This window comes from Leptinotarsa decemlineata, unplaced genomic scaffold (genome assembly GCF_025532065.1).
Source record: "Leptinotarsa decemlineata unplaced genomic scaffold, Ldec_3_MD MMD2_tig00026314_RagTag_RagTag, whole genome shotgun sequence".
Lineage (NCBI taxonomy): Eukaryota > Metazoa > Arthropoda > Insecta > Coleoptera > Chrysomelidae > Leptinotarsa > Leptinotarsa decemlineata.
The window spans coordinates 14,157,874-14,229,962 of NW_027412684.1; positions in this window are offsets into that span (position 1 = coordinate 14,157,874).

Genomic DNA, 72,089 nt, shown 5'->3' on the forward strand with positions numbered 1-72,089 from the left:
ACATTTCCAATTTGAATATTCTGTGAGAACCTCAGTCAAAAAACTTTGCCAAATTCATTAATTATTTCAAATGTTATACATTTCTGAATTCCATTTGGATATTTCACCACCATATAACTGATATGCAAACAAAAAAACTAATTACCTGCAGCAGTACTGAAAAATTCCATTATCGTCATTTAATTGCTTTCCTTTAATCACTACTTAGTCCACAATTTTATTCCTCAAGAAATAATTAATTCTCTTCAAGAAACTATTGCCATTCATTATCGCCCTAATGAGCGAACTTTGAATTTTATTGAAATATCTGCTCACATTTTCCGATGATGTGTGGGTAATAATGAATGCAGGAAATATCACTGGAATTTAATAAGGGGGCATAAATCAGCAAACGCCAATTATGTCCTGTGTGGTATATAACCTGACATTGTTTTATTGAAAGAAAGGTCGGTCGAAGGCTTGACAAGTTGAGAATCTTAATTACAACCCGCGGATGTTGCTAACTACTAGTTTGTGAAGATCAAATCGTTAGGTATAGTTTGTGAAATTACTAGATCAAAGATTCTTTCATATAATTGAAACATTGAGTAGATTAATTTGAAATATTCCATAATTATACTTCTGATCCCATCCGCTTCTTGGTATTTTGAGGATTAAATATTTGAGGATGCAAAGGAGAAATACTGATGAATATGAACGTCATTCAAAATTAGACCACAGGCAGGCTCACCACTAAGTCAAATCGGATTCTCCGAAAATACCCACTTCTTAACAATTGTAGACCATTCATATCTACTAGCTATGACCCTAGGGCCTTGCAGCAAGGTATACCTCAGGAAACATTTTTGGGGCACATTATATTTTCCTTTTACACTTCCGAAATTCATAAGAACTTACATTAATATAATTTTGTTACTACCAATTTCACTACCTGTTGAAAACTTGTGAAAGATATCGACAATCTCATCACGGTATTTGAAAGTTATGTCCACAAATCAATAAGTTGATTTCCTACTGTTCAGTAGAAAGAAGTCACATAATGACAAGTTTGAAAACTTTACTGACAGTATTCATGAAAGATCAATACAAATTTGACATTTCTCAATCCCTGTTACTCTGAGTATATGCCATTATCAGATAAAACAGAATATTGTACATGAGACTTATGTATTGAACCCGCACCCCGGGTTGTGTTTATGGACCAGTTGTTGGAGAAGTTGATGAGCACATATCGGATTCTTGTATAGTTTTCGTTTTCGGTTTGAAAAAAAATCCCACTTCAACAACTTAACTTAAGTATCTAAGTTTGAGCATATTAATAACTAACAAATAATTGAAATGAATCACAGTAAAACGAAAACACTAATGAGATTTATGTAATTGTGATTTTCCACCGACAATACTTTGTAGTTGTGGTTAAATTTTACTTGTACCAATTATCAAAAGAGATTTAAAATGCTCATCGGTTAATTGAGATCTGTAAACATTCTTTGTGTACTTCATCTTGGAAAATGTTTTTTCCAACAAAGATGAATTTTGATATAAGTTCCTAAGCATATCACTGCACCGTAAATCAATAATTTTCATTTGGACTTCCGGAACCAGGGTTTCAATGTTAGAATCAAAAGGATTTTGAAAAAGCTCAATTCCATTCGCAATGACATCAAAATCTGTAAAACGAGTATCAAAATTTATCTTCAAAGCACTCAAAGTTTCGATTGCAAAATTGACGGAAAATTCAGTCTCTGTAGTGTGGCTGAATATTTCACATTTTTCAAAATTTTCACATTTTTTACGTAATTGCGATTGGAATAGTATTATTTTCTGGTGTATAAATCAGGGAGAAGCTGATTTTCTTCTTGCTATCTCAAATTCAGTTGGTTCATATGATTTGTCAAATCGACATATAAGGGCTAACTTCCACATCCATTCACTATTTTCAAAATAGGCAAAAGGGCGTTGCTTCCCATTAAAAAAAAGTGCGATTTCTGCTCGAAGTTCAAAAAAGCGCTTAAGGACTTTTTCGCACCTAAGCCAGCGTACGGCAGTATCATATGGTAAATCATTTTCTCCAATCTGTTGAATAAACTCGCGGAATTGTCGGTGACTCAGCCCAGTGGATCTGATGAAGTTAACAACTGATATGACTGGTTTTAGAACTTCAGACATATCCGAACATTTTCCGCATAAGGACTGTTGATGAATGATACAATGTAAGACTGATGGTTTTGAACCACCATCATTTTCTACAGCATTTGACACAAGTGCAACTACTGCTTTATTTTTACCATACATATTTTTTCCTCCATCAGTTGTTATAGATTTCAAATTTCTTCATCGAAGGTTCTTTTCATTAATGGCATTTTCAACTCCCTTAAAAATATCTGCCCCAGTTGTCGTGCCGTGAATACTATCAATATAAAGAAGTTCTTCTTCATAGCTTTCATCTACTCCGCGAATAAAAATCAACACCTGAGCAGTATCTGACACATCCGTTGACTCATCCAATGCTAGAGAAAACCACTCATGATGTCCATTTTTGTCAGACAGTTGAGATGATATATTTTCTGCGATGTTTTGCACTCTCCGAGCCACGGTACTTGCTGACAAACTGACACTTTTGAATAAATTTACCTTTTCGGGGCATATTTCTTCGGCTACTGCAATCAAGCATTCTTTTATCATTTCTCTATCGGTGAATGGTTTGCCGGTTTTTCCGATTTCGAGAGCCACACGAAAGCTGGCGCGAGTTGCAGACTCTTGTTCAGTATTCGCTTTGGTAAACAAAGATTGCTTCGATTTGAGTCCGCGTTTCAAAGCTTCAAATTTTTCCTTTCGCAAACTTCCTGTATACTTGGAGTAACTTTGAAGATGTTTCGATTCATAGTGTCGTTTAATGTTATAGTCTTTAAGAACAGCTATGGTTTCATTACAAATTAAACATAGCGCCTTATTACTGGACTCAATCACAAAATAATGAAAGTTCCATTTTTCTTGGAACGTTCTGCATTCACTGTCGATTTTTCGCTTCTTTTCCATACTAACAAATCACACATAAAAACAATAAGTCAAATCAAAATACTTTTATTGAGGGGTGTTACTTTATTTCCCAATAGATAGTTTCGCTTCCTTCGCCTTTCCTACGCAGACTAACTCGCAGTTGCGCCGCTAGCCTTTTTATATGCAATTATTACTGCCATCTCGAGGTGATCGGAATACACTAGGTAGAACCAGAACTTTCTCGAACCGGTAATTCCAAATATTTAATTACGCCTAATGCCACCTAACGGGTAACTGAAAAAGATAGTACATAGTACCACTACTCGCCACTAAATGTCGTTGAGTGTCACAATACACAATAATATTTGAAATGCAAAAAAGCGTAAGTTTGCTTAGGTCACGCACTTTGCGACTATCCTTGTCTAGAAATATAGTTAAGGGCAGAAATTGGCCCTTGGAACAAACTGAAAAAATCATTATGGCCCGAAGGTTTCAAAGTTTGGAGACCCCTGATTTAGATTAATGATTTTTATCACTTTTTACTGCCAAAAAAATATGTCTCGTTTGTTGATGATACTACCATAATAAATTCTGACAAGTATATCAATTTATAAACACTTATGAATGTAATGACTTGTGTGAACAATGTATTGCATAAAGCGCCAATAAATTACTTAATATAGTCCTAGTTTGAAACTCCGTGAGATATGAAACCCTCAAATACATGTGTGTATCGAAGGAAAGTCAGACCGGTTAATGATCAAACATTATAACAAAAAAGTATCAAAAACATTTGCATTTTCATTGTCAAATGATAATCCATAACAATTCATAAAATGTTAAAAATATGGATACTTTCTATATGTTGAATCCATGGTTGCGGTATCGAAATAGATTAAACTAACCATCCACTGAAAGAACCACAAAAGTACTTTGTTATTAAAAGTCGCAAATTACAGAACAAAAGAATCATAATATCTCAAAAATGTTACTACGCCATGAAGAGTAAACTTGAATAGATCGACCTGACGCATCAACATATTTATCAAACAAGAATGCATGCACTTTGTAAGGAGACCATTCTGGACAACTAGTAAAGATACCGATAACACGAAACATTAATTGAATAAATTCCCAATTACACACATATCACATAAAATTGAAACCCGCCAAGAATTCCGAACTTGCGGCTAAAACTATTCAAACTAAGTTGATACTTTAAGAGGTTTGCGAAGTTTGCAAAGAAGCCGGCAACCGCTCCAGACTGAGAAAAGAAGAATATTTGCTCGGAGGCGGGAGAGGCGGTATGATACTAGACATCATCCTCACTCTATTATAATTTATGGGAGCCGTCATTAACTTACGCACCTGCTTTACCTCAAACTGAATGTATAAGGAGGGTTAATGCTCCCGCCCATTAGATGTTAGTAACTTGAACTTTTCGTGTTAACTTTTGTGGCAAATAAAAAGTGCTTTGAGTGATGATTTGAATATCAAGAGGAGAGAGACTGGTAATTGGGTTTTGGCAAAACGGAAACTAGATGAGTTGTAGAAAAACATGAGAATTAGAATGGGTGTGAAGCATACTGGTAATGCATACACTATTACTAGATTGCGATTTTGAAGACAACATGGACACTTCAAAGTTAGTCAGAAGACTGTATCCATTGGAGATACATACGTATAAATATTCAAAACAGAAAACAGTTGTTTTTGTTTCTTCAAATCAAGTCTCTATGTTGAAAAAAAATGGAACATTTCGAAATGGAATCTCAAAACAGTAATCTCTCTCAACGTATGTACAATGTTCATCATGTTATCAGCCAAGAAAGTAGTTGTTTACTGGCAGGCATTTACAAAAACCTACTGTGTTAGGAGAGATGGGTGCTTCGAAATTCCACTTCGGAATATTTATGTTTTTGAACATACTACGTAAATTATTCAACATATCGCGATCTGTGATTTCTTGAACAGTATCCAGCTCCGCGATATAAATTGGGGTGATGTTCAAGAAGTAGCAAGTGCTTTTTAGTGCTTCAAGTTGGCTATAGTCGGAGAGAGGGATGCTGGGTCAACCTTCAAGTTCTAAGTCTTTAGCAGTTATTAAGCATATATCAGATTGACAAAATGGTTAAGGCCATCGGATGCCTGCTTCCACGTAGCCTCGCTGGATACGGGAATGACAGAATTACTTGTGGTTCTGTTATTCCCTAACTGAATGGCATCCTAACGATGGCTTAATCCTGAAGTGTGTGTATCCGTGGCGAGAGGATGAATGACACTGAGCCTATCAGCTGTCTCCATAGTACCTTCGAGATACCGGGTGCCCTCTCATCGTAGCATCGCCTTGTCACGGTAATGCGGGGCACTGCCGTGATTGACCTTCTTTCCCTAGCTACTCGTGAGACCTTTATGGACAGAGTAAACTTAAAAATTCTTTCTGGCGCTGAGTCTATAGAGGAGATGGATGTCGAGCTTACGACTCCTTCTGACCTCCTTGTGAATTTAGATCAGGAGCGAGTCTACAGAGGAGATGAATGTCGAGTTTATGACTCCAGCTGATCTCCCTGTAAATTCAGTTCAGCAGCAAGAGCTTCTCAACTACCCAACTCCTGATCCAATAACTGGACCTAAAAAAAGGTTCAGTGGTGCAGCTGGAGAACGACTGAGTCGTCTCTTCAAAAGCGGGGTACTTTATTGAACCGCCTTGCACCACATTCTTGAGCGGCATACGCAGAATCTGTCTTTGGTGAAGGAACAAACCCCCTATGAGCAGGTTAGCAAACGTTTGCTAACCTGCACGGTTGAATCTGAGGCATCGTCAGGTGTAGCTGACCAGCAAAAACCCTCATATGAGAAGGTTGTTGCGAGTATCAAGGTGAGAATCTTGCACCTTGACTATCCGACTTCCTCATTAACGATGAAACAGCAGAGCATATACTTTGTGCCTTCCCCGCTGGGGACCGAATCAGGTTTTTAGAGTTCGTCAGAACCGTACTCTTACCATCTGACCTGAAAGACCACTCACCATACAAACTAAACGGCTTCGTAAAGTAGCTGGGTTTATTTGGTCCAGTGTGAATTGGTGTGAGCCACAATAAACCCTTGCGGGTTGCGGTGGAGGGTCGAATAGACCCACTCACTTTGGACCCAACCTAACCTGAGGCCTTCGAGGCCAAGGTTTTCAGTGTCAGGATTTGAAGGCGTTGGATTTTTGGAAACTGAAGAGTTCTACTGCCCAAAATGTGAAGAAGGCTCCGATGGCTGCACTAGCGTATCTATCTTATATCCCTAGGGTCACAGACAGCATTAGAAAACTCTTGGTGAAGCACAACGCCAAAACGGTTTTGAAAACTAGCAAGAAGATACAATGAAGACTAAAGTCGGCTGAAGACAAAAAAGGACCCATTGTCAGCAGCAGGGGTTTATCGCATACCGTGCACTTGTGAGAAGAGAGGTATACATCGGAACCACCAAGGCTGAAGAAGCATGAAAAAAACTGTAGACTAGGTGAAACGGACATCACGCACTCAGTGATGGAAACCACAGGATTCTGTTTGGAAACACGGAACTCCTTGGGAAGCATAAAAACTCAAAGTCGTCTACCACAATTTATTATCAACCTCGGATGTTAGAATGGTTGAACCATAAATCATTACATGTCCATCATTGGCTGATTATTAAAAAAGTATGTATAATTTTTTTTATAATGAAGAAAAGCAAATTATCACATGTTACCAATGGATGTGACCTGGGATGTTTCCGAAGCATTTTAACTATTTCTGAACTTTCTTTCGATCAAGTTCTGGACTATTCTGGAAATTTCTGAAAGGGGATTTGTATTTGTAATGAAAGAAACTACATTTGCGATAATTCTAACTATTTGTTCACTTAGTAGAAGATCTGAACCTAAATCGACCTTCACCGAGCTGATAGTAGAATGAAATATATTTTATAATGAATTTAGTATATTAGAAAATACGTTAAAAATGGGTTCGCTAAAAAAATCCTGGACAGACTATTTTTAATTATTTTTTGCAAAATGATTTTTAAATAAATTTTGCAACATCAAGATAATAAGAAAATTTTTACCCTTACTTGAAGTATAAAACGTATAGAATGTGCAGCCGTTGCAGATTCTCGTCGAGTAGGACTGTGGAGACGACCTGGAAATAATGAACGTTTGAGACACGTCCAGGAAGTCCACACATACAGAGGTGGTACAGTAATGCTATGGGGCGGAATCATGATCGGCGGCAGAACCGGTCTCGTTTATCCAAATCGCTCCCTCACAGCTTGACAGTACCTCGACACCATTCTTCTACCTATCGTCCGTCCGTTTGCTGGTGCTGTTGGTGGAAACTTCCACCTAATGCACGATAATGCTCGTCCACATGTCGCGCGTCTAGTGACTGACTGGCTCACCAACGAAGGAGTTGATGTATTGCCATGGCCAACACAATCACCGGACCTGAATCCCATCGAGCATGTGTGGTACATGCTTCAACGAAAAATTACTCCGCATATGGGGAACATTCACACAACGTTTCAATTGAGAGAGCTTTTAATCGCTGAATGGGCAAATATACCTCAACAAGACATTGATAATCTCATTTTGTCGATGCACGATAGATGTAGGGCCGTAATAAACCAGCGTGGAGGCCATACTTTGTACTGATTCCATTTTTTTTGTATTATGATTTTTTTTCGGGGTGCCAAAGAAGAGCCATATTTTTTTTTAGTTTTGCTTATATGCGCACTCAGTATTTTTGACCATTTAATAAATTTTGTTGTAAGTTACATTCGTTTAATAATCACCCGTCAACTTTTTTTTCCCTAAAGCGATCTAAAAAAAATTATTGCCATTTTTAAAAATATCCCTAGACTTTTCCGAAGTGTATTTTACTGTAGTCTAATCACTCAAGAAACCTGAATAGGTATTTGCCACCGACCATGCACCGATCCAAAATTCCAGATTTCCAAGAGATCACTCGTATCAATTCAGTACATTCACCCATACTAAGGGGTTGTTGAAATTCGTTCCACTTCTATTTCTGTAAGTGTAGTTTATTCCAATCAACGAACGTGAACACATTTTATTCCGATAAGTTGTTTGTAATTTCTAATTGCCCGCAGCTGTAATTGCCTACAGTTGTTTTACGTTTAATGGCAGGATATGCCGATAAATATTATTATACCTATTAGCCTTTCGTCATATGAATATATAATACTAAGTACTTTGTAATGTCTGTCTGCGGTCCCACAATGGGGGTAATTCAAGGTGCTATCCAGTTATATTCATTAATTATACCGCGGGTTTGTTTAATACAAGCTATTCTTTCAACCTGAGAAATTTCGAAAACACGACATTAGATGACAGTAAAGGTCGTGTTGTCGAAATTTCTGGTCTCTTCTCTTTCTTTTCTGGTTTCAGGAAAGACCACAGTTGTACTTCAGCATTTCTATATTGTGTGGATATTATTATGAAAGCTACTGAAAAGAGCAAATTGCTATGTTAATTGTGCCCGATTTCAGTTAAGCATTCATTACAACCAATCACAATATTTTATTATCAATTCTAACACATTTCGTATTGGGTTCAAATGCAGTACCATTATTCAGAGCATATTTAATTGATAAGTACTATTTAGAACTGATCTGACCACCTCTCATTGAAATCAGATGTACCCCAAGGTTCTATCATCGATCTAATTATTATCTTCACTTTTAACACAAATCGAATTGTTGAACATAAGAAGTACTGTCGAATGCACTTATATGCAGATAATACCCAACTCTACTATTCGTTTCATCCTAATGATGATTTTGGTGCATGAGAATGCGCCAATAATGACATCAAGGCATATTTAGTCTCTTCTCCAAACCACGGTTTATCAATTAATGCCAATGATTCCAATATCATAATTTTTGCCACTGAAACTAATAGGAACTTAATGAAAAGTCTGAAATTGAAACTGAACAAAATGAACTCGATATCCCTGTTGACGGATCTGAATATACAATATTTTCAGTATGTTGCCATTAATAATGCATCTTTCCAGCGAAACTTGGATGATAATACTTTTATTTGCAATTTATTTTTAAATATGCGACAAATAACAGTAAGATCGCCTTGATATGTGATTTGTTCACTTACAGCATAGGGTTATTGACCATGCCTCGAATCACTCACAAGAAAAAATAGATAAAACAATTGGTGTAGGTACACACTCTATAAAGCATATTTTTAAAGTTTGAAGACGCTGCGTTGTTTAGTAATTGTTTGGCAGCTATCATTAGCAGTGAATTTGTGAAAATGGGGAAAGTTGGTTATCGTTACGTGGTACAATTCTTGTTTCGAAAGGCCTCAGTCCAACTAATATAAAAGCTGAACTAGATTCTATTCTCGGTGAATCTGTTCCTTCATTCACAACAGTAGAGTTTAAACGAAGCCGTTCGAGCTGCCAAGACGAGCATTGCAGTGGCCGATCAAAGGAGGTACAGAAAAGGTGAAGAACATGCACAAAGCTGTATTGAATGATCGTCGACTGAAAGTGCGCAAGCTAACAGACTTAGCAGGCATATCAAAAAGTGCAGTACATTGTATATTATCTGACAATTTGGACATGAGAAAGATGGGTACCGTGTTTGCTCACACTCGAGATTTTTCAATTGAGTGTATAGCGAAGTTTCACAGCAACAAAGCAGAATTCTTGGTCGTTTCATAACCATGGATTCAATATGGGTATATCACATTACACTCGAGACAAAATGACAATCAAAACAGTGGACTCAAAAGGAAGAAACGGCTCCGAAGAAGGCGAAGACAGTTTCTTTCGAAGGCAAGGTCAAGGCATCGGTGATGCTACTGAATACCACTAAAGTGAAAGTTGAATCGATCAGGACTTATAGTTGATGGGGTGGTTTTGATATTTTGATTTCTCTCATAATTGACCAGAAGCCACGCATCTTTGGCCCAGTTCTGTGAGTTTTGAAGAAATTGATCGTAGGATTTTTTTTCGCCTCGGATAAGGCGGATTTATATTGTTTTTTAAAAGCATTGAAAGTATGTTTGTCGAGGGGATCACCAGACGAATCACTAACAATTTTTATGGAGGCTAGGGTGTTCCTCATTTGTGCCAGTTCTTTTGTGAAGAAATTAACTGGATGACTTTTTTATTTTTGATAGTTTTTAGAGGAAAGTATTTTTGGACCATTATACTATATGTATTGACTAAATTAGATGTGGGATCTTGTAAGTTCATGTTGTAAAAAAGATTCCAATCTATCTCAGAAAGAGATTTTCTTAACAATTCTCTACCTTTATTAGTAATTTTTGTCTTAAACTTACCGTCTGTTGTCGAATGATTCTTATTATTTATATCAAAACCGGTCATAGAGAGACGTGGTATATATAAATCAATAAAAAACTTTTTGTTACATTCAATTTTAAAAGGACAGCACAATATGTTGTAACATACTTCACAAATATGAATATATCAGTGAAGGATTATTGTTCAATATATTAATCAATAGATAATTAACTATTTGAAAATTCATTAATACTATAAAAACAGTGATCAAAAAGTACATTTCAAAAGGGCTATACCCTTTTGAAGTCAGAATTTTTCAGTGATCGCATTGATCCTATGGATAGATCTTATGGTTTTTCAACGTTCCACAATCTAATAAATGATAAACGGTTAACCGTTTATCAAGTTTGCTAAAAAAGTTACAGACATTTCAAGAAATTTTATTTCAAAATTGATTCCGAAACATTATTTTCTCCCAACTGTCCTACTATGTAGGATCTGGAAAATCCCAGCCTAAAAATAACTACTCACCTTTATTCAACCACGACGGACACAGAATTATATTCAATAGATACATTTTCATAGATATTATACTCTTGTAGATGTTTTTCGTTCATCTATCAGAAGGTTTTCGCAAACATTATTCGACTAGATCACCTGTAGATCAGTTTCCTGGTATTAACCTTCGTGAATGCAAGAAAGATTAAACACACCGTTTCAAACAAAGAAAGTCCGAGTTTGCAACATTCACCAAAAAAAGTTGTTCATCACATTCGATAAACATAAAAACTGCATTCATCTCTTGAATCCCTCTTCTCGCATCTCTACACCCCTTTAACGAACAAAACAGGGAAACCCTTGAACAAAGTACAATTACGAGATTCTTCTTGCTAATAGAAAAACTTGTATTCTTTCAATTATTCCACTTCTCATTAGGTTAGCAGCCAACAGGCTTCCCTTGTACTCCCTCGGGCACCCCACGGTTCTTACGACCCTCTTAACATAACTTAAAAGGAGTTTGTACGGAGCCAAACCGTAAATAATAGTGCATGTTTGTTGTTGCCGCCATAATAAATATTAAGTCTATTATGTGGTTCGAAAATAGTTATTAATAAATTTTAATAATGTTCCATGTTAAAACCAGCCTGTTATACACGGTGTCCCACATAACTTTCAGAGACATTAGCTTCTTAATTTGGAAAGTAGGAATAGGATCAGAAATCCAAAAAAGCACTTTTCCCAATCACCAGAAATGCAATACTTCTCTCGACGCACTTTTCACCAACCAAGTTGTCGTCTTCAGGAGATAAAAAAAGTTTTCTTCATAGAAAAAGAGTGAAGGACACACAAATGGAGTTTTGAATCGTTATTATCATCGGAGACCTAGCAGCTACTTTTTTCAAACAACAAGCCTCTTTTTTCAGAATTTGGCCAATATATAGGTGCACTATGCTTGTTTCAGAATATCGGATGATATAATTGAGGTTTTAAGCCAATTTGGGGATCAATTAAAAAATTTAGCAAAGCCTCATCTCTGATTCATAAGAAAGCCGCGCCGCATTGGCGGGTGGAGAGAAATAAACCCTTCAGCAAAGTTCCAGAAAAGCGATAGTGTGTTATTTGCTTGTGATATACTGTTTGGAACCTTTGGTGTAGTAATGAATATTACTGGAGTTTTTTCCAACACCAAATCGTTATTTTTACACCTCGACACGTGTTTCGATCACCAAGTGATCATCTTCAAGAGGAAGATGATCACTTGAACTAATAACTACTCAAAACTAAAGCTACTTATACTAATCAGGTACATCATACAGGTAGGTCATCAGTAATACTACCCATACAAGTGTACCACCCTAAATTAATTTTACAATTGGCCTTTCTATTATTTACAATATGTCCTTATGTATGTTTAAATGTTACAGCTATATATAGAACAATTTTCAGCTATATAAAATTAGTTTCACAATATTGCCTATCTAAATATATTTACAATGTGTCTTTTTGTAGTAATCAGTAAACCCAACAATATTATTTCAACAAGCTATATAGTATGCTATTTGGTATTGGTCCGTTGTCGTTATTCATAATATTATTATGTTTACTTATTTCCACACTCTCATAGGCATCTAGTTGCCTGTTGTTATTAACTTGTCTAACTAATCTTAAAGAACTGAAGTCTATGGAATGGTTTTGCTACAAAATATGATGGGCGACTGCTGATTTTTCGGGACATATTGTAAATAATAGAAAGGCCAATTGTAAAATTAATTTAGGGTGGTACACTTGTATGGGTAGTATTACTGATGACCTACCTGTATGATGTACCTGATTAGTATAAGTAGCTTTAGTTTTGAGTAGTTATTAGTTTTATCTTCCTCTTGAAGATGATCACTTGGTGATCGAAACACGTGTCGAGGTGTAAAAATAACGATTTGGTGTTGGAAAAAAACTCCAGTAATATTTATTTGCTGGTGGTTTAAAATATTTCAAGAAAAGGTGGCACTCACATTCATTGTCAAAAAATTTCTCTACAGGAGCTACAATTATATAGAGAGCGTTGCTCTGATGTTACAAAATATATGTCGTTGTGAAATAAACAGAAGGATCAGAATAATTTCCATTTCTGAATCATGAGTATCATGCTGCAAACAGAAGATCAGAGATAAACTCAAGGTGTACCTCTGAAGAAGCTAGCTAGCTAGCAAAAATATTTAAAATTGACGGCCTTCAAACTCGAATAAAAATGGGGACACTGAAAACTTTGGCCGCGATATCCCTAACTACTTTTTCAAAAAAAAGAGCCATTTACATTCTATGTTGCTGTGCGAACACTTGTAAGTAGTGATAGTACTGCCTTAGAGTTTCAAAAGAACGAATGATCATGATTTTGAAATACATTTAGTACTGCAAGCAGCTTGATCGGACCAAGACCTGTCATTGGCATCGCTTGGGGTTTTGCCAAAGAAACATTGAACACCTGGATGGCAAGAAGATTCAAGGACTTCTGGATAGAACTTCCAGTATTGGCTCACTCCAAGGCATTCATTCACCCTTCGAAACTTGAAACCAAACAGTTGTTGGACTACAGTAGGGATGAACTACGATGTCTAGCAAGCCTCCTCACAGGTGACTGTCGTCTGAATCGTCATATGCAGAGACTTGGACGGATAGTGTCTGTCACCTCTGTTTGGAAAATTATGAAACAGCAGAGCGTATATTTTGTGCCTGCTCCGCAGCGGACCAAATCAGGTTTTCAGAGTTTGACGAGCCACACTCTTACCATCTGACCTGAAACATCACTGACCTTGAAAACAAATCGGCTTCATTTCGGTGACGGGTCGAATAAACTCACTTAGTTTGACCTAAACTAACCTAGATAATCTGGTAGATAACCTGAATGAAACCCTAATGACTTAGTATGAATCTTGTTCTCATAACAACGACCTACTGTAAATTACTGGTCTGTAGAATATCCACTTGGGAGTACGCAAACATATTTCCAAAGAATCTGGGGTATAAATATATTGTGTGAACAACTGGCAGGTCTACGACTCTTGGAATGACTATAGCAGACCTTACATCAGCTGTTTGATAATATCCCATTGAAAAAACTGAGAAACATGTGGTGGCAGCAGAATGGTGCTGCTCTTGAACTGTCACGAAATATTTGAATGCTATCTGCGGACGCCAATAGATTTGTGGAAGAACTTCGATAAAGTGGCCTCTGCGCTCACCAGATTCAACTTCTCTCAATTTCGTTTCGCGTGGGCATTGAAAACGTGAATTTTATAAAACTTGAACTTTCTGCCACAGAAAGTTAGAGATGCCTGTGGAAGACTAACGGCATTACTTCAAGCTGCAGTAACAGAATTAGTTGGGGCATTATTATTTTCAGAAGATGGCTTATTTCCATTAGCTTTCGAAAATGAACTAGAATGATCATCAAATCTTTTTTTAAACAATAGATTCAAACATAATATTAAAAGGGATGAAATAAAATAATCAAAAGAAGGAATATAAAACGGATCTTCTGCAGGAACTATTTCTATATTCAGTAAAAACTTTCGAACTAGTTTACCATTATTTTAATGATATAACGGAGACACTTCCTATGAGGAACATTGTGGACACCCTGTAAAAGTGAAAACAATCTAATTCGGTGAAGTATATTTCTCAAGATATCGTGATGTCTGGCTGATATTAATAGGACATTATTTATTTGTCAAGAATTCATCCCACATGAATGATATTAAACATCAGTGGTTAAAAACATATGAAAGTTTATTAATTGTTTTTTCATTTTAATAAAAATGAACAACTGAAGAAATAATAATATATAATCATTGTTTGTCATCGATTTCGTATCTAATGAAAATCGAATTATTTCCATTCGCTGTATTTGATATTACGTATAAGTCAGTGTCATTGATTTTCGAGTTTGAAAGCCGTGGATTTTTGGAATTTCTTCCCGACGTTTCGCTGGCGCGAGTGGCTAGCTTCTTCAGAGGTTTAACCATCATGGCTTGCTGTCCAATGACTCATCGGAAAGGTCAGGAAGAAATTCCAAAAATCCACGGCTTTCAAGCTCGAAAAGCAATGACACTGAAAACCTCAGCCGTGAAAGTCCAAACCATTTTGTCATTACGTATAATTATTTTATTTACACAAGTGACCGGCCTGGTTGAGCACACCGGCCTGAATAGCACACCTTATAAACCTGATTTTTTTCTGTCTTAATGTCATATTGGTTCTATTTCTATTTTTACCCAAAGGTGTGCTTTTTGAAGATACGAGGGCTGAAAGTCTCACCCTCTAGAAAGTTCTAGAAGAATCCAGAACATTCAATAGTATTCGAAACCGTTCCATAACATTCCAGAACATTCTAGAACGAGGAAAGGCTGGAATGTTCCGCAAAATTCTGGAAAATTGTGAAAAGATCAAGGGAGTTATGTATCTATATCTGTAGAGTAGGGAGGGTAAGTGTAAACCCACAGCACTTCGGCCACATGTGACCCATTGTACATCCTCCTGAGGAGTTGTCCTCCTAGGACAGGAAGATGGACAGGTCACTAGGAGACATCTCCTTTATATTCACAGGTATAGGCCAAGATTCGCCGAAGACACACTCTCTTTGGAAACCTTGAGGCGCCTCACGGTGGCCTCAGCGAAGATTTTGGAAAGTGCAGCAACATTACTGTCGTTGCGCAGCTTCTTCAACCTTCTTGGGGTTCCCTCTATATATATGCAGCAATGAGGGAGCTTTTCTTTAAGGGCAACCGGTTCCTTGCCTTCATTCAAGGCGGAGCTATTGGCGCCCGCCGCAGTAAGTGCCTTTCTGTTGGAGATGGAGTGAGGGAGGAGGAGGGTGCAGTTATAGTTGCTGCCACTTCTGCCTGCTTCACTCTGTTTCTCCTTTTGGCCTTGGCGCCGCAAATGCGCTTGCGCCTTGGCCTTTGTATTACATCACGAGGTGATCTGCTAGGTCCAGCCTCACTCCAAGCGGTAGATTGGGGTGGACATTTCTGTTCATCTCCAGGGACCACCTCAGGTTCAGGTGAGCACTTCTGTCCAGCCTCGAGATTGATTTTTGTTCTTATTGCTGGTGTTTTTGTGTTTTTTCATTCATCTGTGTTGCCACGAGTAGCAAGGGAAGAGTTGGTCACCTATGGCAGAGCCCCGCATTACCAGAGGTAGGCTGATTACACGTGGATCAAGGGAGTTACATGATGTGGCAGCCCTTTCTCCCCCATCTATGGAGAAGGTACCTGTTTTAACCCAAAGGGCGTGCTTTCGAAGATATAAGAGTTTCTCCTTCAAGAAAGTTCTGGAATAGTCCAGAACGTTGGAAAGTATTCAAAAGCCTTCCAGAACATACGTTTCTTGGCATACATTTTTTCTGATCCATACACGAGCACAAATATCCAATCAAAGATTTGAGAAATTCGTGCTACAAGAAAAATCACGTTTCCTCGACCTCTTTCATCATGTTTTATTTTCTGTTACGAATTTCTTATGATGATCGTTTAGGAGTCACATTCAATTTATTTATTATATCACCACAACCTAATAGTCATATCTTGTTCCCGCAAATGTACCGCTGAATACCATTTGTATACTGATTTCTCTGGGGAAATTATCCTTTTTGAATGTGAGTTCTGTGTGGGAATCTTTCCCTCCGTTGGCCTCGAATGCGAGGGATGATAACATTTTGGTAAATTATGTATTAAAAGTTGTTTCTTTTAATCACTGCGGTATTCGGATGATTCAAAATACCTATGTTGAGGTGGAAGTTGTATGAAAATATTTTTTATGAATCCGAGAACAAAAGCAATATATTCCTGCTGGAATTGCTTTCATTATAAATCAAAGCGTAGTCTAAGTATTTTGGTATCCAATTACAGTTTGAGAAGTTAAACGCATGAAAGTCCCTGCTCTCTACGTAATTCCAAAGAATTCGTATTATTGGTACCCAATTATAGTTTGAGGGATTGATTACACACATCTACGTAGTTCACTTTCTTCTACAGCATTCATATAGATAGTATCCAATTATAGTTTAGGAAATTGGAAACACACGGCTATAGGGCTTATTTTATTTTGTAACGTTCATATTTTTGACATCCAATCACAGTTTGAAATGTTGGAAACATACGAATTTTTTTTTTCTAGTAGCATTCATATTATTGGATTTGAATTGGACTATAAACAATTTTTCACATCAAACCAAGTGGAACCTACTACCCAGTCGGTGCTCTTTAAAGTCCTTCTTCAACTTATATGTTCTTTATCTTCTATAGTCTTCAACTTCTACGTTATATATAATTTTTACCTACTACGTTCTTAAACTCCAACATTTTTCTTCAACTTCTACATTTCCCATTTTCTTTATTTTTTCACTTCTACGTTCTTCAAGTTATACATTCCACAATTTCTACTTACTTCTATCCTCGTTAACATCCATGTTTTCAAACTCCTACGTTCTTCAACTGCTATGTTCTTTATCTCATATTTTCTTCAATTCCAACGTTCTTCAACGTATTTTCAATTATATTCCTCAACTACGTTGTTCATCTTATATAACTTCAACGTTCTTCAACTTTAACATTTTTCAATTTTTACGTCCTTTTACTATTATATTCTTCAACTTCTACATCCTTCAACTTCTACATTCTTCAATTTCTACGTCCTTCAATTGCTATCTTCTTCAACGTCTATGTTTTCAACTTCTATGTTTCTCATTTTTTCACTTCTATGTTTTTCAAACTCCTACCTTATTTACCTTCTATGTTTTTCAACTTCTACGTTCTTCAAATTCTACGTTCTGAATTTTCTTCATAATTTTACTGCTACGTTCTTCAAATCTCAAAGTCTTCAATTCCTATGTCTTTCGATTTCTACCCTCTTCAACGTCTATGTTTTTCAAACTTCTACGTTCTTAATTTTCTTTATTCTTTTTCCTCGACATTCTTCAAATTCTACATTGTTCAACTTCTACCTTCTTGAACTTCTACGTTCTTTAACATGTACTTCTTCGAACTTTTAGTCTCCCCAACTTCTAAGTTCTTTATATTCTATACTCTTTATCTTCTACATTATTCAACATCTATGTTCTATCCCGCTCTACGGATTGTTTATGATGATGTATTCCAGATAGATAAGATAGATGAGGTATTGGCGGTATTTGCTTTTGGATGACTGATTATTTATGTTAAGGCTCTGGTTTGATATATGTTATATATCATTTTAATTGGATAATGCAAGAATTCATGGACCAAATAAGGTTAGGTTAGGTTAGGTTAGGTTAGGTTAGGTTAGGTTAGGTTAGGTTAGGTTAGAATTCATGGACCAAATAAGGTTAATATGTGAACTGACGTTATACGAAATATCCTTATTGGTATATGGTTATTGACGGTTACATCTCATTTTGTAAAAAAGTTCATTAATTATAATAAAATTCAATAATCACTTCATGCATTAGTTCATAATCGCGCTGTATAGCGATCTGTATATATATTTTGGGAAGTATATCTGAAAACTCCTGTATTTTAGATAAAAATATGTTTAAAAACCCTCAAAATTCGAAATTCGTGCTAGCTAAGGACTAACGAGGTCTTACCTTTCAACTTGTGATTCCTAACACACGTTAGACAATAGCAAGTGAAAATCGAGCAGCCTGGGGCTTGAACCATCGAGTCACACATCGGCTGATTGACTGAGTGAACAAAGCATCCACCTTGAACCGCCCGGCTACCGATTGACCGGTAGTTTTACAATTTCAAAATCTCACGGAAAATAAAAATTGTGTAACTATATATCCTCCTTAGTTCGAAGCTTTCGAATGCAAAACTTGTTTGATTCACCTCAATACATCCCAAGGCCGCTGTTTCGTACCTGCAACATCCGCGGCCTTTTGTCCAATTTATTATGCCCTCAAATTTCCTAGAATATTACTATCATCAAGATAACCGGCGAAATTAGTATGCTTACAAAACAGAAGAGTAATCGCCTTGGCTTTTACTTAAAATTCACCTCTGCTCCATGAACCTAGTGGAGCACAGCGCGGCGTACCTGCCTGAATTTTAAACTTTTTGGAAACACGCATCCGGTGTTGCCCTCATATCGTATGTTTTCTACGAAACAACTAATAACGGGGCTCTATTTTAGATTATCCTATGATGCCTGGGATGTGCACAGCATGAAAAACCTGCAGAAATTTCACTCCGAATAATAGAGAGGGGTATACTTACAATTTATCTGGCTGAATTTTCAGATGATTAGGAATCATTAAATGCGATTGAAATGTAAAAAGCTCAATTTTCTTGAGAATCCGAAAAATTAGACATACTTACTTCAGATTATTTCTTATATTTTACCTACGAATATACTTTATTGCCAAAACGACCATCGCAGTAGTAAATCAAATAAGGTAACTCCAGAAACGGCGAGGGAAATCCACAAAGTGGTTCTGAATGATAGTCGACTGAAAGTACGAGAGCTAGCAGACTCAATAGGCATTTCTGAAAGTGCAGAATATCGTTTATTTCGATATGAGAAAGCTGTGTGCAAAATGGATGCCGCGTTTGCTCACACTCGAGCAAAAACAGTGTCGTGAAGATGTTTCAACTGGGCTTTAAGCGGAGTTTCACAGCAACAAACCAGAATTCTTGAAACATGGTTTACAACTTCACATCCGAGAACAAGAACAATCAAATCAGTGGATTCAAATGGAAAAATCAGCTCCGAAGGAGGCGAGAACCGTTTCATCTGCAGGCAAGGTCATGGCTTCGGTTTTTTGGGATGCGCGTGGGATAATTTTCATTGAGTATGTTGAAAAAGCTAAAACTATCAACGGCAAACTTATTGCAATGTTTCAATGAAGAAATTAAGCAAACACGGCCGCTTTTGGTTGAGAAATGAGTGTTGTTTCATCAAGACAAAGCACCAACTCACAAATCCATCATTGCAGTGACCCAAATTGACGAATTGAAGTTTGAATTGCTACCTCATGCACCCTGTTTGCCAAAATTAGCCCTCTTGGATTATTTTCTGTTCCCAAAATTGGGAAAATGTCTGAGTGGTCAAAGACAACCCAACGATGAAGAAGTAATGTCGGCAGTTAATGGCTATTTTGGGGAGCAACACAGTTCTTATTATATGAAAAGTCTATAGAGCTACAAGAAGATTATATTGAAGAAATAATAATTTTTTTTCTTTGTTGATCCTGGTACTGCTTTGACCAACCACGTAACTACCTCAGAGCTTCTTTTCAGTCTCGATTGCCTGTTAGGTTTGAAAATCTGTTTAAAATCTGTTCAACCGACAACGACAACCCTCAGAAGTCTAAACTTGTGTGAGCTGAGCATTAACGAGGTCTTACCTTCTAACGTGTTATTCCTAACACGGTAAATATGTTTTTTTCTTAACCAGCTGTCGCTTCCCTATAAACGACAACTCTCAAAAAAAAAAACGATTGTGTTTCACTTCAAACATGTTTTTAGCCAATTGAAGCGGAAAATACTCGGGAATCGTTGGAATCCATTTTGGATATTTTATTCACGGTCCATTTTTCGGTTAGATCACTGTAAATTCAATTGTTACACGGAATATTTCTACAATTTGAATTTTCGGAATAATGGCCCTGCCTACTAATTTAGATTATCCTATGATGCCTACTCGTGGAGATGTGCTCGGCATGAAAAACCTGCGGATTTTATGAAACTAGAAGTTCCTTTTGTGAGTTAAACAAAGGGCCTTTGTTGAATTTCCAGTGAAATTACTTTCCATGTTAGTCTTGGGGATATACTTTTATCTGACGGCTATGCAAATTCGTTTCTTTCGCCTTCTTTCAAGGAGCACAGATTAAGATTTTTTAATTCCGATGATTTCGCAGTTCGTTCACACGGTTTCATCGAGCAGTCTTTCGATTATTCGACTTTCTGTTACTGTTCATTTTCAGGCATTTTGATTGCTTGAATAATGCCCATTCAACGTCTACGATAGAAGGTCATTTGAAATGTAGTTGTTGATTAATTTATTACTGGAAATACATTTAGACCTCGTAAAAAACCATTAGAAATAAACCGCACTAATATTTTATATGGATCAACTCATTTAACTACCTTGTCAGTAGCTCTCAACATAATCTGTAGTTGAATTTGCTGATAGAGGTAATAATGTCTACCAGAGATACCAGAAAGGTTCAATAGACACTTTCTGGTATATCACATATGCAGAATAAGTCACAAAATATCTCAGCTGATATCTGAGCAAGTAATAGGCATTGTTATTTTTACTATATCCACAATTGATCAGATTCTATCATAAGTTTTGACATTTTAATGTCAGGTGTTTTTGTAGCTGATCGATGGACAATTTAGTACTCTATACATTGTTGCTGTTCAGTTTTCTCTAAATTTTATTTTTTTGCCCATTTTCAGCCCATTACCATATGATGTCGTTGAGTTATTTTTGCCCAATATTTCTCTACGAATTCAAATTCAACTGACCCATCATAAACGATGCGTGAGATGGTGGAATAACTGGGCGTTAGCTCCCGTGCGATATTTGATGGTTTAGAACGTATTGGAAGGGTCATAAATCTCGAAAAGTGAGTGCATCACGACTTGAACGATGGACAGAAATTGTCACGTTTCGTATTTTCTTTTTCTTTGCTTTTGCGCAACCAAAACGATTCTTTTTTGGATCGGAACGTCACGTGTGATGAAAAGTGGATTCTTCACGTGAGACAATCGACAAAACTTCGTCACTGATAGAACCTTCGGCAATAAGGACGACACAAAAGCGGCCTTCGTCGACTTCATCGAATCTCGATCACAAAATTTTCTGGCTGACGAAACTAATCGCGCTCATTCTGATGTCGCTTATTTGATTGAATCAAATAAGTATTCACTGAGATATTACAGTTTAAAGAAGACTCATTTTAACGGTCACTACTTTTGAAACATCTTGATTGTAAAATGAAATGTTTCAAAAAAATCATCTCACTGATGGAGTGATATTTTTATTTCCAGGGCGGTGATTTTTTTTTTTCGGACAATTCGCGTTCCAACAAATAAACAAGAATTTTCATAATTTGCATGATGATTTTTTGATTGATTCGGCCGTTACTTGATGAAGATCCATAGTAATTTCAAAAACTACAGCTCACGATTTGATCTTGCAGTAACACAGTAGTGATTTGAATCAAATCACTTGACAAAGCTGAATATAATTTTGGAAACAAAGTCTTCATCAACAATCACAGTAATACTGCTACGGATATAATAAACATACATAATCAGAATATAACGAACTTAGGCGTGCGCAGCGTTATAGAACAGTGCTTTAAAAAAATTGTTCTACAGCCCCATCTAGTGACGAGTTACAGAATAATTGATAGACTGAAAACCTCCTCTATGAAAAATTACTTATACTTGTCAAGTTTCATCATGATCGGTTGAGCGATGTAGAAGTTTATCACTAACCAACCAACCAACTAACAAACATCCATTTTTATATATTAGATTACGTTCTCTCTGTTTCACCTAAGTTTACAATTGGACCTGATGGATACCTTTATTTTTATATGCAAATGTCTATACACTTTAGCAATCCTATTACGAAACATCTTCAATCAAATTTTTTCTCTAAGAACTTTTCCAGATTATTGGAAACATAGCTTCCTGAAACCAATACATAAACTAGAAAATAAGAAAAATATTAGGAATTATAGAGCAGTTCGTAATCAGTCATAGATGGCTAAGATGTTTGATTCTATGCTTACAAAGATTTTTTTCTGGGACTGTAAGTCTTCACTCAATTCCCAACAACCCGGTTTCTTAGAAGGTAAATCCACTTGTACCAACCATGCTCTTCACACAAACTACTTAACCAGGAATTTTGAGAGGCAGATTGACTCTGTCTATACTGACTTTTCCAAAGCCTTTGATAGAGTCAATCACGGCCTACTTATATCTAAAATTCAAGCGCTTGGTATAGGGGCGAATGTTTTGTAAATAATCAATAGCTCCTTAACTGGTAGAACTCTGTCTGTAAAATACGGAGATGCAACATCTACGTCCATTCAGGTTCCATCAGGGGTACCGCAGGGATTCCATATGGGCCAACTGCTGTTCAACTTTGTATCGGACATACAGTTTGTTTTTAAATATTCAGAATGTGTTATGTTTGCTGATGAACTCAAACTTCATCGAGCAATTACTTGCCGGGAAAATGCTGAATTGGTGCAAAAAGATCTCGAAGCCTTTTCCATGTGGTGTAGAAATAATTTGTTAGAGGTGAACAGTGATAAGTATCAAATCATTACGTTCGCTAAAATTAGAATTCCAATATTCTTTGAATAAACATTGAGTTGACTGGGGAGGTAAATTTGATAGCGGAATTGATTTCAATTCAAGTATCAGAAATTGTGGCAAAAAGTCTCAAAATGCTAGGTTTTGTGTTGAGAATTTCAACTGATTTTTCAATCAAAACAAAAAAGATTTTAAATTGTGCTTTCGTAAGATCCATTCTTGAATATTGTTCGGTTATATGGGACCCATACTATAATGAAAATATCGACTTGAGTGAGAATGTTCAAAAGAAATTCTTAAGGAATTGTGCTTTTCACTTTGGTATTCAACGAAATGAATATGAGTACAGTCAACTCTCAATCAAGTTAAATATAAAATCATTGGAAAATAGGAGAATTCCTGTGAACTTGAGTTTCCCCTTCAAATTAATAAATAGTGAGATGAACTGCTCAGAACTACTGAAGCTGAAAAATCAATATCATAATAACATAGATCTGTTTAATGTATCACTTCAGGTCTTTGAGAATGAATTGAAAAAGCTATAGGATTTATTGATATTTTGTATTTGACCACCCTCTGCGTGCTCTTTCTCGTTCAAACCACTTCTCAACGGTTAATTTTCCTGGTGTAAAGTCCCAATGATGTTCATCAACCCAACCCTTGGCACCAACAGTGCTCTTTTCCATGCAAATGCAATGCTTTATTAACAAACGAAATTCCATTTTATCAATTTTCTTCAAACTAACAAAAGTTGCTTCATTCAAAATGTTCTTTCCCACAAAACTAATAGTCCGACAGCTGTGAAATTTGTACACATGTCTTTTGAAGGTTAGGGTTTACTAAAAATTATATGGTCTCAATTCTAGTAGCCCATTTGTGTGTTAGCCTACAAACTTTTTAGCCCATCTACTATATTCAAACCATTAGAAAATAATATATGTTCATCAGATACTCAGGCATACAGACATACATGGTGTGGGACTTTTGTTTATAATATATCAAGATGATAGATTGTACGACTACTTCATCTGTATGCAGATATAGTCGTTCAAGTCACATGATTTGATCCAATTTTCGAAAAGTGACTTTGCAGTCTGATTTAAATCACTTGAAGTTATTGAAAACAATAATTCCTTCATCCCGAACTATCTAATAATAATATTCAAATGTACTATTCATATCTCAGTTTTATGAGTGTATATGCATCGAACAACAAATTCTACATACAGATGTTCACTTCTTAGGTAGAATGCCCGACGTTATCAATACGTCCGACTGATATGTACGTAATTATAGAAGTTAACTATCTAACAATTAAGTGGACTGGTCAATAAGATTTCCACTTTTTCAAATCGACAACTCGTAAAACAGGAAGCACCACTTCAGCAGTCAGCGGGCTGTTTAATTTACCGAGATGATATGCTGAAAGTGAATCGAAATGAGATTGCTCTAAGTGGGTTCTAATGTTGAACATTCCTCAAATCGCTGACAGCCGTGGATTCCTAGAATTGGATTTTTTTAAATTCCATTCGTAGGAATAGTCGTTGGATTAGTGTTTTCAATTAGTGTATGGTTTCTAGGAATGTTATTCTGCTGATCAGTTTTCATGAGTTTCGGAATATGATTTATTTTCCGTACATACTCCTAGGTTCACTGAATATTTGATTTTTTATACTTGCTTCATCAAAAAGTTTACAAGGTATTTTGCGACTCATACTGGAGAATTACTGATAGAAAATGATTTCTCATAGAGTAATGGAGTAATTACGTATCTAGTTGCTGCTTGTAGTCAATAAATTAAATTGAAATACTTTTCTAGTTTTCGTTTTCTAGTTTTGATGCCTTGTCAATTTGAAATATAGTATTGCGTCAAGCACCGAAAACCACCCCAAACACTGACAGTCTAGCAATGGTATTAATCGTTTCTATTCGTGAACAGGGGTTTGGATCATATCTGCAAATTTCAAAATTAGAGTCATCAGTGAAAAATATCATGGAGGAGCACAGTTTCTCTATTATATTGAACCTCATTCAAAGGGGATATGAAGCTGAAAGCAGACTCTGTGGCCATCATCTTTCAAAGGTATGGACAAAACATTTACTTTGTAAATTATTCTGAAGTTATAGCTTCCTCTCTACCCTTCAGGCCTTTCCAGTCCATTCCTTTGGATCTCGTGATCAAAAAATTGCTGATTTCCAATCACCTGACAGGTTTTGCTATTTCCTTGAATCAGAGAAAGTGTTGGTCCATCCACCCAGCTTGCAACAAAAGGAGTAGCTGGTGATTGCAATGAGTATTATAATCATTTCTCTTGATCATTGCTTTTTTCCAACCCAATTTTGTCACAAGCCTTGTTATTCGTAGTTATAATTTGAATCTAACTTGTTTATGCAGATAATTCAGAATGGAGTCAAGCTCTAGTACCTACCTGGCTAGGTATTATTATCCCAAGTTGTATTATTTGAAACACGTATGAAACTCGAAACATCCATCTCCTTTGAGCTGAACGCTGTTTTTTGAGAACAAAGTACAAGCACTACTGGAAGAGCGATGCCTTTATATTGGATTTAAATAGCTGAAGATTAAATCCATTTGGAACGTTCTCAGGAAGTTTATTCCAAAGTTTGAGCTGCAAATCAGTTTTCGGATTTATTATCTGAATCTTCTTGAATTATGTGCCGATCTGATCTCAGTTTGCCAGAATATATGAACGTCATATCATCTGTAAACGAATAAGTTTTCACCGGAACCATATACTTACTTCAGTCTTTAGTGTATACTATAAACAATAAATGTCCTAATTTTGACCCTTGAAAAACACCATGTTCATTGTGTTTGAAATCAGATAAGGAATTTCCAATACTTACTGCTTGAAGTCGGTTTTTCAAATAGGATTGTATCAGATTGAGTGGTACCCCCTAACCCCGTAGTAGTTTAATTTTTCAAGCATCCAATTTTCCAATCTAGATACTATGTCTTTCGCGACATTCATGACAGCAAGAGCAGTAGAGCAATTCAATCAAAAACCATATTGGGTATTGGTAAACAAATTATTTGATTCAAAATAATACCTCAATCGTTTATTCAGAATTGTTTCTATTAATTTTGCAAAAACTGAGATAATGGAAATAGGACGGTACTTGTTGATATTATTTGTAACACGTTTCTTGAACAAAGGTGTTATTTTGGAAAGTTTAAAGCAATCTGGAAATATTCCTGATATGAAGATTGAGTTTATCAGATCAGTGAGTGGAACTAGAATGATGTTACTAGTATATATTTTTATTTAGGAATTGAGTTCATGAATATCGAGGCTTTTTGTTGGCTTCTGAGACTTTATGGTATCCATTACTTCTTGAGGTGTTACCGGTAACAAGTAAAATGACTCGCGAGGGGCTGAAAAAATTTTGAAATTTAGAAGTTCACTGGGCGATACAAATGGTAAGGACTTTATTATGTCACCAGCAATATTGACAAAAATGTCATTAAAATCGTCAGGCGTAAGATCAGGAACCGATTTGACATGGGGATATTAGTTTCTTTCAGAGATTATTATCTGCCAGCATGCTTTCGATTTGTTTTCAGGTAAAGTAATATATCGATCATAAGCTGCCTTTTCTGCTTCCTTCAATGAACAGTTGTATGTAGTTTTTCGGATATGTACCGCTCTTGATGGAATCAAATGTGCCAAGTCACTTGAACATTTCCAGTTAAAGTATCTATGGAAGAGAGACAAATCCCCAACCTTCCTCCAATCAGGCAGATGGCTCTTTTCTGGATGGAATCCGGCAGCTTTAGGGTATGCTCAGGGTCAAGCTCCATACATGGGAACAATGCCCCAGGGAAGGTATGTTCTGAGCTTTATAAAGCATAAAAAGTTGCTGGGGTGCGTACACATTTCTGGTTCGGAACGGTTTTACACAATGTTTAATGTTGTTCATTCTGATGAATTTGATTTATATGTTTTAGCTATGGGAAATGTAGACCTATATAGTCTAGTAGGTCTACATTTCCCTGTATCGGCCTGTCTCGTAGGTCAATAAAAGTCATTATAAAAATTATTCCTCATACGAATATGTATGCGAATACTGTTAAAGTGCAACAAATATACTCCTATTGTAACAATGATTGACGCGTTGAACTGGTTGACAATAAAAGACAGATTATACTATTTTTCAATGATTTTCATCTTTAAAATACTTACTGGTCAAATAGCACCTTACTTCAATGAATTTATCAGTTTCAACCATCAAATTCATAACTATCCTACAAGAGGTAGCAGTGACCTGTGGGTTTCAAGAACTAGTCTCTCAAGATCAATGAACTCGTTATTTCATAAGGGATTATTGAATTATAATAAACTTCCTATCAACATTAAAAAAAGCAATTCACTCCAACAATTTAAACACTCCCTTATGGAATATATACGATCACAGAATTATTAGATTAAGATCTGCATCTATTGTTTTCTTTTCATTTTTCCACTAGTACATTTTCTTATTTTCGCATGTTATATCTAATACTATATCTAACATCTAATAATATTATATATTTCGTCTAAAATTTTATTTAATATTCACAATCATATTACCATTTGTATATTAGGATGTCTATTTTGAATAAAGATTATTATTATTATTATTACGATTATCTACAAAAAATTTTGTGTGCATTTTTCTGTAAAGTCAACCATTTTTGGACTAGAGCGCTGAGAAATCTAGTAGAATGCACTCACTTAGGGTATTGTATACCGTACACATGTGAGACGTCAACTCTATTTATGTATTTAAGTTTTATTGAAACTTCTAACTTCTACTCGTGCGTGCATCGGGTGTGCGTGCAACAATTTTGGTCAAAATACTGTTGTTATTTTTGATAGTTACTCCGATACCAGTAAAAATATCAAAGCGATGGAACAACTAAGACGAACCGCAGCCGTTTCTACATCTTGTGAAGTGCACTTCAATGATTCGATGGAAAATCCTATCAGTCAAGAAAAATTTTTATCTAATCGATTTAACAAAAGAAAATTGATTGAAATGCTCATTGAGAATTTCGAAAAAGTTGGTATTTCTACAAGACAATCACGTGATGTTGCTGACGTCTTAATAGTTGAAACAGCAATTGAGAAATTAATAAATAAAACTACAATCATCGTTGGCTTAGACATAGATATATTGGTACTTCTCATAGCACGCACACAAATACTTGATCAACCTACATCCATTTTTTTCAAGAAATCAGGGAAAAACAATGTTGAAACAAAAATATACTCAACTGAGAGCCTCAACAAGTATCCATACTGCAAGAAAAATATTCTGTTTCTACATGCTATGACCGGATGTGACACAACTTCAACACTTTTTGGAAAATGAAAAATTAGAGTCATGAAGATGTTTGAAAAAAGACCTGATTTACACAATTCTGCTGAAAAAGTCCAACAAGAAAATTGCTCTCGAAATGCCCTTGTCAATGCTGGAATACATTTTCTACTGGCAATGTACGGTGCTCCAAAATCAGAAAATTCAATTGACAATTACAAATACTGCAACTTTGCTAAACTAACAAGACAAAGCACATCTGTGAAATTTCAATTATAACCACCCACTTCTTCAGCAGTTCAATAGCATATTTATCGATTCTATTAATAATATTAATAATAATAATAATAATAATAATAATAAATTTTAATCTTCAGAAACATACAGTTTATAGACACGTCAATACATATGCTTGAAGCAGTTAGAAATACATTACTATAACTAAGTTAAAACAATAATAATCATAGTAAGTCACTTGACTACAATAAATACAAAAATAAAGTCATAAAAAAAACATGTAAAATATAAAATGCAGAAGTTACAAAAAGAAAGAAACTAGTTAAAATTAACATAGATACATACATGTGAGACTATTAGTTTAGGTTGGGTTTATGAATGCTCAGCGAGTATACGTCATCAAGCCCCCGTTTATCACACAAGTTTCATATTCCTCTAGTGAGTAGAAAGCGTTGTCCGTCAAGAAGAGTTTAATAGTGAATTTAAACGTATACACGGTTGCATTTTTCAACTTATCTGGTAGCACATTATATAGTTTGTAGTTGAGTGAGTTTTTGGAAGATTTAGCAAGTCTATATCTGGGTATTCTGATTTTATAGGCCCCGCAGGTATTGTGTTCGTGGACAGCGGATTGCAGAGTTAAATTCGGCAGGTTCTTATGTATTTCCAGTAGTGTGCTCAAAATAAAGAGAGATGGAAGGGTCATAATTTTCAGTGCTTTATAAAGTGGTCTGCATGTATCACGATAATTAGCGTTGGAGAGAATTCTTACAGCCTTTTTTTGTAGTATGAATATTTTTGGTGCCGCTGTTGAGTTTCCCCAAAGTAGTAAATCGTAATACAGATGGGTTTGAAAGAGGGAAAATAGATGGTTCGTAGGGTGTATGAGCTTGTTACGGGCCTCAGTTGGCAGATTATAAAGAGTGAGCTGGACAATTTTAGGCTTAGTTGACTGACATGGTTTGACCAGGTGAGTTTGTCATCCAGAACAAGGCGAAGCAGTCTGACATTTCTGTGTTCCTGCAGAGATGTATTTGTGGTTACTATTAATTGCTGGAATTTGTCGTTGTTTAGTTTGAGTCTATTCGCGAGAAACCAAGACTCGGCTTTCTCTTCCGCTTCCGCTTAATGTGGTATCGTCTGCGAAAAGAACACTTTCGAGTGGATATAGGAAAGGGGTCAGATCGTTTATATAGATAATGAACAACAGCGGACCCAATACAGAGCCCTGAGGAACGCCCAATTTGACATCTCTTAAATCGGATACACAGTTATTGTATAGCACCACTTGAAATCTGTTAGTTGAGTAGGACTCAATTAAGTCCAAGGCTACCCCTCTTATGTCGTAATAATTGAGTTTTTGTAGTAGAATATCGTGGGAGACGCAATCAAAAGCCTTGGACAGGTCGCACAGGGTGATACCCATATGGCGCCCCTGTTCAAGACCTTGGACCAGGCTCTCCAGAATCCTTGATGCTGCACCTATGGTTGAACGATTGGATCGAAAGCCAAATTGAGAGTTGCTAAAGTAATTATTATCTTCGAAGTACTTGGTCAGTCTTTGCTTTAGTAAGGTTTCAATAATTTTCGAAAATATACAAATGTATGCTATTGGTCGATAGTTTCCAGTGTCCGAACGGTCACCCTTTTTATAGAGAGGGATTATTTTTGAATATTTAAAAACGTCAGGAAATTTTCCTGTTTGGAAGATTAAATTAATTAGTTCTGTTAGGGGTTCCACAATTATATCACCAGCTGCTTTCAGTATTTTACTGTTTAGATCATGAATATCTGGACAGGAGGAGTTTTTCAGGGATGAGATGGCATCTGCAACTTCGTTTGTGTTCACTGGTTGGATGAAGAAAGAGGAGGATGGGATAGGAAATTTTTTGAAATGCAATAGTTGCAGGTCAGGTACTGAAGGTAAAGTTTTAATAATGTTTTCGGCTACACTAATGAAAAATTCATTGAAGACTTGGGAAGTTAAGTCTCCGTTATACTATGGTGCTTGTTTTTTGTCTAGTTTCTTTCAAAATTTATCAGTTGCCAGCTTGCTTTCGATTTGCTTTCAGCACCAAGAAGGTAGTTATCGTAAGCTATTTTTTTAGTTATAATTAGCTGATTTGCATAACATTTTTTGGAATACTTGTAGACTTTCATGTCTAGCGGATCTTCAGTGCTGTCACTTATTATTTTGATGCTCCTTAGTATGTTCCTCAGCTCTCTAAGCTTGTCGTTAAACCAGACTACTGGCTGTGCCTTGTTAACAGCACCGGCTTTCTTGGGTGAGAAGGTAGTTTCTATGAGATTTTGAAAGGAGGTTATTATATAGGAAGCAAGGAATTCTATATCGAAACAGTGTCCGAAAATGTCCCAGTTTAGTTGAGATAGTCTATCTTTAAAGACCGTCAATCCGGAATTTGTAATTTTCCTGTAGGTGTTTTTCACTGCGTGCTTGAGTTTGCTATCAAAAACAATAAATTGACCATTATGATCTGAGAGGCATGGTTCCAGTATGCCCGTTGTGAACTGATTTTGATTTAGGTTAGTTAGTATATTGTCCAGATAACTGGACTTCTGAGCAGATATTCTGGTGAAATCGTTTATTGTGACCTCAAGGCCATGAGAATTGAGCAAACATAATAAATCAGGAAGATTAGAAGAATTGTCTTTGAAATCAATATTAAAGTCGCCTAGAATGATGAGTTTTTTATGCTTGTTCAGTGTTGTAATTATACAAAAGGTTGTGGCGGCAAATATGGATGTGAAAAAATTGGATTGAGATGTTCTAAAGCTTGTGGACATTGTCGTGGTCAGTCATGCTTGAACGCAGAGTCCACTAGTGAAGAAAGTGATGAAGATGTTGATTTGAATTCAGCAATAAGTCCACTTGATGTTTTGTCAGCAACTTTTGATGAAGTTTAAGTTGAGGATATTGACGACGAATGAATATAAAAGAAAATTGTATACAATTTTTTTTTCCCTATTTTTCGATGTACGAATGAGAAGTTGTTGAGCATGAAATAAAAAAACCTTTTATTGTTCATGGATTATGCTTGCGGGTGAAACCATGTAAAAAAAACGCGCCTTGCATTCTATCTATACTATATCTATACTATAGTCGCTTTCTCAGCGCTCTAGTCCGAAAACGGTTGACTTTACAAAAAAATGCTACATTTTTTGTAGATAATCGTATGAGGAATAATTTTTATGATGACTTTTATTGACCTTCTAGTCATAGCTCACGAAATATTCTCTAAAAACTGATTTTCGTGACCTTTTGACCCTTATAACTTTTTTAGCGGACACGATATCAGTGTCGATTTTTCACATCTTCATCAAAACGCCACAATGAAGGTGTATACCAAAATTCAGCTTAGTAGGAATGTTTCCGCAGATAAAACCATAAATGACTGAACTGTATATTATTATTTTTATTTGCCGTCAAAAGATATATTTGTATTGTTTCTACCCAATTTATTCCAAATCACTTCCTGAGGCGGATGATATACGGTAAATGTGATGTTCTTAGTTTATATTAATGTAACCGAGTAGATACATTTTTATTTGTTCAATCACCTGAAGGCAACATGAGATCCCAGATTTTCTATATGAAAATCGTCGTATTTTCAACTCTCATAAAATTTAGCCTCTTCCAAGAAATAGTTCCTAACCCCAGTACATCCGTCGACGTTAATATAATTAATGACAGGTTTGAATTGCTATCAAAATAACCAGAGCGACTGTCTCCTATCAAGTGACATCTAACCATAATTCCGTGAACTCATTAATATATAAATAAGCCTAATGAATGAAACACATTATATTTCTAATCTGAAGACTAATTTTAAACGTTTCAGTTTATCCGGAATCTCTCTGGCTAGCATGTAAATCAAAGATATCGATCTATAATTTCGACCGAATAAAACTCAACGTTGACGCGCTATCAATGGAATAATTCGATAAGTCAAATGGCCAGGACGGTTCTTTTCAAAATCAATTATGAGATGTAAAACTATTATTACTCAATATCTCAAACAAGTCATATATTTAATTGGAGTTAGATTGACATGATGGATAAGAAAGCTGGCTCCATTATCGATTCTTTTGAATTCGCTCACATATATTGAGTTCGGAGTCAGGTTATCTCTGAGAAGTTGAATGATGTACGGGTTGACTCATTATTCCAGTTCCTTCGCTGAGTTATTTACTATCAACGTCAGTTGATTCCAGCTTCGATCATTCAATTCCACTTGTTATTAGAAACTAGTTTTTCATAATGAAAATGTGCTTCGTTCAATTGAAAAAGATAACAAAGACCTTGCAGTGTGATTGCGATTGAATCAACGCATTATATTTATCTTTATTGATCGCAAAGCATTGATTTGACGGTTCGTTTCAAAAATAGTAAACGTTTATAAAAACAAAATGAAAACTCCGATTCGAAAAGTGAAATTGAACCCACTAGATGATAGTAAATTAAATGCGAAAAGTAGATTGTGAAATAAGTTCACAATTTGTTTTGAAAATTCTGTGAATGATGCGTTTCGAGCGGCCACTTCCAGGGAGGAGTTCCACTGAAGAGCTACGAGTTTCCTCCTCATATCAAAACCTTGGTATGGGAGAGAAATCGCCTGAGAAGGCTCTATCAGCGAACCCTTTTCCCAAGAGACAAAATTGTAGCAAGTAGGATGGCCAACCAAGTCAAACAGGTCATCATTGAGCCTGGGCATGACGAGCTTTGGCGAGTCACCCGCAGACTCAGAGGAAAGAAGACTGCTCCCTCACCCATTCACGGAGAACGCGGAGTGTGCTACTCCCCCGCCGACAAAGCGTTGGCCTTTGCCAACGATGGAACGTCAGTTTCAACTTAACGTTGACGACAATGACGATGTCGACCGCGATATTTTGCTTGAAGATCGGGTTCACCGTATCCTCAGGGAGGATGACAACGATGACATCCGTCCAGCTTCTATGCTGAAGGGCTACATCAATCGCAAAGGCAAAGAAAGCTCCGGGGGTAAATAGCCAATAGGTCGTTGGAGAGGCTCCCGAAAAACTGTGTTGAAAACCTTCTTAACATAATAAATAGTTCGTTGGCCATCAGATACTTCCCCCCGAAGGTGGAAGCATGTGATCGTGGTCATGATTCCAAAACAGGGTCAGAAACTGCTGTTCCCGCAGAATTATTGCCCGATCACTCTGCTCTCGTCGGCGGCTAAGCTGTCTGAAATAGTTGTTCTGCAAAAACTCAACGAAAAAGTTGGGGACCAAAATGTTCTGCCTGACGAACAATTCGGCTTCAGGAAAAAACATTCCACTGAGCTACAGGCACTGAGACTGGTCGAAAATACCATCGCAGAGCTAAATCATAATCGTAAAGTTCATGCCGTGCTTTTAGACATATCGAAGGCCTTTCGACCGCGTATGGCACGAAGGTCTTCTGCACAAGCTAGTTGCGTTCATCCTGCCTCGGGGCCCGATCCGGTGAAGGCAAAGATCGAGGGTCGAATCAAAAGTCTGTACTCTCTGATCAATAGAAAATCCAAACTAAACCTAAAGAATGAAATTATGATCAACAAAACGATGATATTCAAACCTGTCATCATCCTTCAGACATCTGAGTACAAGCGGCTCTCTCTAATATCTCCATCATGGAGAGATTGCAGAAATAGTTGATACGGATGATTGTGAATGCTCCGTGTTTCGTACGGAATGAAGCCATCCGCAGATATTTGCAGCTGCCTTCCATTCAGCAGTCCATTCAGACGAAGAATCGGTAAGTCTTTGCGCAGAAACCCACGATAATCCGTTAGCTATAGATTATGCTGTAGATGACCCCTTTCGATATAGAATGCCCAGATATTCTGTCGAATGAGGCCCTCATGTCCCCCGTTAACAGATGAACAATCTCTTCATCCATAACACCTCATCCAAGCAGGGGTTTCACCGTGAAGGGCGATACTGATGACTGAGGTCATTCATGTCACCATCCCATGATCAGTTATGTCCCATTTATTCTTCTGACAAACACCACTCGTAAAAGTAAGGGAGCCAGTCTCCAAGCTGTCCGAAATTAAGATGAAATTGGTGGTGGTTGGAAAATTAATCGTCGCCGTAGATACCCGCCCTGGTTCTCACCAACTATAATTAAAAATATTCATGAAAAAGAATGGGCCACAAGAATCACGAAGAACCAAAGCAAAGCAAACAAAAGAGGTAACTCAAAAATTCCGAGTGTTATGAAGGATGAAACTAAAACATACACGAAACCGCAGAAATTTTGGATGGATTTTGAAACTTCTTCAGAAGTATTTATATTATGTCTGATGTATCTTCATGTAAATAACCTTGATAACTGCACAAACAATTTACAATAAATATCGAGCAGGTGAATGAAGGAGGTGGTATCTAAGGTACGAGAAAACTTACAAAATAAACTAATTATATAGGTCCTGACCATATACTGAGTTTTGTAGTTGAAGATTTGACTTACCTTTTTCTGAGTCCCTTACTTCATATATTCGAACTTCCTTTGAAAACTTGTGAGTTCCCTGACCTTCGAAAAAGAGCACAATTTTTAAAAAGGACGATATTACATCAATAAAAAACTATACAGCCATTTCAATACTGAGCAATTTACTCAAATTATTTCAAATAATATTATCCCCCAATATTAACAGTCCAAACGGAAACGTCATATCAGATGATCAGCATGGGTTTGTAGAAAACAAGTTGTATATAATCAATCTTGCATGTCTTTCACAATGTGTCTCTGAAAATTTGGATAAAAAAATTGCAGGTTGACGTCATTCACATAGACATGCAACAATCAATTTTTCCATTTTTCCAGCAAGTTTGATGAAAGTCATTTTTTTACAAAATACGAGCACTACAGAAAAATCCTCAAGGCGCTCTAAAAGCGGTGCCTGTGTAAAATTAGCGATTCAGGTTGCTTTTGAAACACTGGAGATTGAATACATTTGGAAAAACGTTTCCAGGAAGTTTATTCCACATGAACGCAGCTCCCTTAATAGAAGAGTTCCAAAACAGGGAAGTTCGAGGTGTACTGAGTTGAACCTCAAAACGATGAGCAGCCACAGTACGTCGCTTATTTCTGACATGTATTGCTCTTGGTGAAATCAAATGTGCCAATTCACTTGAACATTTCCCGTGAAAGTATCTGTGGAAGAAAAAAAATCCCCAACCTTTCTTCGATGTTCCAGAGTATCAACGTTGCAAGTGATGTTCGCGTCTCCAATCAGGCGGATGGCTCTTTTCTGGATGGAATCCAGCAGCTTCATGGTATGCTTACTGGCGGAGCTCCATGAGACAATACTTCAAAAAAGGCCTGATCTGAGGCTCTGAGGCTTTATAAAGCATCGAAGCAGACAGCGGAATTGTCTGTCCTGACATATCAAATTATCTACTTCATGAAAAACAATTTATAGAGTATGGAGGTTTTAGATGTGCTTCATATACTCCCAGATCCAGAGAGCCCCAAGGCTCCAATTTAGGACCTTTTTTGTTCTTGATTTTTATTATTTTCTCAATTAAAATGCTTCACGTCGATGACCTACAGACTTACAGTACCAATCAAATTTGATATTTGATTTGTGTTCCAATAATCGTTTGAATCTTAACATTACTAAATGTCATGTATTGTTTTCTTCTAGGATGAGAAGTTGTATACAATTCACTTATGAAATTGATAACAATCCCAGCAGTTGAGTTGATGAAATGAAAGACCCTGGCATTAATTTTTATCAAAAATTCTCTTTTGTTTCACATATAGACCAAGCTGTTCCATCTACTAGTTGAATGTTGGACCACTAGAGAATTCAGAGATGAAATGAAATAATCACGTTATTCTATGCTTATATAGTGTTCAAACTTGAATATGAGGCGATGATCTGGTATCACATTTATATTTCCATGTATGTCGACTCTTCATTACAGTCGCATTTCTATATAATTTAATTAATTTTCATGTACCACGCCTCAACTCCCGATACCAAAAAACATTTTCATTGTCAGAGTAGTATAGAACAAATGTGAATATTAGAGCAGCAGTAAATATAATGTGTTATAATTTAAATTTAGTATGTAACATGTGTGATATTGATGGAAGCTCTTCGAACTTCATCAAGGATTGTATCTTACATAGAACCCTTCATTCATAAATTTTTCATATACTTTTCAATTGTTTTATATCAACATTGTGCAGTCTAATTCATTTAAAATATTTATGTCAATTGAATTCAATTAGGTAATTTTTTTAACATATTTTCTTCAACATTTTCGGTAATTAAGTGTATACCTGTTGGAAATGAAGTGCGTGATTGAAATCTCTAGCTTTCAGATAGAGGCATTTTCAAAAATAATGTTCAATTTGCTGAATATCGATTAAAATTTAGATAAATCGCCTATACATTATAGCGATAACAATGTTATTATTGACTTTTTCAAAGTCAAATGTTGAACAATTCCAAAAAAATAGCTTCAGTATAGTCACTGATACAAGTTGTTACATAGAATATACGACGTGTTGTTATATTTATACTCGTATAACAGGGATTCATATTGAATATCAGTTCAAAACCAAATAATAACTATCTGTAGTCGCATATGCCGCTTCAAACAAAATACCAAATCGTATATTATCCATCAAGATATACAAACTTTATCAAGTTCACCAAACGACTAATGTATAATAAATTAAGGTCAACTCCTAGAAACGAAGCTGTAAGTCATCTAGGCATAGTCGTAAATAGAACAGTTTAATAACGTAGGTAATAAAAACGGAACATTATCAGCGTATCAAATTAAAACCGTGGTTTGATCATGAACACAATAATTCATTATTTGAAATTTGATCGCCATCTAGTTAGAGAGTCTATCTGGCGGTCCCATCTGGAGTTGTCAGGATGGACCGGCTAGCCACGTTGCCAGATCATTCAGCTCGATTTCCCATGTCGAATTTGAAAAATCTACAAATTAATGACTGTATGAAAATAAATTCCAAGAAACTCACAGATTGTGATTTTCTTCAATTATTCATTTTCTTAAAACGTATATGTTTTAGGAAATGTAGAACGGGATTACTCTCTTTCGACGTTTCTCGATAACGATATTGCAGTATCACTGTCAAACTATCCTTCTATTGCCTATTATTGTGTATGACGAAATAGCAAAAATAGTTTATCGAAAATTGAACACCTGATAAAACATTAACTAATATTTCTTGCTGTTTTTTGTTTATGTAACCTTCCACGATTTGGAAAATAAACAAATCAATAAAGAATATGTTTGTTTCAAGGTGTTTGACATTCCATGGTAAATTTCATTAGTTCGGACTTCCATTGTCTAATAAGATATAAAATGATTTGAAATCCCTGAAAGAATCAATAAAATTGAAATGAATAATTGAAAAATAACAAATATATTAAGCATAAAATCTCTGAAGTTGATTTACAATGAAATGAAATACAAGCAACAATCAAATCAAATAAAAATTAAAAGAAGTCAAGTCAAGTAACTTAACGACGTTTCGATTGTTAGTCCCCACAATGGCCTTCGGGTGATGACTGGACTCCTTCCTCCGAGAGATGACTATTTATAGGCCTATCCCCTCTTCCCTCTCACTGCTTCACCAGTTTAGCGAGAGCTAGACCGTTTGGCGCGAGTTGGCCGTTTTCCGCATAATTATGGGTTCCCATATGTTACGTAACTCTACGCTATCTGAATGCGTTGTTGGACGACAATTATGCAGCTTCTTCGAATTTCTTTGTGAACCAGTGAGTCCAAACATGCTCTGCAATTCCCGATTCACTGGTTTGTCCTCGCTGTGTGTGTTTCTTGTGCTGGGCAATGCGAACTTTCAATGACCTCTTTGTTTTACGGATGTCGAAATCTCCACACTCGCAGATTATCCGGTAAATGCAATTTTTGGAATCGCAGTCCGCGTTTGGTAGCCTGGTTTTCGTGAGACTACTATTGATAGTGTTTCCGGATCTGAAGCAGGTTCTGATGTTGTACGCGGACACAATTTTTCTTATCCTTTTCGACAATCCTCTGTTGGTCGTGACGGCTTCTTTTCCTTGCGAGACTCTTGCTGTCTTTAAGCCAGAGTCTGTTCCACCATCACTATGCAACCATTCCGTTGAAGATCATATTTAATGATGCCTAGTCTTCCCGAAACTTTCCTCAGTATTATAGAGCCCGAAAGCACGGTCTACTAGAGTCGATGCCTGTTTCAGTCGATTGATGGTGGTTGGATTCGTGGTTCAAATACTGTCCCGAGTGAGTGGATTAATGTTTTAATCTTCCTTTTGAAGATGATCACTTGGTGATAGAAACACGTGTCGAGGTGTTAAAAATAACGATTTGGTGTTGGGAAAAAACTTCAGTAATATTCATTACTACAACAAAGGTTCCAAACAGTGCATCATAAGTTTCTAATTATAGTTTACTTGTTATTTGAATATAGTTCAGAAAAGACAATAATTTATCCAATGCACAATTAGGACCTAGTACATCCTTCAAAGATAATGTATTCCATAATCCTTCCACTGCTGGTTAAAGAGCGGATAATCAGTAGGGAGGTACTTCACAGTCAGATTAACGTAGGAAGCATGTTGGTTCTTTCTTGTTTTGAAGCAAAACTTGTGAGTTAGGCGTATGTGGCCTATTCGTAAACGGGTTAGGATTTCCCTTCGATGTTTAGGTAATATAGACCATGGTTTCACGAAAATGTTCACTTCTCTTAGCTTTGATGTTGATCCTTGTCAACGATTATGCCATGCGTCCATCATGGTCTCATTGATTGATTACAAGTTCAGAAATTGCGGTGGTTACAGCTTCTTTGGTTAATTCATCAACTCGTGAGATGGGATTCATATGAAATTTATGTTTTTACCATTCGTCCCTACTTCATAGAGTTGTTGCTTGGTTTGCACACCCAAAGGGTTCGTGTGATTCGAGTGATTTTTTTCATGCTACGCCACAGAACAGGCAATTTCAAGTGAATAACTTTCTCTTTCTCGCGAATATTCTGAGAATATTTTTCAAAATATCAGTTACCTCGAAAATATTTGGGAAAATAATTGAAGCACTTGTGATATTAAAAGTGAACATGTTTATTTATGTCTCATAAAAATGTACTGATCTTGTAGGGGGCTTCTAAATATAAATCCAGAAACTCACTGTTTTAATTAGTAGCTTCTTACCTAATCTGGCAACCCTGCGGCGCGTCAAACGCATTTGAATTCCCTGCTTTCATTCTGGTCATTATTTTCGCTTCTTAAGACAAAAGTATTTATTAGTTAAGCGTTTGATACTATCTGTTGAGCTGTCAATTGCGTCCAGCCAATGATGCAGATAATTCAAGTAAGGAAAGAGGTCGACTGCTAGATGGAGATGAGGTTGACGATTAAATAGTTTAGATTGGTTCTTGTCTGTGTAAATTTACCGACTGGAACTAGATGCGAAGAATTACCTGGGAAAAAGAATTCCAGTAATGTGTGAGAGACACTGTTTTTGAAAGTTGGTCCATTAATTTTTAAATTGAAAATGGTAATTTATATTTCACAAATATAAAAGAAGTTGTTGGCCATAAAATTGTTCATAATTCGGCTCAATTAGTGTAAACAGTTATAAATCCCTACTCATTCACGAATCCATTTTCCAATTTCATTTTGTATACTCGTAATTAGTCAAAAACATTGAGAAAAGTAATTTCCACTTTCTGTCTCTAAAATAATGAAATAATATATGAAATATAGAAAGTGAAGAAGTTTTGAACAAAGAAGGAGAAATATTAAATACATCAATACAAATCCTTTACAAAAATTTGTGAATAACACAAGGTAGTTCGTTTCCTTCTGATACAAACTAGAGGAAAAATCCATCCCAAGAAATACTATCAATAACAATAGATTTTCATAAAAAATAGTGTTTTTCTGGACCACGCTGTCGACTGGTTTGAATTTATTTGAAATTTTTTTTCAGAGATTAAAGCAAGGATCAAAATTGACAATTGAAGATGCTCATATCATTTTGGCGATTATTTCTTTCAAAGCCGAAAAATGACAAAACAGCGATAAAATGCTTTTTCCGATATCAACAACATTAACAGCAATGAAATGATAGCCATGGAATTACCATGTCATGAATAGTCTGACCTCTCTGGATCTGTACCTGAAGGAGGTTGCGTTAATGGCCACGTTACGATTGCGCACGGCTGGTGGAAACCTCGAAGTAGAAATGGGTCAATTGAGGCTGGGCCTGTGGCGGGAAGCTATTACCTCAGGGCTAGTACTAGAGTACCACGTAGATTCAACCAAAGCCTCGGTAGATGATAAGATTATCCTGACATGGATTAAAGAACACGACATGAGTAAAGGTAATCGCTTTGCCGACTATTTAGCCAAGGAAGCGGCTGCATTAAGAGTTTTAGGACATGGACAATTGCGGAACCGGCCAAACGTTGTACCCATGCTCATTCCCTAAAGAGATGGGATAGAATCGAAGGATGCAATCTTACCAGGATCACCCTGGACGACCCTCGGAAGCTGGCGGCGAAGAAATATCTGGCGATGACCAGGAAAAATTTACGCTTAACAGTAGGATTTCTGATTGACCACTGTCATAACTAGTGAACACACTTCTATGCATGATGTATGAACAGGAAGATGAAACTGTCAGGCATGTCCTGTGCGAGTGTCCGGAGTTATCGTCAGTAAGAGAGTGTGTGTTCGGCGAGCCTTGGCCCACACCTGCTGATATAAAGGAGATGTCTCCTAGTGACCTCCTGGAAAGGACAACTCCTCGGGAGGATGTAAAATAGGTCAGGCTCCCTACTCTATAGATACAAATACAGATAACATGTCATGAAATAATACAATTCTTTCAATTTTATTATTTTGTTTTTATATCGATGTATCCAGTTCAGAATATTTCACTGTAACTGTCATAAAGACTGTGATGATGCATAACTGGACCCTTACTCTACTAAGACAATTCAAATGACTATCTGAATCAGATAAATCTCACCAACACAAGATACTGAAATGCATCCTGCATAGAGGTGTGTCCACTAGCCCCATATTATGTAGGTGTTTCCTTAGCTGACAGTGGCCAGTCAGAAATCCTACTGTAAGGCGTAGATTTTTCCTGGTCATCGCCAAATATTTCTTCAGCACCAGCTTCCCAGGGTCGCCCAAGATGATCCTGGTAAGATTACATCCTTTGATTTCATCCCATCTCTTTAAAGATTGAGCATGGGTGTAACATTTGACTAGTTCCGCAATTGTCGAAGTCATCAGGCCGTGGGTGCCACTTGGTCCTAAAATTCTTAGTCCAGCCGCTTCCTTAGCTAAAGAGTCGGCAATGCGATTACCTTTACTCCTGTCGTACCCTTCAACCCACCTCAGGATAATGTTATTATCTACCGAGGCTTTGGCTAAATCTTGGTGGCACTCTAGTGCTAGCCCTGAAATAACACGGTGTCTGTTCAAGGCTAATAGTGCTTGTCTGCTATCAGTGCAGATTGTTATGTTTTTGCCAGAAATTCTTTTCTTGGTTATTTCTTTTGTGGCGATTGAGATACCAGCCAGTTCTGTTTGGACCACGCTGGTATTTCTTCCCATTCCCCACTCAATCCTTAGGCTTAGTGATCTGGAGTACACTCCACATCCTGAGCCTTCTTTGGTTTTTGAGTCATCTGTATAAATCCGTATTGCATTTGTAGCATCTGACTCTGTGTTCTGCTTAATTTGTATTTTGTAGGGTTTATTAAACACAAACCTGGGTTCAATTGCATCACTTGTTGCCTGCAGCAGAGGTTGCGCAGTAAGCGCTTCCCGCCATAGGCCCAGCCTCAATCGAGCCATTCCTACTTCTAGGTTTACACCAGCCGTGTGCAATCGTACCATGGCCATTAATGCAACCTCCTTAACGTACAGATCCAGAGGGGTCAGACCCGTGATTAATTCCATTGCCGCGGTTGGTGTTGTTCTCATGGCTCCTGTGATGTTTAAACAAGCCAGTCGCTGTATTTGATATAATTTTTGGATAGCCGTTGCTTGTAGAAATTTCGGTCCCCATGCAATGGCTCCATACGTTAACATAGGTCTTATTATTGCAGTGTAGATGCAGGTGACCACACGGGGTGAAAGACCCCATGCGCGTCCCACTGTCCTCCGACATTGCTCATAAGCCACGTATGCTCTTTTTGCTCTACTCTGTAGATGAGAGTTCCATGTTAGCTTCTTGTCGAGGATAATACCAAGGTATTTCACCTCTTCAGAAAAGTTTAGTTGGCTTTTGAAGATTTCGGGAGGTTTTAAGCCCGTTAAACTTCTTTTCCTGGTGAAAAGGACCATCTCAGTCTTCTTGGGATTGATCGACAGTGAGTGTTCCTTACACCATGTTTCTATCTATCAATTTGAGCCCATCCTGCGTTCTATCGCACAGTGTGTTTACAAATTTGCCGGTCTGCAAGATAACTATATCATCTGCGTATGCAATTGTGTAGAATCCATTTTTGTTAAGGTCATTAATTAGGGTATCCAGAACTATGTTCCAGAGGGGTGATAAGACCCCTCCCTGTGGACATCCCCTCATGACCAGTCCTTTTACTGTGATGTCTTCTACATTAATACTTATTGCTCTGCTAGAGAGCATCTGGAGTATCCATTCTCCTACTACCAGGGGTACATTCCTGGAGTGTAGTTGCTGGGTAATTGTTGGAAAGGTTGTTTTATCAAACGCTCCCTCAATATCTATGAATATACCTAGGATGGATTCTTTGTTGTCCAATGATCTCTCGATTCTGCCAACCACATGGTGAAGGGCCGAATCAGTAGAAAAACGATGTGAGACTAATTCAGTGGGGACTGTCCAGTCCCCACTGAAGTAGGGCTGGTCTTATACCGTCAGGCCCTGGTGACTTGAAGGGGGAAAAGCCCGATATAGCCCATCTTATTTTGTCCTCATCAATTACTGGTGAAATTTTCAGAAAAATAATGCTTTGCGTTTTCCAGAAACGTCTAACCTACCATCGACCGTGAGTCACGCTGTATATTATAGTATAGTTATATAGTTATTTATTCATCAATTTCTATTTTGTCCCCTCCAAAATAACGGCCCTCAGATACAATTTTTTTTTATTCACAATCAGTCACATTAACCTGATGGTTATTAGCGGCGGAGTATGCCTATTACTAATCATTAGCTAGTAGTTACAAATCATAGTGAAAATCCAATCAGTAAAAAACCAAATAATATCCTTCACTTGCTGTTGTCCTAGAGCTTCTTTCAAATCTTGAGGTATATTGTAGTTATTTTTTTCTATATATTTGTATCAATACATTTGTGCCAGCAATTTGGTTTTTATCTCCTCCATCGTCACACAACGCCATTTCTTCATGGGTCTCTTTGATCTTTGGAACAGAAAAAAGTCACAGGGGGGCAAATCTGGCGAATACGGTGGCTGAGGCAGTAATAACGGTGTTGTTTTTGGACAAAAAGTTATGAACAGACAATGACGATTGAGCAGGTGCATTATCGTGAAGCAGAAGCCATTTACGATTCTTCCACAAAAAAAATCGCTCATCAAATGTACGTAGCGGGCGAAATTTGAACATTTGCCTTATTTTCCTGAATAGTACACGTAGATCTATAGAAACAAACGGTGTAATCTGTTGCCGCATTTTGTTGTTGAAAGTTTGGATACTCCAATCTGAGAATTTTGTGATCAATCTGAAAATGTGATATTTTGAAAGAAAATATAGGAATATTTTCCTGAGAAGTGAGGCAAATTCAGATATTTCTCAACGGTTTTTTTCGCACACAGGTGATCATTTGTCGTGAAATCGATGAAATGTGAATAAAAGGAGATTCAAATATATTTTGGAAACATCGATAACTCCATCTCCTCTAGTTCATAGTACTTTTACACCTCTCAGATCAACTTGATAGTTGAGACACACTTTATGTATCAACTCAGTCATCACATTTATTTTGGAGTTATTTTCAAAGCTATGAATTTGAATTATTTGTGTTAGTCATATATTGAATGGGACACAAATTGTAACTCAATACTAACTATCCTTCAAGTCACCAACCAGAAATTCCTAACTATCGAAAATAACTTATATTATTACCCAATAATGAGAAATAAAATCTGCAATAGCAATAACAAACAAAAGTAATAAATAGTTGTTGTCGAAATATTTATTAAACCGATAATTTCTGAAGGTTTACGACGGCCGTATATATCTAAATGTCATGAAATATCAATTTCCCAAACGAACAGTTATTTAGGGCCCTCATAAAAATGCAGAACTGTCAAAGCAATGAATACACAAAGGCAATTAACAACCTTCCACATTCACAGGTGCGTACATTATGATTATCTCCGTATAATTCTTATAACGCACTTGGAAATTGAAATTCTGGGGATCATACAACCTGTCGGTATGTTTGAGGACATGTGACATAAATTTCAATACTTGTTCAATTCAAATATACATTTTGACATCATTTCTAGCACTAGAGATTTTGGTAAAAATATATACTTAGAAAACTAATGATAATCTATTATTCATATATTCTATTTACTATAACTGTTTTGATTTTTTTTCAATTTGTACTTTAGAGTAGAAATTATTGAGCATTTTTCATTACCCAATTGATACAGTCAAAATCTCAAAGCTCATACTTGTTTACACAAAAAATATGTTTTCACTAAAACACAGTTACCAAAAAGAAAAACCTCCAAACCAATTTGCCTCTGTCGACCATCGAGTGAAACTTTATTTTCACTACTTGGGAGCCGCTCGTATCCCCAATTTGCCGAAAAACAGCTACGTAGGCTTATTGTGTTTTCCATTTTCCATTTTTTTAAATGACACCCATTCCAACAATCTTGTGCCCTTCACTAATGTGTACAGGTACCTTGCTGACTGCATGTCATATTCTTCCAGACATAACTCAGGTTGTTGCTAAATTGTTTGCCTTCTGTATCCAATGCCTCACATTTCCATAGAATACGACGAGCTGTCTGTGTCTCTCTGTTTCATTGCCTGGAATTAAGGTATCCGTTGTACAGCCCTATTTTATTCAGGTGTTCCCTCAATGGGCAGTGTCCAGTAAGTAGCCCTGTGATTGTATCGAGCCGATTTCTTCTTTGTTGACGCAGTTATTTGGTTCTATTTTCGGACAATCATTTCATAACGGTTTTTCCGTGTGTGTTCCCTGGTATGTTTTCCAGTATCTACGTCTCTTGTAGACTCATTGTTCGATCTGGTTCCATACCAAAGAATTTGTTACCCCCACAGCTGGCCCAGAACCTATATATGGAATTGATGATCCGTGTGTGGCACACTCATTAGCTATTTCGTTACCTACGATGCCCGGATTTTTCGAAACTCAGTATATTGTCAATCTATTTCTGTCTGCCAGTTTCCCCAGTTCTTCATGGCATTGCCAGACTAGTCTTGATATCACTTTTGGGATCGCCTATGCCTCAAGTGCAGCTTAGCTCTCTGTAAAGTATTCATCCGCTCATTTCGTTGAGACCTTCAATTAATATTTCTAGCACATCTACATCATTCTGAAAGACTGTTCGATGTTCGTTCCACAACATATTTTCTATTTAGTCCGATCTCATAAACCTCGGTGAGTTTTCCAGACTGAAAGGGTACTCTTTTGTCTCACCCATTATTACTAGATGTAAATGAGGAAGATTGGCTAGCAGACCATATATTTACCACCTTGGTGTCAACCTCTACTGCAGACAACTACCAGCGTGGTCTATACAGAACTGGCTGGTATCTCAATCGCCACAAAAAAACCTGGAAAGGAATTTCTGGCAAAAACAATCTGCACTGACAGCAGAGAAGCCTTATTAGCCTTAAACACACAACGTGTTACCTAAGTGTCTCCAAGACTCAGCCAAAGCCTCGGTAGATAATAACATTATCCTGAGGTGGGTTAAAGGACACGACAGGAGTAAAGATAACTATATTGCCGATTCTTTAGCCAAGGAAGCGACTAGACTAATAATTTTATGACCCAGTGGTCCCTATGTTACACCCATGCTCTATCCCTAAAGAGATGGGATGATATCAAAGGATGCAATCTTGCCAGGATCAGCGGGAGGATATACAATGGGTCACATGTGGCATAAGTGCTGTGGACTCACACTCACCCTTCTTACTCAACAGATACAGAGAAATACCACCATGATGTATAGCCGAAGCATCATGCCTGGTTTTTTCATATGTACATCTGGTCAGCATCAGTGTTACCTCCACCATTCTTCCAACTCCTTCCAGATGTTCATTCCATGTCAACCTGGGATCTAGCATTTTTCCCAGATCTTTGGTCTTCTCTGACAGATTTATCGCTTCACTTCGAAGTTTCAGATGTCCTAGTCCCTCTATTTTGGTCCTCTTGGTAAATGCAATCATGGTCGATTTCGTTGGGTTAATGTTCAGACTTTATTCATCCGTTCATTTAGCTATAACATTCAGAGCCAGTTGTATGCGACCCTCCACGATATTATTATATTCACCCTAGACTTGGATAACTGAGTCTTTTGCATAGCCCAGTACTTTATGTCCATTATGGTCTATAAGACGTAGTAACTTACAAGGTTTCATAAGAGTGGGGACAAAACTCCTCCTGAGAACAATCCCTTGCTGACCGTGCGACTAATCTCTTCCATGTATATGTCGCAGCCAAATGGTTAAAATAGCCGTTCAATCAAACATCCTAGCTTTCTGATTGAATATTTGAGGCGCTCAAAACATTCAACACTACATATGATTAAAAAACCGCCGTCTAATTGAATAAATTCAGCGCTCACCACCGCGGCGCTAGATGCGTTTCATTTTCAAGAGCTAGGTACATATAACAAGGAACGTATTAGCCTAGAGCTAGAAGAAAATGTTAAACCAATTTTCCACAAGCCTCATCTGGTTCCATTTGATTTCCAGGGAAAGGTGGAGACAGAATTGAAAACAAATTGAAAAGGAAGGTGTAATTGAGAAGGTGGACAATTCTAATTGGGAAACGCCATTAGTACCTGTTATGAAGGCAAATGGTAAAAACATTCGGATTGTGCCAATAACAAAATGACAATAAACAAATATCTTGAAGATTTTACCCACCCCTTATCCAGAATAGATGAAATTTTTGTAGCTTTACAAGGCACCTCAGTTATAATGTCATTCAACCAGTTGGCTATGCGTCGTCTAGCTGTATTGTTGAACTTTGCAGTCAACAAGTTGGCTGAACGACTTATAGCCGGCGTTGGTCAGTCAAAGGGCTAGCTGTTTGATTGAACGGCTATTTGAACCAGTTGGCTGCGATATCTATACCAGTCTCCATCTAACCATGTCGTTTAACCACCTGCAGCTTTGTCGTTGTTCCCTCTTCTCCCCGACGCCTGGGTAATACGCCCTCTGTGTCCTAGCAAATCAGCTGAAAGCACTTCTTTGCTCTTGTAAGTTAATTATGATTTTCCAGTGATGCGACATACAGCCGTATTTGTCGACATTCCTGATCTGTAGACATATTGTTCTCGATGCAGTGTTCTGGTAGTCAGTGCTACGAGTTTGTCCCTAATATGCCTCTGAAGTATTTTTTCTAATGTTTAATGTAAAAAGCATGAGGTTATTCAAATAAAATAAACTCTTCATGTAGATAATGAAAAGGAGTGGATTCAGTACACAGTGAAAGACCGAATATTACAGTTTTGGGCATACACATTACACCATCAATTTCAACAATACTTCTACTAACAATTTTGCGGTTACTTGAGAAGAATTGAAATAAAAATATGTTACACAACCGATTGTAAAATTCTAGTGAACATTGCATTCTCTTCTTCTCTTACGATAGAAAATAACAGGTCTAAGCGAAAGACCAACTTCAAGCGAACAATTCGAACCCTGCTCGGTGTGCAAGTCGTTCAGTAAACTTGTTTAATGTCTGCCGGAAGTTGACAGCAGCTTGCAACGGAATATGAAAGTCTCATATACTTCACAAACAATCGTATATGAGCCGTCGATGGAGAATTTATGAAGGTCTGCGAAACTTTTCAAGACGTTTCCCGACGGAGTTGCGGAGTTTTTGGATTCGTTTGGAGCAAACGAGAAGTCGAAATCTACACCGGGGGCTGAGAGGTGGTGGCAATTGGCTACACTGGGAGAAAAAATTGAGATTTCTTTCAGAAATAGGAGGCGCATATCTGACGTTGAGACATTTTCTTAACCAAAGCTAGCATAAGTCTTATGATGAGAGCTGGTTCATTCTGGAAAAAATCGATTTCAAGGTAACTTTAGTGAGTTTTTTCAATGAACAAATGAACAAAAAAAAATGAATTCTGATCAACTTCGTTGAATTACTACATTTCAATGAGATTAAGCTGTATATGTATTATATACAGTGTGTAACAACCAAAACTTAACATAGCAATTTTTGAATATGAAAAGTGAGATTGTAAAAAAAAATCGGGAACACGTCCTTTTCTAATTGAAGGGAGACACCTTTCAGACTAATCAGATTTTTTGTAGTACACACCAGCTCGGAGGGGTGCGTCCGAGGACCCTTATTTATATAGAGAAAGTAGGTCGAGTGGCACCTTGTTTTGAAGGTCTTTCGAATACCTTTACAACTCTGTTAAAAGAAAATTTTTGTAACGATTACTTTTCGAGATAATTTGAAGGTAAAATTGCCATATTAATAATTCATTAGACAGACCACTCGGTAACTTGTATGCCTGAATAAAAAAAAATTCGAGCAGTTCTTCTTATTAGTTTTTTGTTGAATAAAATCCCTTTTTTAAAATCAATACCCACTCCTCTTCTTCCAGTTTTCATAAGTACGGGTCGTGTATTGTTATTCGTTTAAAAATGCCTTACACTACTTCTGAAAGGGTTTCAGTTATTGCTTTATTTTTTAGCAACGACCAAAATGCTGATAGAACATCAATTTTATTTAACGAGCAAAACCCTGGTAAACACCTAAGCAGAAATCACGTTCTGGATTTAGTCACACAATTCAGGGAGACAGGTTCGGTTTTAAATAAGAAAAGAAATATTCAGAGAAGGGTAGTGAATGACGATAATGCGATTGGAATGATTGGTCAAGTCATCGCCAATCCCAGGTTGAGTACCAGAGGTTTATCAGCAATGGCCGGAATGAGCCATATGAGCGCATGGAGAATCCTCAAAAACCACAAATTCCTTCCTTACAAAATTAAACGTGTTCATGAACTCAATACAACTTCTTGAAGCGGCAATGCAACCTCGTATAGTTGAAATAATTGAACAGGATCCGAAATGTCAAGATGAATTTATCCATTTTCAACAAGACGGTGCACCACCCCATTATGCCCAGCAGGTTCGAAATTTTGTGAATAATCATTTTGAAGGACAATGGATTGGCAGAAGAGGTCCAATTGAATGGCCAGCACGATCACCAGATTTAACACCACTGGACTACTTTTTGTGGGGATATTTAAAGTCTAAAGTTTATGCTACACAGCCAGCCAATTTGGATGAATTACGTCGTAGAATTATTGATGAATGCCGTGCTATAACTTCTGAAATGTTGAATAGTGGAAGAGCAAAATTCGAACAGAAACTTTATTGGTGCATGGAACAAAATGGCGCACATTTTGAACATTTACTCTAAATTTCCTATGTGAGTTACCCTCATTAGGTGTTACTTTTTTTGTGTATGCTTTAAAAACAATTATTGGGATTCATTAACCCTAAAACAGTTTTTCAAACTTTTCTGTGTCATCAGCATTCAAGGAAATCAGCAGGTTATATTCGTTGTGTAGGTAAGTTTTTAGTATGATTTACTTTTTTATCAAAAGGCAACGTTCATAAGGAGGTGCCACTCAATTTACCTAAAATGAAAGGGTGGTAACCAATCCCATCCCCCGGAAAAAATATCCTCGTAATAAACAAATAATTCTCACTTTTTTACGAAATCAAATGGACACGTATTAGCAGGATGTCATAAAAAGCAAAAATTTATTTTTTTCATGAAAGTTCTGAACGTAAATTGTACCTTAAAAACAATTTGATTTATTTTAAAAAGAGTTCAATTCAATAAAAATACCTTTAAATCTTCAAATTATCTCAAAAACTAATCGTTTCAAAAATTTTCTTTCAACAGAGATGTAAAGAAAAACCTTTAAAACAAGATGCCACTCGACCTACTTTCCCTATCTAAATAAGGGTCGTCGGACGCACCCCTCCGAGGGGGTGCGTACTACAAAAAATCTGATTGGTCTGAAAGGTGTCCCCCTATAATTAGAAATCGACGTGTCCGAGCTTTTTTTAAAAATCTTACTTTTTATATTCAAAAACAGCTCTGTTAAGTTTTCGTTGTTACACACTGTATCTTGAATAGGTCATCAAAAACAAACCGCAAAACATCACTACCAGGAAAAAAACTTTTCGATGAATTTAAAAGCGTGTCAAATTTGTGAGTAACATCAATTTTAACCCAAAACCACTGTAGAACTTCTAACCATCTGATAGAGATGCCAGCTTCCTAATTTCTTTGAATAGGAATGGGAATAGAGTGATATCTCATTGAAAAATGTTCGATTTTCCAATCATTGTCGAGAAGAAATGTAGAAAACCTTGAGAATCGATTAAATGTATCTGTGAAATCAAATGATTTTTCAGATGAATTTTAATCAATTTTGAAGAAATGAATCACTTTTTCATCAATTCTATACCTGTCCACTTCAATATTTCTAATTTTTTTATAAGATTAATTCATAAGTGAAATCCGAGTTTTTTTTTCATGGTATTTTTGAAATCAAAACTTTTCGTGGTATATCATCGAATGCAAAATTGATAAAATGGTGTTGCCCTGATATTATTCGCTACGCTAAGTTCTGTTCAACCAGGAGTAAATATATAATTCAACTGAATATGAAGATTTGAAACTTATCAATATCCTACCAACATTGTCGAAAGCCTTCAAAAGGGCAATTGAACGACAATCAAGATATATTTTCTATACTTCCTGAAACTCAGTGAGGTTTTAGGATTGATGTACATTTGCACTACTGTTCATTTATACTGTAGATGATATCTTTTCGGCTACAGTTTTGTTCATTTGTTTCACTGGATTTCAGTCGTGCTTTCGAAACTTCAAATCATCATCTGCTACTTACAATTTTCAATTATCATAGTTTTTCAGAAAATACAATGAAATTACATGAAAAGTATATGAAGAACGGGAAACTGAAGTCTATATCAACGAAAATTGCTCATATAGTTGATTATTCGGTCATGAGTACCTCACGGTTCAATTTTGGGTCCTATACGTTTCACTGTCTATTCTCCATATAGCAATTCATTTAATGTCATTTTCATAATAAATTACAATCTTTTGTTAACTTAGCCAATGACTATTGCTTTTTCTGATGAATGAAACACTATTTGATTTAGATCAGAAATGAAGCATCAGAAAATATTTGATTCTTCATTGATAGTAGACGATAATGTGCCATTGAACATGACTATAGTCCAACTCCAACTTGATATTTGAGAAACATATTAACAAAAAAATACCACAAGGCATATTCTTCAATACATCAAATTTATAAACACATGATATCCATTCAGATCAGAACAACTGTGTGTGAAAATTTGGAACTGACAGCTTTTAATTACTTTGTATGAACAATGTTTGACGAGCGGGTAGGTATATTAAACAAAATGCAAGTCATAATTCATAAGGATCATGTTATGAAAAAAATTTGCGACGGTGATTAACTAAATGATCTCAATTTCTTCCAATGAAAGAATTATTGTTGTGTGCATTTTATATAAGGAACCTTCTTTCACTCAGTAGATATCATTATCCCGTCGAAATATAGAAAAATCTACTAATTTGTATTGTCCTGTGTTCAGGACATCACTTGCAACCTTGATAGTTTGAAACATCGATGGAAGGTGGGGGATTTGTCTATCTTCAATAGATACTTTCACGATAAGTGTTAAGGTGACTTGGCACATTTGATTCCATCAATAGCGGTACATATCAGAAATACGCGACGGACTGTGGCTACTCATCGTTGTGAGGTTCAACTCAATACACCTTGAACTTCATTAGGAGAACTTCACTTGTTTGCGGAAGGTCGAACAATCCTTCTCGATTATCTGAATGCTAGTTTTATTATTCAGGTTTGAATCATCGGTTCGGTATATTTCTGAAAACACTTCACAACCCTGTATTCAACCAGTAAAAACCCATTACCACTCCCGCATACAGCATGGAATGATTAGTATCGAAACCGGCGAATTTTCCCAGATATCGCGAACAATAGGAGTATATGATGTATTGCAAATAACCCCTCACGGCACACCGAAAAGTCAACGTTAATGACTGTTTGGGGTCTGCCATAAAAAATGCATAATGGGATGTTCCACACCAGGAAGAGAGCATGAGTCAAAAATTACGATCCTCCAGAGGGTCGTAAAATAGAGATGACGTCATGATGGTCTTAGAGTTTCGAAAATCATCTCCTGGGAGTGTGTCACGCCAGATGTAAGATGGGGACTTTCCTAATCAAGCCAACATGCAACTTGATATTACTTCATACGTGACTGAAATAGTTGAATTAACGCTCAATTAGAGTGTGGGCTATTGAGATCTCGAGACCATCATTTTTCATCAGTCATTTTGGGACTTACATATCGGACAGGATAGCATAAGCTGCCTGTTCCATGAAGTGAATTTTCATTACTGAGATTTTTTTAGTGATCATCTACGGATTACATTTTCCAAGTTTTTGGAACTACAAGATGTAATGATATTTATATGTTTGACAAAAATCAGCTTACTGTCGAATGAAACCCCAAAATATTTTGCCTCCTCACAAAATGAAAGAGCTGCGTTATTGAACAAGTGAACAGCACCAAGGTTAGATAACGATCTTGATAGATTCATCTGGAGTTTATTATTAGATAAGTTGGATTGAAGAAAATCACAAACTTGCAGAGATGTGACAGATATATGAAGTTTCACGTCATCTGCGAAGGGTAAATGAACATTTTCAAAGTCCTCTATCAAGTTTAAAATCTGTCTGTTTCTGTTTAAAATTCGATGAATGGTGTCACAAAAATCACGTAATGATGAAACACTCAAAGACAACCCTACTAAGATTCCACAGACCCTGTGTAGATACCATAATCGCCCAAAATATCACATTTAGACAATATAGTTTCCTATTCAATTCCAAATGCAATTTTTTAGGCACAGTTCTAGATGAAACTTTCAGATAGGACGAATACATTAACAGTATTTGCTCTAAACTGAATGAACAATACTTTGCCATAAATAACCTGAAAAGCTGTCTGAACGAAGAAGGGCTAATCGCAGTCTACTATGCCCTCATCCACTCGACAGAGTTTTTCTGGCACAAAAAAGAATAATCCGTGTATTCAGGTATTCAGTCATCTGTTTTGAAATCTGTTTTTCCGTTAACCAGCTGTCGCACCCCTACGAACGACAACCTTCAGAAGTCGAAACTTGTGCAAGCTAAGGATTAACGAGGTCTTACCTTTTAACGTGTGATTCCTAACACGCAGTTGTCAGTGTCAGTTGTCAATCAATATTGTAAATAGTAGCAGTCCAAGGTTGGAGCCCTGCGGTGTTCCAGATTATGAAAAATATGGGTTAGAAGAGAATTCGTAATGTGAAACGTTTTTGACTGGCTGTTTAAGGCACAAAAAAACAGATCAAGTGTGTAACTGAAACCGAATAAGAAATATTCATTTAGTAGAATTGAATGATCAATACGACGAACGCTTCAGAAAAGTCCGGATTATTCTTGTCAACATTATCAGATACTATTCGTTTAATGGCAATCAAATAAGATGCAGTTGACCTTTTATTCATGAAACTATGTTGACTTTTCGATAGCCTAAACAAAATTTGGACCTACTGGACAAAGTTTTGCATGTTCCCAAGCCTCTGTAAAATACTGTCAAAAATTACAGTCAATTGTCCAGAAAATGTTCTTGAAGAATCCCTCACTGAAAACTGGAACGAGGTCCTAACCACTAGTCATTCCATTTGGAACTCTACGTTATTGAACATGCACTTAGGTTAGGTTAGGTCCAAAGTGAGTGGGTCTATTCGAACCTCCACCGCAACCCGCAAAGGTTCATTGTGGCTCACACCTATTCACACTCGACCAAATAAATCCAGCTTCTTACTAAAGTAGTGGTGAGTGGTATTTCAGGTCAGATGGTAAGAATACGGCTCTTCCGAAATCTAAAAACCTGATTCGGTTCCCAGCAGGGCAGGCACAAAGTATGTGCTCTTCTGTTTCATCATTTTCCAAACAAAGGCGACAAACACTGTCTTCCGACAGTCCGAGTCTCTGCATATCATGATTCAAATGACAGTGAACTGTAAAAAGGCCTGTTAGACATCGTGGTTCATCTCTACTGTAGTCCAACAACTGTTTGGTATCAAGCAAGGATGAATAAACGCCTTCCAATCCTGGAAAATTCTGCCAGGAGTCCAGAAATCTTCTTGCCAATCAATCTTTGTTTGGCAAAGCCTAAAGCGATGCTAATGACAGGTTCTGTGGTCCGATGAGGCTGCTTACAGCACCGTTCTTTGCAAGGGAGTCAGCAGCCTCATTGCCTTCCAGGCCAGTATTGCTAGGCACCCAGACCAGAGGCAGGAGCCAAGAGCTTCCAACGACGCTTAACTGTCCGAGAATATTCTGATTGACTTGTGTATGAGGTTGGATTTATCTTTCCAATATCTACACATACAATTCAATAGCGTTAACTTCTGCTTGAAATACAGTCGCATAGGTTCCTAGACAGGTTGATATCTCTCCTGGTTCTGCCACTGAAAACACCTGTACCGGAATCGGAAGGTGTTTTTGATCCATCTGTGGACCAACAACTATCTGCCCTCAATATTTCCTTCTCCCGGAGGATTCAGTCCTTTCATTCAGTGTTTTATAAGGCAGAATGATGTGACTTCCAGTGTCAACCAACAGTCTGTTGCACTCTGTATTGATTTGTGCAATTGGCAATGTGCACAAGTCTATATGCAGTCCATCTAGCCCCTCTCTTCAGAAAAATGTGGAGAGGAGGTAGATCTAGAAGAATCTCTATGGCCGCTGACAGTGTAGTTCTGATGGCACTCCTAATAGCCAGACAAGCCTGTCTCTGCAAGAGACAGAGAGCTTCGCCTGGGCTGAAGCACTTACTCTTGCCATATTTGAATTCTAATTAGGCACCAAAAAGAAACATCCATTTTCTGAAAAATGGAACGATTGTATAATTTTTTCGAAGATTGTTTCATATCGGCTGCCTAGATCCCAAATCAACCCTGTAGCTCATTGCCGATTCAGTCTGGGATTTGATTGTAGAATCAATGTGATTATGTAAGCACTCAAACAAATTTAAGAAAAAAACGTGCAGAGCCTGTTACCAGAGAAGTTCCTGGAAAGTTTTTTCCGAAGTCACGTACGACCTTTTTCAATAATTCCACATTTGAGTTTCAAATGAGAGTCCCATCCGTCACAGGCAGGGAAAACACTTTACGGCATACTTTCAGAACTCTCTACTCGGTCCCCGGTTTTTGCTATTGTTGTAACAGTTGGTTTCTGTATAATAATTCCCATGAATTTCTATTTTAGAGAGTTGGTGTATCGATCGGATGAAGTAGAAACGATTAACCTTGAGTCATTTCGTTATTAGATATGGATTCTGTAAAATCATCCCAATGTACAGAAAAATATGGATCGGAAAGGATATTTTCACCAAACCAGAATTGGATACAATTCATTGATCTATACAGGGTGTAACTAAATATGTGTAAAACATTTAAGGAGGTGATTCCTCATCGAAAAAAACATAGGATCTTTCATATAAAGAAATTTCATTGGAGTATCCCTTGTTAAGATACAGCCCCTTAAAGGGGGTACATAAAATTTGTACAACAATTTTTTTACAAGCACTAAAAAGTTACAATATTGAAATTAACCTGACGTTTTGTAATACCAAAAAGACACTTAGCCGGTAATTTATTTGGTTTACCCCATGATTGTATGGGGTGGAAAACGCAACCCTTAAAATTCATTTCCAATGTAACTTTTTGTCTTATTATTTGTTTACCATTTAAAAACTTATTTCCGATAACCTGTTTCATTCTAAACAAAAAATGTCTCTTGGATTTTTTGCACAAAATAAACCAGTTCGCAGGAAAAAATTATGTTACGAACAACTACAGAGATACACCGTCATAAATGCGAAAATACGAAACTAATCTATCTAGTAGGTCGCTATTAGCGATAGTGACAATTAAATTGGTATGACGCTGTCAGTTTGTGAATTTTAGAAATTGAATTAATACTTATTGTATGTTGTTGTTCTTAATTTGTTACTCTAATAATTCACTTGTTATTAAAATGGCATACACAAATGAGGAAATGGCTGATATGCATTACGTTTACGGTCTGTCGCAGGGGAATGGGTTAGAAGCTTCTAGAAGATATGCTGAAATGTATCCTCAGTGGCAGCATCCTTCACATAGAATATTTCCTCGACTTCATCAACGATTACGAAAATATGGTTCATTCGACAAAAGAACGCAGGATTTTGGTCGCCATCGAGAAGTATGAACTCCACAGCTTGAGGAAGCAGTACTTAATTTTATTGGAGAACAACCTACTACTAGTACTAGAAAGATTGCTTTCCAGCTAAATGTTGATCATATGACGATAGAATTCACAGACGATTGTAGTTTTTCTCGAGACAAGATTATTAATTTTCATAATTACCACATATGGGCTGATGAAAACCCTCACCCTATTGTCGAAACTAACCACCAAGAACAGTTTTATCTTAACTTGTGACTCGGAGTTATTGGGGATGATTCAATTGGGCCTCATTTTGTACCTCCTCGATTAAATGGAGATGCATACGTTCAATTTTTAAGAGAAATGCACCCAGTACTTCTGGAGGAAGTTTCTTTGGGCGTCAGAAGGGATATGTTTTTTATGCATGATGGGTCTCCCGCCCATTTTAGTCAAGTAGCACGTCAGCATACAACTCAAACATATGCAAATCAGTGCAAAGGTCGATCCCGCCCGCTCGATCCCCGGATCTCAATCATCTCGATTTCTCTATTTGGGATCATTTACAGCATTTGGTTTATCGTAGTCTTGTTCGCGATGTAGAGGACTTAAGAAACCGCATCATCGATGCGTGCAGGGTATTCACAGATACTCCAGGTATATTTGAGCGAATACGTGGCTCAATGCGCCGACGTCTAGACCCATGCGTAATGTCTGAAGGTAGACATATTGAACATTTACTATGATTTCTACATGTTGTGTGTTTTGTTATTAATGAATCAGTTTTGTTTATTACCTTTTAATCGTTTAATGCAGGTACTAACTACAAAATAACAATAAATCCAGTTCGCATTTATGACGATGTATCTCTGTAGTTGTTCGTAAAATAATTTTTTGCTGCGAACTGGTTTATTTTGGGCAAAAAACCCAAGAAACATTTTTTGTTTAGAATAAAACATTCTATCGGAAATGAATTTTCAAATGGTAAACAAATGATGAGACAAAAAGTTACATTGGAGTAAACCATGGGGTAAACCAAATAAATTACTGGCTAAGTGTCTTTTTGGTAGTACAAAACGTCAGGTCAATTTTAATATTGTAACTTTTTTAGTGCTTGTGAAAAAAATTGTGGTACAAATTTTATGTACCCCCTTTAAGGGGCTGTATCTTAACAAGCGATGCTCCAATGAAGTTTCTTTATATGAAAGATCCTACCTTTTTTTCGATGAGGAATCACCTCGTTGAATGTTTTACTCTTATTCAGTTACACCCTGTATATGAACTAACAGCAAGTTATTGGACAAGTCAAATTTTACGAATTTAACAGCTCAATAAATTGATGGATGCAGTCGTTACTACGTGGTAGGAAATCATAATGAGGAAAAAAGAAATGAAACTCTCTTTGTTTTTTATTTGTAGCTAACGTTACTGCAGTTTCGTCCTATAAGGACATTTTCAAAGTTATACAGTAAACTAACAAATGTTCATTACATTAAACCTTATATAGCACCCCTGTAGGTAATAATCGAGGTACTTAGCCTATTTGAGTACCTGAATTTTGTTTACTCGTGACAATGTGGATACGCTAATTTGAAAACCTGTAAATATACAAGATCGATTTGATCATTTAGCAGGTTGCACCTGCAATGTTTACGCTTGCAGTTTGCAACCCTTCCTTGCATAGTTCAAAATTTCCGTATCGTTTAGATTCGGAAAGTTGTGGTTGCATCCCAAGGAATGGTTTGAAAACTTCGAATTATTTTTCACCCAGTCTGAAGGATCTTTTATGTTCAGCATTCCGTTTTGAGAAATTTCGAACATATTGTCAAACATAAACACTATTACACTCCGGACACTTACGCTTATAAACTCCAGATTTCTCCAACTTGTCCACTTTAACTTTGACATTGAAAAGGAAATCAGATAACCTGGCATGTGTTCTTAATGCCACTTCCACATTGTTTTCTCTGAAGAAAACCAAAATATGTTACCAATTTCTTGATTTCTGATTGTTTGATCTAGAAGTATATTAATCCGGGGGGTAATATTATAAACAGGATTCAGGTTCACCAATGGACTCACACTTTGGTCCACTTTTAGCAGACATTTTTCAGAACAGCTTGTAGACCACTATAGTAAATTCCGACCTAGGAATTTACTATAGTACAGATATTTAGAGGATATTCTCGCCTGTTTCAGAGGTACTACACGACAGCTGAACCAATTTATGACATCTCATAAATTATAATCTCAATAGTAACATACAGTTCACACTAGAAACAGAGATAGAGAAACAGATACATTTTTTAAACCTGAATATTACACACAACCAGAATAAATTTGAGTTCAATGTATTCAGAAAACCTAGCTATACAGATATTTCTGTTCCCAAATGATTCTTTCCATCCAGACAGTCATAAATTAGCAGCTACAATTCAATATTGCACAGAGCATTCTCACTACCAATTACACAGGCAATGGTTACAACGCAAATACAATCCAGAAGTTAGTCAGAAAACAAAGTCATAAATTCACTTGCAGAATAATATACTACCAGATCAAACAATCAGAAAGCAAGAAATGGGTAACTCAAACATATTTTGGTAAAAGAACAGAGATAATTGCGGGATTCTTCAGAAAAAACAATGTGAAAGTGGCATTCAGGCCGTATGCCAGGTTAACTGATTTCCTTTTCAATGCCAAAGATAAGGTGGATAAGTTGGAAAAATCTGGAGTTCATAAGCTCATAAACGATTCGGAAATTTTGCACTATGTAAGGAAGGGTTGCAAATTCGAATATTTGCAATCCTTGGAAACTAACAAGCATAAACATTGCGGGTGCAACCTGTTAAACGATCATATCGACCTAGTTTACTCACCGGTTTTCAAAATAGCGTATCAAAAACGTCCTTATAGGACGAAACTGCAGTAACGTTAGTTACAAATGAAAGTGGTAAAAAACATAGAAAGTTTCATCTTTCTCTTGAAGATGACCACATGGCGATTGAAACACGTGTCGAGATGCTGAAAATAACGGTTTGGTGTTGGGATTAAACTCCAGTAATATTCATTACTACACAAAAGGTTCCAAGGTGCATCACAAATGCATAAACATGTTATGAGTTTCATTATTTCATAAATTTTTTTATCTCATTGCTCTCTTCACCCTTGATAAACTACAGCGAGTTGATTTGTGACTTTTAAATTTTTAGTTTTGCTTCTTCTGAGTCTTCAAATATTAGTCATTCGTTTGATGGAATGACTATTCATTTCCAAAATGAAGTAAGGTAAATATTTCCAGTGAAAGTGCAAAATATAATTTGACTAAAATTCCTTACAGTTCTAGAAAAAAAATTCCAACAAATATTACCTGTTTATCCCAGTATGAAATATTTTTCCGTTATGTTTCAACACCGATTCATTAATTTCCAAGTTGTTCCACAAAGGGAACAAAGATATGCCAAAGCGCATTAGTGAACCTTTCAGATCCACCACTCCCGCTCAGTAGGCCCTCCAACTGTAACATCCGATCTTTGTAAAGTGAAAATTTATGAATAAATTATATCTCCATCCATTACAACTAACATGTTTTCGACAATGTTCTACTCCAGCGTCTCTCGTCATAATTTATTTGAGCCTTCTCCCAGACTGAATCTAGATAAGATTCATGGCCCCTCAAAAATATAAACAAGAAAAATATTTAATCAACACAAATGAAGTTCTCAAGTGCTTGGCCCTCAATAAATCAAAGAATGGGATATTTAAATATTAATGGACTAATTTCCATACGCACCCATTACGCAACATTTTAAATTACAAGAAAATAATGATATCACCTCCGATAGTATCTGTTTGTCGGTTCTTGTGGGCAGATTGAGTTATATACCGAATGTTCTTCCGTGCCATGCCATCGTTTCCGCAGAAGGACTGGGCGATATTTTATACCGGTAATAAGCCAGATTGGATCTAAATGACCTGAAGGTGGCGGACAAACAGTTGATTGCTTATTTGGAAACGCGGAGGGACTTCTTTGACAATTGACGAGAAATGATGGCTTCATTTCTCTGAGTTAGAGGCTTTTAGGCCTGTGTATCTAGCAGCGCGATCGACATTTGTTTTGCCCATGTCCCGGTAATGGATTGAAATTGTCGAAACAAGTGTTTCTAAGTTTGGAATGTGGAGTAATTTACAACAACCTGATGGAGAGACACGGTTTTGGGGACAAATAAAAACTGTGTTGTATGATACAAAGTACTGATAGGAATTGGATTTACATATTGAGGTCTTATCGTTCTTTACCCATATTTTTTTTCGGTTAGGTTGGTTAATAAATGGAGACACTTACTGGGTGAAATAACTTTGAACATATGTTCATTATATTTCTTAATGAACATAAAACAAACTGTGAATGTATGACAGTGAGCCTACGTTAGACTTTCCAAATACCTAAAAGAACAAGTTTTCAATACGATGATAAGGGTTTCCCAGTTCTGATAATAGGGGTATACATTTCCAAATGAAAAAGATAGTAATCTCCATTTTTCCTGACACCAAAATCGCTTTAAGTTGTCACTGAGACAAATGAGTTGATGGAGTTTCAAATGACGGAATCGAAAGTTTCTCGCATTGACCTGCAGTTTTACTATCCAAGCTCGTACTGAATCAGAGTAAGCTCGGGATCCTCCAACGAATTGCTTTCAATTTTCTCTCAGAGAATTTATCCGTTATCTACGGGAATGTGCACAGCCACCTTGGATTCAGGATTAATTGAAACTCTACGATCTTTGAACGGTTTTCTACGGATTCAGTCAGATTCTTTATTTGTTGTAAGTTGAGCTCTGTTAAATAAACCATTTGAAATGATATGTACATCATGCATAGAGTTAATTTCAGGGAAAAATCCCTCTCGAAATAAACACTTCCACATTAACACTGAATGATAATAAAAATAATAAAGTTCACTCATCCTGCCAATTTACATAAATTATATTAGATTCATGTATAAATAAAAAAGAAATCACAGAAGCTCTAACCGTGCTTGTTAGTGATTAAATAATGCAAAAAAAGGTATTATATATATATATATATAAATATATATATATATATATATATATATATATATATATATATATATATATATATATATATATATATATATATATATATATATAATGAAAAGAAAAAGACCAAAACAATATCGATAAAATTACATTGGAGAAATATAAACTTATACATATAATTTAAATTTGTAATACATTAGGTTACATACTAGCGAGTAGTGAATGAGAGAGATGAAAGAATATAATATACCGGGTGTCCCACATTTTATGTGACAGGCAATATCTGGTTTGTTGAAGGAGATATACCAAAATGTTTCATACAAAAGTTTTAGGAGTTCATGAGAGCTATATTTTGATATGATTTTTAAATATACAGGGTGTTTGGTGTAGGTGCTACAGACCAAAATTCCATTTTTTAAAATAGAACGCCCTGTATATCATTACATATTCAGATGCTACGTTGAATTCTGATATCATTTCATGTTTGGTTTTTGAAATTCGGTTACGGCGTTGTTGAGTTATTGCTTGAAATGTAAAGTCTTAAGAACGACTATTATTTTTAAAAATATCTCATACAATTATTCTCTCTGCATCAGATCACATGAAAATTAGTCAAAATTTTGGGTGTTCAAAGTAATGGTTTCAATTTTGAGTTGTGAATTCAGTCAGGAATCATTTTGAATATGAAACAATTGCGAAATTGAAAGAGGTGTATTCGAAAACAAATCTTTAATTAATAACAATGTAAATAATATAACTTGATAAATCATTTCATAAGAATGGTAGGTACCTAGAAATAAGTCATAAAAATTGTTCAAAGTGATATTATACAGGCTTCGAAACGTCGAATCACTTCTCTCGTACAAGTCGCTCTTATAATATCAGGCGTAATATCACTGCACGCTAGTCGAATTTTCATTTTCAGATCATCCACATTCAAAGGGGGAGTAGTGAAAACAATATCTTTTGAATAACCCCATAGGAAAAAATCAAGCGGTGATAAATCTGGGGAACGAGCTGGCCACCGAATTGGACCCTTACTACCAATCCATCTATTTGGGTACGTTCTATCCAGATATTCAGTAACAACCTGTGAATTGTGAGGAGGAGCATCATCTTGTTGCAACCAAATTCCTTGTCGTTCTGCTATGGGAATATCTTCCATCAACTGGATCAAATCATTTTCTAGAAAATGTAAATATCGCAATCCATTGAGATTTTCATTGAAAAAGTAAGGTCCTATGATGCGGCCATTGAACAATCCACACCATACATTAATACCCCAAGTAGTTTGAAAATTACTTTCGCGGACCCAGTGGGGATTTTCTTGAGACCAATAGTGACTGTTATGTCGATTCACAACTCCATTATTGTGGAATCGCGATTCATCGCTCCACAAAATTTGACTGAATATGTTAGGACTTTCATGTAATATTACCTGAATACAAGCAATGAATTCAAGTCGTCGTTCAAAGTCCGTGGGTTTCAAACCTTGTACCAACTGAATTTTGAATGGGTGGTATTTATTTTCTTTCAGAATTCTCTGTACATTAGATTTACTCACACCGACTTCTTCTGCAAGAGTACGGATAGAAACATGTGGATGAATAATAATATAAGCCAACACATTGATCTCTAAATCTTCAGTTCTAACAGATCTCGTATGATGACGATGCTTTATAGTAGAAGGAAATGACCCAGTTCGCAATTTTTCTACAACTCTCGAAAAAGTCATTCGTGACGGAATGGGTCTGTCTGGAAAACGTTCTTGGTATAGACGTTGTGCTTGACGGCAGTTTTTCTGACATTCCCCAAAAATTATTAACATATCCATGCAATCACTTGGACTAAACGCGAAAGGCATACCTACTGGAGTTTCCGCACAAAGAACACAGTTACTGTTTTGCAAAGAATCACTGAATCGAACTGACAAGTAGATACAATTCAACATTTGTTACTATGGCATCAACAAGCATAAGCTACTTGATGAAATTGTGCAATATAAAGCAATTCACCCTCAAGTTAGTCACATTCTCAAGAATAATGGTTTGTATTCAGTAGTAGTCTAGTTCAATTTAAAAAAAGATATAGACTGGATTCGTGTACGAGTAAATAAGTTTTTTTGAAACTTTATATTTAAGGAAAAGTGCAATAACTCAACAACGCCGTAACCGAATTTCAAAAACCAAACATGAAATGATATCAGAATTTACGGTAGCATCTGAATATGTAATGATATACAGGGCGTTCTATTTTAATAAATGGAATTTTGGTCTATAGCACCTACACCAAACACCCTGTTTATTTAAAAATTATATCAAAATATAGCTCTCAGACTTTTGTATGAAACATTTTTGTGTATCTCCTTCAACAAACCAGATATTGCCTGTCACATAAAATGTGGGACACCCGGTATATTCATCATTCCAGCCGACCAACAATGACTTCACCAAATTTTTTCCGGGGTTCTTTATGTATGAAAGATTTCAGTTCTTTTTTGAAGCGATGTGGATTCATAATCAATTTGTTTTCATGTGGAAGAGTGTTGTATAAATTTGGAGCAAGGTATTTATAAAAGCGTTGGGATATTACTTTATGCATTTGTGGTGTGATATGTTGAGTTCGTTGACGTGTATCATATTCATGTATGGGTAATTCAAATTTTTGATTTTGGTGGTAATACATATTTATTTTCAGGAAAAAGAGTTGGTAGGCATCAAATACATGAGATTCCGCATAGAGAGCATCAGATGGGAAAGTGGGTTCTTTTTTCAAGATAATTTTAAAAATCGTCTTTTGGGGACCTCTATAGGATATAAATGAGTTTTTATGGCACCACCCTATACCAATAAGCCGTATCGAAGATACCTCTCAACTAGGGCATAATACAGTATTTTTACTTGATTTAGGTGTAGTGAGGATGCCAGGACTTTAAACTTGTGAAAAATGGATCTCAGCTTTTGGCATAGAGATTGAGTATGAATGTTCCACTTGAGATGCATATCTGTGGGTACTCCCAAATATTTGGAAGATGTTGCTGATTTGATAACGAACTGTTCTGTTGGAATTTCGAAAATGCTTTCGAAATAACTACTTCCATACGAACATTGAGTTATACGAATATCACTTTTCCTATTGTGTTGTGTTGTTGAGAATAATTTCATTTAGATTAATTTTGGACTTTAGATTGTGATTGTATTTCGCATATTTCCGCAATTTATTTTCTAAAACTGCCTGAGTTCCTGATTTGTTCTGAATTTTTTCATTTACCTGATTTTTTCAATTCGCTTGAATTTTTTTTAATTTGCCTAGCAAAAGTTGGAAAATTTCCTGCTCGGTGATTATCAAAAATTCTAATTAAATCACCACTAGCTCTTCTCCATGTGAGGTCAGGTACAGGAAAGATCATTTCTAAATTTGATCCTCCACACATAGAGTAGGTTTCAGTTCAGACCCCAGATAATGTTATCACCTGAGCAAAAAACCCAGAAATGAAATAACAGGTGAAATAAAATACTAGTGAAAATGAAATAATTCAACAAAAAATACAAAATAAAAAATTAAAAGATTCCAATCCAAGTTGATTCACATATTTTGATTGTTAGTATCCACAATCATCTTAGGGTGATGACTGAACTAATTCCTCCGAGAGATGACTATTTATGGGTCATTCAAGAACTTTCACTTATTACGCTTTCGTTTTTCTGCTTCACCGGTTTAGCGGCAGATGACCGTTTGGTGGGAGTTGGCCATTTTCCGCTTGGGTTTCCATATGTTGCGTATCTCTACGCAAACTTGGCTGAATACTTCGTTGGACAACATGTATGCGGCTTCTTTGAGTTTCCTCTTAACCAATATTCCTCCCTGTGTATGATCTCAGCTTGGGACTACTCGATGTTATGTTGATGGGTCCAAACATGCTCTGCTATTCCTGAATTGCTGGTTTCCCCTCGCTGTCTGTGTTTCTTGTGCTCAGCAATGCAATCTTCCAATCGCCTCTTAGTTTCACCGATATAGGATTTTCCGCACTCACAGGGTATCCGGTAAATGCAATTTTTGGAATCTCAATCCGCGTTTGGTGGTCTGGATTTCGTGAGGCTACTACGGATGGTGTTTCCGGATCTGAAGCAGGGTCTGATGTTGTACCTGGACCCAATTTTTCTTCTCCTTTCCGAAAAACATCTGATGTATGGAAGTGCAAGCACTCGTTGTGACGGCGTCTCTCCCTTACGAGGCTCCTGCTGTCTTTTAGCCAAAATCTGTTTCACCATCGCTTTGGAGTAGCCATTCTCGAGACCTTCCTTCGTATTACAGAGCTCGAAAGTACGGTCTAATAAAGTTTTAGTCAATTCATGGTGGTTTGGTTCGTGATTCAGATACTGTCCCGTGTGAGTGGGTTTCCGGTATACAGATGTTTCCCACTTAGTGTCGGTCCTCTTCACCAATACGTCTAAGAATGGCAATTCGTTGTGGACTTCCTTCTCCATCAACAGCGTAAGACCCTGCGTCACCTTCGCACTGGATTTTTACTGTAAATAGAAATTTAAATAATTGATATGTTGCAATCCACATGGTTCCTTCGACAGTGAAGGTTTTTTCTTGTTCAGATTGCCTCGATTTTTCGTCAAGAGAGATGACAAGAAATGCTTTTTCTCATTAACTGAAGCTGTATTGTCAGAGACGTCAAAATATTTTTCAAATTGAAACTTGGATGGTGGGGTTTTCATTACATAACTTTATAGCCGAGATAGATATTTCATTTGTTATACTGACTTTTGATTCGCTAAATACTAAAATATGAAACTACTTGAAGCATATGAATCGGATGAAAAATTTATCATAAAAAATTATTTAATTTTTCCAAATTCGTTTGAAAAACAGGAAAAAACTCCCCAAGACAAAATGAAATAAACGTAAATAAAAATGACCCGCAGCGAAACGCAAAGACTTCCGGTTCCTCTTTGTTCCTATCTTCTTATGAATTTTTTCCAAAGACTTTGTCTTTCAACAAAGCAGAAAACATCATAAACTTTCTCACGTTTGGGAATATTTAGCATTTTTATGCGAGTAATTTCACATTTACAAAACTTCGGCGTATTTCCTTTTTGCTACATGCGTACGAAACCAGAAAGTTACTGAATTTTACGTTGTTTGAGAAAGAAATTTGATGCTGGAAACTTCCATAACTTCCTCTCACCTTTTCAAAAAACGACTATAAAGAACTTTTATTCCCCTTCATCCTCACCTCTTTTATGTTTCGGAGTTTATAGGGTTGCTTGCTTTTATATTCAAATCCACCATTATTCCGCACATTGAGTCCGGATGAAATGCCTCACAAATGCAATATTTTCATAATAAATACCAAATAAAAACCTAGAGGCATAAAAGTTATTGGTGGGGAACTGTTCGGTTTCTTGTTCGCAGCTCATTTCGAGCATTAGGATTGTATACGAAAGTAGAAAAAGAAAACATTTTTAGTAATGAAACTCTAATGATGCGAACGAAAATTTCGCTTCTTGGTTTTCAACAGGAAATAAAAATATTGAATTCACTAGGTAATGAATGAAGTTTCCAGATATTGTATATAGTATGACTGAATGTATGCCCAAACGCATTCTTCTGTTTTATCCGATATACTTCTGGAGCACAAGAAGAGGTTTTTTTTTAAAAAAAAAGATGTATTCCAACAGGAGTACCCAGTTACAGGAAATGCTATTATTACAGAGTATACAGGGTGTAACAACTGAATAAGTGTAAAACATTTAAGGAGGTGATTCCTCATCGAAAAAAAGATAGTATCTTTCATATAAAGAAACTTCATTGGAGCATCCCTTGTTAAGATACAGTCCCTTGAAGGGGGTACATAAAATTTGTATAACAATTTTTTTCACAAGCACTGAAAAAGTTACAATATGGAAATTAACCTGACGTTTTGTTCTACCAAAAAGACACTCCTGGGTTTTTTGCCCAAAATAAACCAGTTCGCAGCAAAAAATTATTTTAGGAACAACTACAGAGATACATCGTCATAAATGCAAAAATACGAAACAAATCTATCTAGTAGGTCGCTATTAGCGATAGTGACAATTGAATTGGTATGGCGCTGTTAGTTTGTGAATTTTCGAAATTGAATCAATACTAATTGTGTGTTGTTGTTCTGTTCTTAATTTGTTACTGTAATAATCCACTTGTTATTGAATGGTATACATAAATGAGCAGGAAATGACTTATATGCATTTCGTTTACGGTCTGTCGCAGGGGAATGGGTTAGGAGCTTTTAGAAGATATGCTGAAATGTATCCTCAACGGCAGCATCCTTCACATAGAATATTTGCTCGACTTCGTCAACGATAACGAGAATATGGTTCATTCGACAAAAGAACGCGGGATTGTGGTCGCCATCGAGAAGTACGAACACCACAGCTTGAGGAAGCAGTACTTGATTTGATTGAAGAACAACCTACTACCAGTACTAGAAAGATTGCTTTCCAGCTCAATGTTGATCATATGACGGTATTTCGAATTTTAAAAGAACAACTCTTATACGCTTACCATCTGCAACGAGTACAGGCACTGCTACCGCGAGACTTTCTGAACCGTTTTGAATTTTGCAATTGGATGCTGGAAATGATAAGAAGAAATTGTGACTTTCTTACGGTATAATTCACAGACGAATGTAGTTTTTCTCGGGACAAGATCATTAATTTTGATAATTACCACATATGGACTGATGAAAACCCTTACGCTATTGTCGAAACTAACCATCAAGAACAGTTTTCTCTTAACGTGTGGCTCGGAGTTATTGGGGATGATTTAATTGGGTCTCATTTTCTACCTCCTCGATCAAATGGTGAGGCATACGTTCAATTTTCAAGAGAAGTGCATCCAGTACTGCTGGAGGAAGTTTCTTTGGGCGTCAGAACTGATATGTTTTTATGCATGATGGAGCTCCCGCCCATTTTAGTCAAGTAGCACATCAGCATTCAACTGAAACATATGCAAATCAGTGGATAGGTCGAGGAGGATCACAGAACTGGCCCGCTCGCTCCCTGGATCTCAATCCTCTCGATTTCTCTATTTGGGGTCATTTACAGCATTTGGTATATCGTACTCCTGTTCGCGATGTAGATGACTTAAAAACCGCATCATCGATGTGTGCAGGGTAATCAGAATACGTGGCTCAATGCGCCAACGTCTAGACGCATGCGTAATATCTGAAGGTAGACATATTGAACATTCACTATGATTTCTGCATGTTGTGTGTTTTGTTATTAATAAATTAGTTCTGTTCATCACCCTTCATTCGTTCAATGGAGGTACTAACTACAAAATAACAATAAATCCAGTTCGCATTTATGACGATGTATCTCTATAGTTGTTCGTAAAATAATTTTTTGCTGCAAACTGGTTTATTTTGGGCAAAAAACCCAAGAGATAATTTTTGTTTAGAATGAAACAGGCTATCGGAAATAAATTTTTCAATGGTTAACAAATAATAAGACGAAAAGTTATATTGGACATAAATTTTAGGGATTGCGTTTTCCACCCCTAACAACCATGGGGTAAATCAAATAAATTACTGGCTAAGTGTCTTTTTGGTAGTACAGAATGTCAGTTTAATTTCAATATTGTGACTCTAGGTACGTGAAGTGTCTCTGCGATAATGTTTTTACAAATTTTGGTATAGCAGTTATTTTCGCTTTCTTTCTCGTGTTGTATACATGATCTATTTGCTCAAAATCAGTTTCATTATTATAAAAATGCAATATTATACTTTGGAAGTATAGTTGCCGTGCATCTAGCGCTTTGCTTTCTCCATGTGAAAGATCTGAAGGATAATTGAAATTTTTATTATGGATTATTTTCAAGATCCACTTATGGGTGACTTCTAGGTTTTTGAGTAATAAATAAATATTTCAATCATTCTAAAAGAACACAGGAATGATAATAATAATAAGTTTATTAGCAGTCTCTTGGTAAAAATATAAACAAAGTTGCCAAGTGTATTGGTTTTCAATATCCAATCACAGATCTGATGATCCAATCACAGATTTGATGATCCAATTTGACAGATGCCATTTTTGTTGTTATTGTTGTCAACTCTGTGTGAATGCAACTGTTACAATTATTTTATTACAGATTTTTTTTGTAAAAGATAGGTCTCGGCGGTAGAGATATATTTGAATATTATTATGGTGCATTCTTGTGCTGATTTCAATTATGCGGAAAGGCACAAGAAAACAGAAATCGCATTGGTTTATAAGTGTTCTAAGGTTCCCAAAGGATAAAATGATGAGAAAAAAATGTGAAAGTATTGACAAGAAATAACTACAATCCTTCCACTCTTCCAAGACTTTATAGAAATCATTTAAAAAGTGACTATAAATGACAGGGAAACGGATATATGGAATTTGATGAAACAGTTTTTTATTTCAACTTCAAGTATTCTCCACAGAAAGTATTATCTGGAGTTAATACTGTTGCTGAAAGTATGAAACAAAAGAAATTAATATTTTTGCAAATAAAATATTTTCATTATACTTCATTAAATTTTATCATATGATTAATGGTATTACCTCAGTAGCTTTTGTTGAATCAATTCTTTTTTTTATATAATAAATTGCAGTTGTACAGATTGAGGATTGTAGAATAAATTGACAATTTGAAATGATTCTTCAATACAGTTTCCTATATTTTTTCTTTTTCATAACTGTTATTATTAAATAATGCACAAAATCATAGATTAGGTAAATATTTTGTGATCTTTCGAATTTATGTACTGATTTCAGATATAGAACATAGTCCCAAACATGATTTTTCGTATACATTTTATTTTATCTGCAGAATTTTTCATTAATTGAAACGTTAGCGGGTTCATATACACTTCCATAAATAAGCCATGAATAACTATTTTGCAAGTAGTTCAATATCCCCTCTTTCAGTATCTCCTATTTCCATTTCTTGAGTAATATGATGAAAAACGTGTAGCAAATTTATTGGAAGTAATGGACAACTTCATATTTTATTGAAATAACGATAAAAATAAAATAAAAACAACAATATAAATTGATTGGCGCTCCGGGGCGACTTCATTGACTCCAGTGGCGCATTTGCTTTTTCAGCTGCAGGAAAACCCGGAAAAACCTGCAGCACCACATCATCTGAAGATCTTGAAAAACTAAATTCCTTCTGTCTTCATCTTGCTGTAGGTTTTGAATCCGATTAACTATCGCTTATATTTTTAGGAGCTCTATGTCCACTGAAACGATTTTCCACTTGTGGACTATACTACAATTTCCAATTTTAGGTATGTTTGTAGCCTGAATCAGTAAATAAATAAAGCAGTGTCAGTCCAGATCCTATTCTCAAATCTCTGATATTCGAGTGACTGTAAACTCCCACGATCTTCGAAAAAAAATCACTGAAACGCGAACAAATCGAATCTCATTCTTATTAATTTCATTCAAACGTCCTCCACTCAAGGGCTCATTTGAATTCTCAAAAACATTAGGCAAATGCAAAGATGATTTGCGTGAACAAAATTCAAATTTATTCACTGAAATTCGAGTTGAGAGTAATGTAAAATCTCCGGAGGATGGAAACTCCAGAAATGTCAGGATGGCGAGCTCAAAGAGAACTCATAAATATGAACAGATTTGCCTTCAACGTCTTCCTATTAGCTCGAACT